This window comes from Thalia democratica, chromosome 8 (assembly GCF_965202585.1).
Source record: "Thalia democratica chromosome 8, ktThaDemo2.hap1.1, whole genome shotgun sequence".
Lineage (NCBI taxonomy): Eukaryota > Metazoa > Chordata > Thaliacea > Salpida > Salpidae > Thalia > Thalia democratica.
This window is the reverse complement of record NC_139172.1, coordinates 36,721,778-36,793,866: the sequence shown is the minus strand read 5'-3', so window position 1 is coordinate 36,793,866 and position 72,089 is coordinate 36,721,778. Positions and strand designations below refer to the sequence as shown.

Genomic DNA, 72,089 nt, shown 5'->3' with positions numbered 1-72,089 from the left:
CGTGACAAGTAAAGGGGGAATAAGGGGTACTTAGATATACGTTTTGCAATGAATTCAAAAATTACACTAAAGAGCAAAAAAAGGTCTTCAGGCACAATCAACGAGAGATTTACACATTCTTTGGTTTGTAATGAGTGGGGCGGGTGTTTTTTTTTTATTTACTGAAAAAGGGGCGTTTGTGAAAATCAGTTTTGAAAACCCTGACTTTAAAGGTCAAAACAGGTGCATTTACCAATTTTTAACTTAACAAAAAGGCTAAACATAATTTCGTTTAATCATATAATATACAATTTAAAAATTATTAAAGTAGTACTTAAACGTTTTTTACTTAACAAATGTTAAATTCTCCAAACTTTTACACCTAGAGTTACGCCTACAGATAAAATAAGTTTTTTTTTTGTATTTAACATATAAATTTGAAGAAATAAAGAAACATACAATAAACAATTTGCAGCCTGTTCACAAACAAGTAAAATGGTCGTTTATTGAAAATATCCTTGAAAAAGAAGCGTGGAAGAGACACGAAAAGTTCGCACTTGAAGATAAAATTCGCAGCTTCATTAGGAAACCGTATGAATCTTACCGGAAAGTTAAAAACTCCATGTATAGATACAGGAGACAAGTAAGTTGATTTGCTGAACACATCATTTTAAATGGAAACCGCTTAATTCTAACCTGCGATCATTTCCCACCCGCGCAAATCCCACATGATCAAATCCGAGAACCACTTACCGACAAAGGGTGAAGGTTAGAATTAACACTGATAGTAAAAATAAACAATAAATAAATAAAAAACACATTGAATAAAAACAAAGAAATAAATAAAGAAAATATTTTTTGGTGGTATTGTGCGCGGATTGGAATGGCGCGGGTGGGAATTGTAAGTTTACCTTTTCAAGTACAGAAGAAATAAAGAGTATTAATATTTTAACAAACGATTAGGTTTACACAATTTAGTTCACTAAAGTATTACTTAAGATCAAAAATAACTTTAGTTTGTTATGTACGTTATTAAACTTTACTCTTTGTGTTTAATTAATATCTTTTTTAATTAAAAAAAACAAATTTATTTTAAGCATATACTTCGCTTAAAAACAAGCTTAAATTTATTTTCTTAAAAAAAATTCTTAAATATAGTCCATTAACAGGCAATATAACTCAAGTGCTCGTTTTTTCTTAAAATTCAATAACTTTTGTGGTTTAAAAACACTGCAAAGCAATTGAAAAGTATATTGTTTCCAAAATTATCACAGCACGGATTTGCTGACGGTAAGAGAAACACTTACTGGAAGTTGATGACCCCATTGAGAAAATACATCTCGCCTGCGCCTTTCGACAACGACGGATATTACAGGAAGACCACGTTGAACGGGGGATGGGCCGATTGGTTTCAAATGAACGAGTGTTCAGGTGAAAGGGAAAATGACGAAAAAGTTCACTTCATCAGATTGTGCATGAACCCACTGTGAGTTGAGTTAGACTGGTTTGGTGGAAAATATCTAAACTGTTTATGTAAAGTTTTCATTTGTGTATTTTCTAGACGTTACATTGTTTTTTATTGTTTAAAAGTATAAGTGTGATTACTTTAAATGTTGTTTATAAGCTTCTACTTTAATTTAATTGTACTTAAGAGCCTTAATTACAATCTGCATAAACTATTCTTTAAATTTCTTAAAATAAAGTTTTATTAAATCATACTAGTCCAGTACATGAAGTTTTTCACAAAGTCATTATTTAGATTATAACTAGATAATACCGCTAAAAAACTATTTGTATTGTTTTAGACCAATCAACAACGGGACACTGTGCAACGGAGGAGATGGATACGCAGAAGACTTCAACACTGACTGCAAAGATCTGGACGATGTGATGAAAACCAAGTTTAAAGATGCAAACATTACACTTTGGAACGCACCGAATCCCAGTTTTTTAACTTTGCCAGACAATAGTCAATAGATATTAAATTGTGTTAACACGAGAGTACATGCTTTTTTATTCGTATTGATTAAAATTAAAAAAATAAACATAAACTTCAAAATTCTTTGTTTAAGAATCATTACTTAAACTTTTATATGATATCGTTCAAGTATATGTACATATATACATATGTACTAAATTAAAATAAAAAATTTAGTTAAAAAAGTTTTAAACTTTTGTTTCAGAAACCACTAACACAAGTGTGTAACGTTGTATTGAAATAAATGTATATAAACAAATCAGTAAAGCATATACTGAAGCTAATAAAAGTTTGTTCAAAAATAAAAAAGCGCAGTTTTCAATCCACAGCAAAACACACTTGTAAATATAATTCCGATAATGCTACATGTCAGCTCTTCCTTTGAAAGCTATAAGATAAAATAGTTGCTGTACATAATATAACTCATTACACAAGAATAACATCTTTACTTAAATATTCTTACAAAGTATTTATTACCTGTTTATAAAAAGCACAGGCTAATAAAATACAAGCTGAAAGTTTACCTTTAAAAATTTAATTAGAATTTTTTTATGATTATTAGCAAGGAGAAAAGATCTACAAATACTTTTATGCATTTGTTACAAACTTAATGCAGTTGTTTTTTTTAAATAGACGTGTTGCTTCTACAAAAAAAATCTTGCTCATTTTATTTAGTTTGATGTAGTGGATCATTAGTTCATATTTAACTGATTTATTTTAGCTGAGCGGTTGATGATAAATAACCTTCGTATTATTTTTAATAAAATATATATTTTTCATAGGAATAAGTCTGATTTAAACTTAATTTTCTAGATTACTATAACTAAACTGCTAACAAGCAAAATCATCTGTCATTTCTAATAACTTTGATTTCATTTTTGTTTTAAAGGCTTGGTTGTAAAACTTTTATTAGCATTTCTTTTAACACCAGTTCTTTACTTGTGCTATTTTAAATAAAAAAATTTAACGTGTGATTATGGTATTATGTATGAAGCGTAGAAGTTTTTGTAAGCCTGCTGCTTGTAAGTGTTATAGATTTAAAAAAACTTTAGATTAGGAATGGACAAGTTTGCTAATAAAGAGGCCAGTTACGCATGAAGCACCTTTTGCGGGCTGTACGTTTAAAAAAAAAGTCTTAGCAAGGCGCGTAATTTTAATAAGTTGTAATATAAGACAAAATAAAAGCTAATTAAAAGTAAAATTGATATGAAACAATGGTCATTGTGTAGTATATATTAAACTAAGAGAACACTTCAACCATTTAATTATTAAAACGCTTAAGAACTTTTAGCTAAAAAACGTTTTGGGCTGGACCCGAAAAAAAAACCTTGGGTTTAAAAGTTTTTATGTATAAAACAAGTCTGTTATAAAATATTCGAAGCCCATGACTGATGCCAATCATTTTTTTAATAAATTTATTTTACATTCATAGCGGTTGTTTTGGATGAATATAAGATCTTAATAGTTTGAAACCCTTTAAAAATTTATTTTTAGTTTACATTTATTTGTATTGATAAAATAGTTAAACAAACTATTCAACCAAGTACTTAGCTAAAATATTCTATTAAATTTTCATTGTAATCAACTAGCTTGATTATTTCTTAGCAAATATTTTAAACACTCAATGTCAGCTTAAGTATTTCAAACAAGTCTACTAGCAAACTAAAAATTAGGAAACTTTTAAAAAACATTTTGTTATTGATTATTTGGAAACTACACATAACTTATATTTGTACGTTTGAGCTATATTATTTAAGTCAAAAACATTAATATTTAACGTATGACCATTAGAAAACGTTTCAATTAAATAACTTATTAAATAAACTTTTAGACTACTTTAATGCAATCGCTTTTTCTAATCATTACATGATAATTAAAGGTTCTTTTTTTTATTTTTAGTTTTTTTTAGTTTAGTATATAGTATGTTTAAAGTTTTACATAGTTAATACTGTTATAGTTTAGTTTGAAAAGTTTCAAGTTTAAAGTGTTTACCCCAACTGATAAACTAAACGATGCTTACTGTTTATTTTATTAACACGCTTTGAGTGAGACAGTCATAAAAGACAAAACAGTTAAAAACATCGTAAATGAAATATAACAAAAGTAAAATTACTATGATAAAAGTAAGATAAAAAAAAGTGTAAGTGCTTAAATTATAAACAGCTGCAAAAATCTACTATCAGACTATTCAACGTGACTATAACATTTTGTGAATTAGTCACATTAGTTTGTTTTATAAACGTTGGCACGCAATGCGGCTTATCAAAATTTTCACCTTTAAACATATTAATAAAAAAAGAGTAGAAATATTGTCCTTTTATTTCACTGTGATCGTCGCATTTGCCTATCGCTTCGCATCGGTACAAGTTGATCAGGTTTGATCCGTTGTACCGGAAATTGTAGACTGTCGTTGACGTATCAATTATAAAACTCTTTTTGCAGCAGTTGTTGTCGCAAACGCCTTCCGAATCTCTCTTGAGTCTCGGCTGCTAATTATATGAATTTATATGTACTTTTTTTACGATATTTTGTTTTCGTAAACTGGAAAATATTTAACAAAGATTTTTGCCTGAAAAAATCAGATATTTATAAGGTAGACAATAAGTTAGGCTAGTAAAAGCTTGTTTGAACCTGATATTATTTTTGTTTCATGAAAAATTCTCGAATCTGGCGAGCATCTGTAGCCTAAATAAATAAAAAAAACATAAAATTAATAACATAAAATTATTAACATAAAATTAACAATTATAAGTTTGATGTTACAAAGCTAGACAATGTGTAAAACTGTGTTTGAAGTTTTAAGAAATTATCGATAGCATGTAAATCTATAAATATGTAATTTTGAATTAAATACTGTTAAAAATGTTTCTTTTAAGTTTATCTGCAGCTAAGTTAATAATAAAATATTATAAAAAACAAACAAATTTAAACCTCAGTTTTAGTATCAAAACTTAAAACCGTTGTTAGAATTACGGCACAAAAAAGAACCTTGATATTCATATCTTCTAGTAATTACAAAATATCGACTATTTCGTTTGTTTGATACTAATTTTTATTATTTAAATCAAATTACACGTACTTAAATACTAGTAAATTTTTTTTGTTTGTGTGTATACGTTTAACAATAATTAACCACACCAATAAAGTTGTAGCATATTGTTTTTGCCAAAAAAAAAAGTAATTTTTCTCAGCAACAAAAGTTTAATTGGTTTATCAATTTAAACTGTTTTCAAAGTCAACGTTTTGTTTATTCAAATCTAAACTTGTTTTCTAGTTTTTTTATTTAGCATGTTAAATTTAAAAAAAAAAATGTTTTTTGATCGAACAACAGGTCAAGGGAATTTAAAAAAATAAATGCATACACAGATTCAAAATTTGAAAACTAGTTACAGACATACTTTAGACTTTTAGAGGGATACTTAAGTTTTTAAATACTATCAGCAGTACAACAAACAGATTATATTTGAATTAAGTTGAAACCAGCGACTACATTTCGACACTTTATAAAACATTTTCGAGATTTATAAGAAGTATGATGATAAAAGTGAACTAGTAAATCTAAGCATATGATATTGATATTTCAAACACGTAAGAAATAATCTAAATTAAACTGTAACTAAAATTTAATTAAAATTAATCAAATACAAATTTTTAAACTAAATAGTATATTTTACATAAAATAAAGTAAAACACGTAAAAACAAATAAAACACGTCAAACACAAAATAAATACAAAAACTTAGTTATTTTTGTAACTTTTGAAAAAAAAAGAAATTTTCGAAACATCGTCGTAAATTTTCAATTGTGTTAAGTATAAAATGTTTATTTAATGTTGTTATTTATAAATATCTGGTTTATAATCATAATCATCTAAGTTTTACTTTAATGAACTATTTTAAGTATAACTATAGATTCAAGAAAATTAGTACACCAATGTGTTATTCCTAACGAACAATTTTCAAAATATTTTTTGTATGCTTAACCATAGTTAACTACAAATAAAGCAGCTGTTTCACAAAATATATAAATAAAAACTATCTACTGAAAATAAGGATATTCATACTTAGTTCTATTTGTACACCAGTGGCGTAGCGTGGTATTTTGTTCAGGGGGTGCGCAAGTTTTTTTCTCAAAAATCCTCTAAATTAAAACCTTTAGGGCGCATTTTTTTTGGGGTCAGTTTTCTCGGAAATTTAAAAAATTACTAAAAATCTATCTCCTACTTCATTTTTCAAGCAACCTTCTTCAAATTTTAGAAAATGTTCCTTATATTACAAGAAAAAAATTACATATAATTTTTGATAATTAAAATAAATAAATATTTTATAAAAAAATTTAAAAAATAGTCTTTTTTGTATCAAAAAAAAATTTTTACTACAAATTTTTAAATTCACAAATAATGTTTTTTTGTTATTGTATAAAGATTAAACTGTTAAAGTTTGAAGAAGATTGCTTGAAAAATGTATTAGGAGATAGATTTTAAACAAACTAGTCTTTTTTCGCTGTTTTAATTTTCTCTTCCCATAGGTAACCTATTATGCGGCCCGACTTTGACTGGTCATATCTCAAAAAATAACTCGAATTTTTTAAAACAACAAAAAGCATCTTAAAGCTTAAAAACAATCTATAAAATAAGATCAACTTCTAAAAAACATGGCTCACCCTCCCTATGGCCTTAAACTACAAATAAATAGTCAACTAACTATAACAATTAATACCTCAAAACATTTTTCTCTGTGCATTTTCTAAATAATGTTCAATATCTATTTTATATCAGAAAAAAAAAATGTATTAAACTCAAAATAACTCATACTTTTAGTTTGTTGCAGGTTTTAATATACTATTTTAATCTTATATATAAAAATGTTAAATCTTCAGTATTTAAATTGAAAGTTTTAAATTTTTAAATTTTTTGTAGAATAAATCTAAAGCGCTATTTTTTTTAACATCTACATTTTTACCTATATTACAGTACAAAACTGTAAAAATAAATTTTAACAAATGTATAAAATTTATAATATAAAAAATTTAAACATAAAAATTTCATACCACTTGAACTGCAGTCTTGAGTAATAGCAATATCTGATGTTGGTCTGCTATTTTTCAATTCAAGCTTTTGAACTTCAAATAATTTTACTATCTGACATATTTTTAGACTTGCAACATTCCATACAACATCACTTCGCATATTTTTTAAAATAATATACTAAAAATTAATAAGAACAAGTGTTTACTTTTTCTTTAGTATGATAAAACATATTTTACAAAAAAAAAAAACAAAAAACAATTAACTTTGAATATATCAGGATTGTCTTGCCACACTTTGAGTCAAAATAACTGTCCTGAGTTAGTTTTTTATGCCATGTGTCATCATAAGCATTTCAGATTCTTATAAAGAATTTTTTTATTGTTTTTAAACTTATAGAAACTAGGCTTTATAACAAAGCTTTTAAAACCACTAAATCTACCCTGAGTTAAAAAAAAACAAATCTATCCTTAGTTAACCTGAGCTTAAAAATACTTAATAATTCTGAGTTATCCTGATTTTTACTGAGACATACTAAAGTTTTCCAAAACTTCATAAAATCCTGAGTGTGTGGAAAGATTTTACTAAATTTTTTTGATACAAAACAAAATGTTTAAAAGATTATTTTTTTAAAGTCAACTTTTTCAATGTTTTTAAAAATTCACAAGAAATATAACTTTTCACTTATCTTAAAATCAGTTTTTCTAAGTACTTTAGGGAATAGCATTTTTTAAATACTACAAACAGTTGGTAGAAAGAATTTTTTTTAAGTACCATTTAAAATTTGAATAAAAACTAAATTAATTTAAATTTAAAATTAATCTGTTATGTCTTTTAGACTAAAAATTGATTGTAAAAACTTTGTTTTACAAGTTGCTATAACTTATTTGATGATGTGACCAAAGAAATTTTAAAGTAACTTGCTACAAAAATTGTTTAATTTTAAAACTTTATGGCTGATAGAATAACTAAGTTTGATTGGTTTCTTATCTTAATTAAAAAAGAAACTACTTTTAATGAAAATTTTACGTTTAGATAATTTAAACAATACTTTTTGTATAGTAAGGTTAAAACTGTAATCACAGTATTAACTGTTTGTTTATTATTTATTTTAATTTATTATTTCATTTTTTTCTGTTTTTTGTTGTTTTTCTTTTAAATGATGTTGTTAATATTTTTAATTCTTATTATCAATTTATTTTCATTTTATCAGCAGTTGTTTATTGCTATTTTTACTACAATTTGTTTATTCTTGAATCATTGTCACTATAAAACAGGTTTAGCTTTATGGTTTGTTAACAAAATGTTAGCATTTGTCCTTGTAAAAAAATCTGTCATAAGGTTATACTACTGCGGTGCACTAACTAGTTGCGTACTGTTTGAGTCTAAATTCTTATGAAGTTAATGTAGTTATAAAATGTTTCCTTATGGATTTTTTCATAAACATCGGTGCTTATTTGCAATTACGCACCGAATCAGTATACTGGGTAATTTCCCTAACTTTTCACTAATTGGTATTCGAAATTTCGTTTTAATTTTCAAATACTAGAAAAACATAGTTGAAAAAAGGCAAATTAAGTAGAAAAAATAAACAATAAAGAATAAAAATATTGCTTTTTTTTTATTTCATTTTTTTTTGGGTGTCACGCATGCGCCAGCGTCCCTCCCCACGCTACGCCCCTGTTGTACACATATTATTACATTTTCGTTATCGTAAGATTTTATTTTTATCATACCAGGTTTTTAAGCAAAAAAATCATAATGTATATCACGTGTACTTAAATTAGTATTGCTAGTTAAAGTATGATGCATACAGTTAGGTTTGTTTTGTTGAATATGTATGTTAACTTTATTCTCTTTACTTTTGACGACTGTTTACAAGTTTATCTGTTTATGCTCTAATGTGTACAAAACTTCTTCTTCGTACACAGAAAATACGCTGAATTATTTACCTATTTAACAGTTATTAATTTTTGTAGTATATTTTAAAAAAAGTATTGTAGCAGACCTTACTGAAAGTTATAGCAAATCTTTTGATTTTAATAATTTTACCAAAAGTTTAATAGTTTTATTAGTGACACCAACAAGCTTATACAACTAATCAAGAATAACTTCTAATTAAAATAACAGGTAAAAGTGCACGAAGAAATCACGAAAGCATTTTCCAATTAAAATAAAACTGGCAACAACTTTTACATATAGAATTCGGTCACAAAATATATTGTTTGTAACTAATCACACTTAGTACTACTAAAATATCAAAGAACATCAAGTATCTAAACATGAAAGTGCTAACATTTATTAATTTCAAAAATAATTTTTTTATTGTTGATATTATTCACAAACACTTAGTTTTTTAATTATAATCATTGAAAATTAGTTTACAGTAACTATTCTTCTTGCGTTACTAAGTATAAACTTAATTATCTTTGAAAACTATTCAAAAATTTAGTAAACCAATGTGTTGTTTTCAACGAACAGTTTTCAAAATATGTTTTTGTATGTTTAATCATAATTAACCACAAATAAAGAAGCTGTTATTTCTTAATGCAACAACAAATTAATAAAAATATTTGTTTGTAATAAAAATTTTATTTGAAATAAGTTTTTGTTAAACTATTGTTTTAATTTACAGCTGTTAAAATTCAATAAAAACAAAAATTGCTAAATTTTATTTTATCACTCAATAAATTAAAATGTTTAAATAAAATATTAGTTTTATTAAGGTTAAAGAAAGCATGCAACTTTCAACATTAGGTTAAAAAATATTGAAACATATCAAATTGAAATTGTAACTTTGTTAAACGGAAATCTAAAAACAGTCTTAAATCAAGCTCAACTTACTTCATGTGCCATAACTCTGATAAACAAATACGTAAAAAAATCAAAAAATTTAAAACTTCAACGTTATTTAATAATTTATTGTTTTCAAATAAGTTTTTTATTATGTACTTACTTTCAAAGCTTTAATAAAATCCTTATTACTTTGAATAAGTTCAAATATTTCCTTTCAGTTAAAATTTTTATTCATGTAAGCTAATTTTAACATTCAGTTGTAAAAATATTCTTATACTTTTAGTAAAATTTATTAGCATTTGTTTAAACTGTTATTATTATTATTATTTTACAATCAGTTTTATCAAAGAAGCTTATTTTGATCATATATTTTAACTTTGTAATTTAAATTAATATTTTTTATAGAATAAAAACTTACTATTCATATATCTACATGTATAAACAACTTGCTTATCTATACAAAGAATATTAAACGTAAAATTTTTACAGGCTTTAAATTTCTAAAGAAATCTTTCTTTTTAAATTAATACTAGTGAAACAGTAACATCATTGTAGCTAGGAACTTAATTTAACGAAACATACTAATTGTGCATCGTAAATGAATTAAGCGATAAATAGTATCAATGTTTATATTGAAATATTTAAATAGAAAAGTTTTAAACTAACTTTTATAAAATTAAAAATGCTAGTAAAAAAACTAGTTTAAGCTATTAATTATATTTTAATTAAGTTTTTATCTGGATATTTAAAATTACACTAAGGTCCTAGGACCAAATACTTTGAGCGCTTTTTTGTCGTTTAATGAACAATATGGATGCAGTTATTAAGTTCTTAAATTTTTTTTACTACTTGTCACAATTCAACAGTAACTTTTAAGGTTTTAGATTTGTTTTTTAGTTTTATGTATCTTAAAAATGCTAGCTCATTAAAAAGCAAATCAATCTAAACTAATAAAATAAATGTGTGAAGTTACTTTTTTTAAACTTTAAACCGACGTACTAGATCAGAGGTCGGCAGGCAGTTGGTGCTCGCGGGCCAATTTTCAAGTTTTCAAATTTTCGCGGGCCACAATTTTAGTGATACTTGAATAATCTTTTGGCTTTAGTTTTAGTCACACCAGAGATAGTTTTACATTTATTCACTTTATTACTTTAAATGACTTTTAGCTACACATAAGTTATTATTAGTTTTTATTAATGCCTATTTAGTATATAAATATCTAATGGAATAGAATTTAGATTGTTTAATATACTTAAGTCTTAACAAAATATGTATTTTCTTAAACATTTAATCAGTTAAACTTAATAAGCTGTTTTTATTATTTTACTTACAACCTAACTCTCTATAAAAACCGAGCTTAAAAAACATTTAAGGGTCACTTTTACACACTTTTTATATTATGAACCACCTTTTCATATATTAAAAAATGTTAACTTTTTAAAACAGCTTTTGCGTCTTAAATAGTTTGCACTCTTTAGAAAATTCAGTAATAAGTTAATTAAATAAAACTAATACCTATTTATACTGTAGATAAGCTAAATCAAATTTTTTAACATAATTAGTTCTCAAATAATTTAATAAAATACCTTATAACTAATTAAGTAGTCTTTTACATAACTGCCACTTTAAAAGAGTAAAATGTCTGAATTATATATAAAGTTTAGTGAAAGTTATAATAGCTAAAAACTTTTAGTTAATCAAGCTTATATACATAACTAAAATATCATTATTGTAAAAAAGCACTATATGTAAATAGACAAAAAAAAAATACAATTAGTAAACTACGCTACAATCATAAAAACTATTCTGAGATTTCGAAGATTTATTCAAAGAGTTTGAAATAAAGATTTTAGATACACCTGAGTTTTATAAAAATTTCTCAAACAGCCTTAACGTAGTCCGAGTTTTTAATTTTTTTAAATTAGTCTGTTTGTTTGGCAACCCTGTTTAAAATAAAATTTACAAAATAAAAAATACCGAAGTTTATTAACAGTGAACTAATTATATAACTAAAAAATATTATAATTCAGCTAGAATGGACAATTAAGTTTAAAAACATTTTTAACAAATGTGTAAAAATTTATTAAGCTATTAATGAATTAGAAAATCCTTTTTTAATTGAGCATTATAGCAATTCTTTATTTGCAATAAAAATATTGCATTTAAAAAGAGCAATTGTGAACTTTAAGACGAGCTATAATAACTATAATACGTTAGTTTTGAGTTATTGCGAGAAACGAAAAATAAATACTCAAGTCAGTTTCAACAACGCAGATGATTATTTTCAGTAACTACAGACTGATCAGAAAAAAGACTGTCAAGGCATTTATAATGTAATTAATAAAAAAAGATACCGTTTAGAGTTGAAAACTTATTTAGATAATTTGTGATGACGTTAGTAAAATGTTTTTGTTTATTTCTTAAATTTCAACAAAAAGTCGTGTTTAGGAAATGTTTGAAGATTATTAAGCCTCATAAACCAAATTAGGACTTAAATCAATCTGTTAAGATGAGAGAACTGATACAACAGATATTGCTCATTTTAGAATTTTTATTACAGGTGGTTTACTAATTTTGACATTTTAGAAGAATTTGTAGGTTTAGTTCCAATACAAAGCACAACAATAGGTAAAAACATTTTTAAAAGCAAAGGTACAATGCACCAATGTAAAGTTTTTAAAAGTACAACTTTTTGCTTCTATTTTTAGTATAAAATTAAGTTAAAAGTAAAAAAAAAACTGTCTCAAATAATATAGAAAAATTTAAATGATACTGTTAAGCTACTTTAAATGTGTTTTTAAATAAAAAATATTTATATGGTAGATTAATGTGTCAAATCGAAATTTCATTACTTTACGTGTAAAAATTGTTTAAAATTTCAGTTTTTCGATAATTCTCAAATTCAACTCTTTTTCAGAATTTTTAAGTATAAGTTGTCAAACTCCAAGCTTTTACGGGATTTTTGGGGAACAATAACTATTCACATTTATATGTATACAAATGATCATAATAAGACAGGGTTCGTGCGCGATTTTTTTTTCATTTAGCCTGACTGAGACCAATTTAGCCTGACATTTTTTCAAAGTAAGGAAAATCCCCTTTAGAAGTCATTTTAGGTATTGGGGATTTGATTATTACTATTGTAGTCTCCGACTTCAACCAGCTTTATCTCAAAAACATTTTGAGCTTTAAAAGTCTGCAAAAATCAGCTCATCATAGCTTAGTTACAATTCAATAAAATAAGACTAAATTGTGAAAAAGGTGATTAACCCCCCTTATGCCCTTAACATAACAAATTCAGTGATAAGTTTTAAAATAAGTGTTATATCTAATACTGGTGTAAAAATTTAATATATATTATGTACTAAACACAATTGTTCAATTTTATTAAGCACTAAGTAAAAACTGTCTCGATAAGAAGACCCGACGTGATGTTTATTGTTATCAATCTAAATTGCTAGGGGTAATTAAATGGGGATAGATATCTTTAGATAAGATAAATACATCTAAGATACTTAAAAGCCAACAAAAGTTTATTTACAAATATAAAATAGTCACACGACACACTAACTAAAACTACAATTGAACACAAGTAACAAGAAGTATCTTAAACTAAAGAAAACGAAGTATTTCAGACTTAAACTTAAACATTTTATAATACAACATTTCGAGCTTTACCAAACACCTGATACTGCTACTGCAAGTAAATGCAAGTAAAATTCCGTTTTATAAGCACTAAAATAAATGTAACTCCTTTAAGTAAACAATATTGTTTATTGTTTTAGAAAATTGTTATAAGAGTTATAAAAATTGTTTTGGAAAAGCTTGTTTTGAAAATAATGAAAAATGTTTTGGAAAAGCTCTTATTGCTACAAAAAATTCTATATTTATTCACAAGCTTTAAAATACTAAAATGAAATGTTAGTTTCATTACAAAACATTAAAACCAGAAGATTTTTAACAAAACGACGTGCATTGTCGTGTTTTATTAAAATTAAAAATGAAACGCTTTCACGAGTATTGAAATTCAAACAAACAGCTAAGTTGATGAACTAAACTCTAATGTTTAAAATGTATTTTTTTTATGAATTTTCATAATTATGACGTATATAATCTAGTCAAAACAAAATAATGAAGATTCTTAAAAAATTTTCAGAGATTCAACAAAAGGTTTTAAGCATTTATTTTTACAAATACTGACTGATTTTGTCTTAATTAACTAAATCATTATTTGGAAATCAATTCACATCTTAATTTAATCTTAAAAAGATTTCTCAATTCTTTTTAATCTAAAATTTTGAAGCATTTGAACTGAGAAAAACTGAGATTCTCAAATTTTTTAATAAAAAAACTGATTTAGCCTGACGTTTTTCAACTTTTTTCAAAAAAACTGATTTAGCCTGACTTAGCCTGATTTAGCCTGACGCGCACGAACCCTGTATATTTCTAACCTAAAAGAAACATATTTTTCAAATATGAATAAAACTCAAGTGAAAATTTAGAGCGTCCTTATGTAGTTTGAAAAACTAACACATATAGTTTATTGAATGAATATATAATGAAATATTGAAATAAAAATACTTTTTAAAACAAAATTATAGTTTTATCTTAAACTTTTGTTACATTGGCCTAAACAAATCTTCAGGCAATTAAAAATTAAAAATTTTCAATGTACATCATATAAAAGATTTTTTTCAATGAGTGTTTTCTATTTGCTTATATTTTGACGTATTAAAGAAATAAAACGCTTACAAGTAAAAAAAAAAATAAACTTTAATTTAATAAAAACGTAATGTACTATAACTTCAAAAACAAAAATGAACGAAATGTTTTCATAATAACAAAACTAGTTTGAGCTATTAAACTTCCAAATTATTAGTAAAATATAATCTTTTAATCCTTTAAAATTGTATTTTACCATCAATAAGTACTTACAGTCACAAAGCAAGTACAGACCACAGCACAGATATAACTAAACTAAAGTTTATTTAATTAATTTTCAATTATATTTCACATGCTCTGATTAAATTTTAGCGCGATTTTCATAATCTATTTAAACTTTTTAAATTAAAACACTACTACCGTAGTAGATAAACTTACAGGCTTTTGTGGCATGCCTACAAATAAAGTATTAAATATCTAATTCGATTTAGCTAAATTTTAATTAAAGCAAGAACAACAGTGAATAAAAATTGAATTTTATCTTTGTCACTATTCAAATTCAATGAAATAAAGTTAAAAAAGAACAGATGTATGCTCCTGAGAAAACAACACATAACTTTGTTTGCAATTTGCTATATTGAAGTTTCAGTAAGAGCAAGAGAGCAACTTGACTATGTTTGTCTTCTGATGTTGTTGCTAAGCAAACATTTCGCATGTACATTCAAGTTGCTTTCTTGCACTTGTTTGAACTGCGATATAAGCGTTTAAGTGTTGGTAGACAAACACTACTTAGCTGTTTAATTTATAAATCTTACCATTAGAACTTTTAGACTGATTTTTTATAGGTAGTACGACATTTATGTTTACTGTTCAGTAGAGTTGAAAGTTGTAATTGACTTAGGTTAAATTCTTAAAAAAACAAAACAGCTAGTTTTAGATATATATAAACAGGGTTAGAACTGTGTTTTTTATACGGAAAAATAAATAAAAAAAATTAAAAGAAAACTACACTACGTTATAAAGTCTGTTCATTTTTAAAAACTCAAGAGTTTTATAGAATAAAATTAATGAATCTAGTATCAAAAATCAATTTTTATAAATTTAGGAGCATGAAAGCATTTCATTAAAATAAATGTTTAAACAAATTTTATTCTAATTTTTGTAATAAATTTACAAATATCAGTTTCTTTTATAGTAGTTAAGTCAAAGGATGTGGGCAATCGAGAATTAATCAATTACTTTGTTTGCACAGTAGTGCAGCAAACTTAGTATAAGAATAAAATAGTTTAGTCTCCTTTGAACTTTAGTATAAGCGTTTTTTATGTTAGTATGTACATTAGTGTAATGTGTTTTTAAAAAAGTGTTATACACTTTCTTATTTATTTTATCATTTTGGCTTCCACAGAATAGTTTGTTGAAAAGTAAATAGATTTAATTGTTTATTTATATCTAATTATTGAACCTTCTTTGTGTCAGATTGAAATGTAAAACTATTACTTGTAAAATATAATGCACCAAAATTGCATTTTAATAATTACGATTTTGATACAACAATCATTAGTTTAAGAATATAAATACTTTTCATAAAAACTGTAACAAAGTTTTTGTTTTTTGGAGCCATCATACTTTATTGTTAAAATTTTTATGGTAATTGGTAAAAGGACTATATTTAATTAATACACATGTGGATTTTTAATTAAAGAAACATATTTCATCTAAAATATTAGTTTCACTTATTTAGTTTAAAAGAAACCGTATCTTTAGTCAGTTTATAAAATCAGAAACAAAAAATAATAATTTTATACAAGTGAAATACTATAAGCATCATCACTTAATCAACCATGTGATTTAATATAGAATAATGTTCAACTTTTCTTATTTATAAAGTTTACTTTTTGAAATATATATTTTTTGATAATCATAAAATAAATCATACAAATTAACGCAATTTTATTTGTACGACTTAACTTGATCAAAAAATACTAAATTTATAATATTACAAATGTTTAAAATATAGAAATTCAAAAAACTATGACTATAAATTGGAAGCTTAATAACAACTAAACATTTATATTTAACATCAACAAGCATCTACAAGCTATCATAGCACATAAAAAACTAAATTACAAGTTTGGTTACTTTTCATTTTAAATGATTATGATACTCAATCTTCAAAATCGTTGTTCTAAAAATCAAGTTCACATAGATACATTTTTCAATTGTGTTTAAACTAAGTTATCTATACAGCAATTCTTTGGAATAAAAATAACGGATATGAGCACTTGAACAAACAGTAGAAGCTTTGTTTGCATTTCAATTGCAGCAACAATTGGATTTGTCATACTCAAGGGTATATAGTCAAACTGCTCTTGTTTGAACTTCGGCATAAGCGTTTTATCGTGTTGGTAGAAGTACTTAAGTTAGTTTTATTTTGTTTTTACACAGTATGTTATGTATTTTATGACTAAAGCCGTTACAGATTAACTTTTTGAAATCAAATAGATTTATTTGTTTCTTTTAGATCTAAGCATTTGAGTTGAATTACGTCAGATATATTTTTTTAATAAGGTATAAAACATAACACAACAGATTTTCATCATAATAACTACTTTTTATATAAACAGTAACAAAAGTTTTGTAATTTTTTACGATATTTTAGAGAACTTTTAAAGCCTTTGTAATTTTTTTATTGACTTAGAACTTTATTAGGCTAGTACAGTTTTTAATAAAGTTTTAAAATTGTTTAAACAACTTAGTGTATATTAAAAGCTATATTTTTTTTGTTGGAAAAACAATGAATGAAAAAAGCATTTAGAATACTATTTACTTTTTGCAGTTAAGAATTAGAATTATTAGTTTAGATATAGTTTTGTTAAAAATACTTAATTGTTAGCGAAAAATTTATTTCAACAATTTTTTAAACAAAACAGAATTAAAATTTCGATTTGAAATATTTGTTTAGACTAATTAATGAAGTATAGTTCGAAATTTTTTACAAATAATTCAAAAACTATTTAGTTGTAGGTAATTTTAGTTACAAAACTAATCATATATTGCAATTTAAATCTTTTTAGTATTCTAAGATTCATTAAACGTGTGTTAAACAATCGAAATTTAATTTAGGAGTTTAATTTAAAACTAATAAAATATTTATAGTAGATATGTTTAATATTTCATATGAATTTTACGAAACAAATTAAAAAAGGTCTTTGAATTACAATAGCTAAAGTTTTATAACTTTTAAAAGACAAAGCTTATATGGCAGCTAAATAATAAATTTACAGAATACTTTCAAATACAACAGGTAAGTTAACTTTGTTATATACTTGTTATTACGGCCACGTAAGGATTAATAAAAGCTTTTGTTTAACTTTAAAATGTAAATAACTATTTTATTAGTACAGTTTAGTCGTTGAAAAAAACTCTTTGTCACAAAACGCTGAAGTTCAAATCAGAGCTACTTGAATTTAACAAAATTATTGAAGTTCAATTGAGAGCATTTTGAGCGTCAAAATGAATTTAGTACCGATTTTTGCAACAATAAAAAACAAACCTCTTATTGTTTTTAATTCTAATCCGATATTTTATATTTTAATTATTAAAAAAATTAAATGACAAAAAAAATTAGTAAAAAATTTATAAAAATGTTTGTAAAACATTTTAAGAGTTGAAACTTACTGATGTACGTCTGCAATAATAATAAAACGCTTACGACGGAATTAAAATAAAATCAACTTTCTCATATCCGTTACATAATCAAACTGTATATTAAATATGCATACTCAAGTTCAAACAAGTTCAACATAAGAAGTTTGCTGCAACAGCTTATTTTAATTATGACATAAAACGCTTTGAAAATTTTGCTTAAATTAATATCTTTTCAACTTTACTTAATTTTTTATTTAAAAAACTACCAGTGAATTCTACATAAACTTAAAATAAGTAATTTCAAAGTGTAGATCTACTTTAGCTTATATTCTTTCATTACAGTGTATATTTTTTTACAGAACCCAGTTGAAGTGTGTTGATTCGTTAACACATAGAAACATATGTTGGTACAATAAAGGAAAATTACTGTATAACTTATTTTTAAGTTACTATATGTGAATTAAATAAATACAGAAACTTTTTTTTCCTTTTTTAGTAACAGTTTTTTTTTTTCTTTTAATAAAATAGTTATAGAAGTGGTTGGCGGCAAGTAGTTGTTGAAAAAAATTAGAGAAGAAAGTTCATTATTTTATACAATAAAAAAGATTATTACTTGTTATTATTATTATTTTAAAATATTAAACAAAAATATTATTTGTAATAGAGGTTAAAAGCTATTAGCTTTAATTTTGTAATCTTTTACATATAGTTAAAAGTAAGCTATAACTTTATACATTAATAAAAACAGTTGGACACAAAATAAACTTTTATACAAATTACTAGTATGTTGTCAATTTAAATACGCAAACAATAGCCTTTTTAATTCGTGGGTGACATAGTACAGAAAAAAGACGTCCGCGAGTCGCAGTTGTTTTAAAATGATTGTAAAAGTAACTACTTTTAGAAAAGTAACAAAATACGCAACAAAATAACACTAGTAAAAAGAAATAATTAAAAAAAAAGAACCTAACTGTAAGTTTTTACCATGAACACTTTCCTATTTATTTTTTTAAAACCGTATAATTTTAGCTGAAAAGTACCTCACGCACAGCAGACTTTGGCCTTGAGGGCTGCATTTGGCCAGCGAATCGCTGTTTGCCGACTCCTGTATGTCAACTAGAATCTTCTTACTTGTCTACAGTGGTGCTCAATACTAGTGACGTAACAGTGACGTAACATTCAATATTATTCTTTTGTTTTCGGCATTTCTTAGTGTTTGATGACGCTCCTGAATTTTATTTAAATTGTTAGGTATCCATATAAGTTTTTAAAAAGTGCATTAAATAAAAAAAAAATATAGTTCAAGTTAGATTTATTGTTAATGGTAAAACTCAACCTTTAAAACTGCTCGCATTTATTTTTTTGCACTATAAAAAACTTTGAATTCATTAAATATAGTAACCTGTTAAAACTTTTGGGATATATAAATAACAATTTGTTAAATAAATTCAAAAAAACATTATTTTAGCATCAGTCTTATAAAAGAATAAACTTTCAGCTGTTGGTAAAGATGTTATTTGTGTACAAACTTTGTAATCAAAAAACAAACATTTTTGTTCTATAATTAGTAGTAACACAATACTATAAAATTTTTAAAACAGACAATTTAACTTTTTATATGACTTTGTAAAAGTAAGCTTGTTCATAGCATAAAAAAAATTAAAATAAATAAAAACTAGCATCTACTTATATAACATTTTATCTTGTGTTAAACTTAGATTATAATAAAAGTATTTAAAAAAAGTTTAACAGTTTGTTTTTGTACTAAAAACAATTATGCGTGAATTAATGCTTACGCTACTATAACAACAAAAAATCTGTTTAGTTTCTATAAGTTTTAACTTATAATTTCTAAAATAAATTGTATTTTTAATCATATTACTTTATATTGTTAGTAAATCACAGAAATATTTTATTGCTGGTATAATAGAAATAAACGTACATAAAAGTAATAATAAATTTTATATTTTGATCCATTAAAAGTAAGTTATACTTCTATAGAATAAGTGAATGTATTGCTGAATTTATAAAATAAAAATGGATTATAAGTATGAAATCCAAGTCATTGAAAGTATTTCAATCAAGTTTTAAACAAGTTACTTAGTTAAGTTATATAGTTTAAAGATAAAAGAAAAAGTGTTAGCTCTATACATGCATTAGTTATTGCTACTATATAACTTTAAATAATTAAAAAGATAATCAAGTCTTAAATCTAAATTGAGAATTCAAAATACTCTAGTTTCAGAACTAAGAAATTAAAAAAAATATATTAAAATAAAAGTATAAAAACTTTTACATTAATTTCAACTCAAGTTATCTTTCTGAGATGAAAAAATATATAAAACATCTCCTGTCAAATTTGAAAGCTTATTTATTAAAAGTACAATGTTTATAATTTTAAAGTTTTAGAAACATTAATTAAATTAATATTGATATTGCACACATTCTAAGTAAATTTAAAATATTATCGATATCGAAAGTTGCAACTTACTTTAAAGAATTTTAAAGAAATATCTAAAAAATGTACTATAATATTTTAAGACCTACTGTAATTAGAAAAAAAAAAATAAGTCGTAAATTATATAACTGTATCTTCTCCTAATGTAATTAAAAGCTTGAGAACTAAAAAAGAGTGCTAAGGAATTCTAAAATTTTATAAACTTAAGTTTAATTAAAAATATATATATTTATTCAATAAAAGCAACAACAAACTAAAATAAGTTTAGTACATATACAAATATTATAATTGGTCAATTAAAACTAGCTTTTTTAAACTTATACTTTTTAAAACTTATACTCGTTAAAGATTTATTTTTCTTTTAAGATAGTTTTTTCATATGGAAAAATTTTAATTAACTTCAAACAGTTAAATATTTATTAGTCAAAAATACAAATCAATCTATATTCAGGGTTCGTGCGCGATTTTTTTTTCATTTAGCCTGACTGAGACCAATTTAGCCTGACATTTTTTCAAAGTAAGGAAAATCCCCTTTAGAAGTCATTTTAGGTATTGGGGATTTGATTATTACTATTGTAGTCTCCGACTTCAACCAGCTTTATCTCAAAAACATTTTGAGCTTTAAAAGTCTGCAAAAATCAGCTCATCATAGCTTAGTTACAATTCAATAAAATAAGACTAAATTGTGAAAAAGGTGATTAACCCCCCTTATGCCCTTAACATAACAAATTCAGTGATAAGTTTTAAAATAAGTGTTATATCTAATACTGGTGTAAAAATTTAATATATATTATGTACTAAACAAAATTGTTCAATTTTATTAAGCACTAAGTAAAAACTGTCTCGATAAGAAGACCCGACGTGATGTTTATTGTTATCAATCTAAATTGCTAGGGGTAATTAAATGGGGATAGATATCTTTAGATAAGATAAATACATCTAAGATACTTAAAAGCCAACAAAAGTTTATTTACAAATATAAAATAGTCACACGACACACTAACTAAAACTACAATTGAACACAAGTAACAAGAAGTATCTTAAACTAAAGAAAACGAAGTATTTCAGACTTAAACTTAAACATTTTATAATACAACATTTCGAGCTTTACCAAACACCTGATACTGCTACTGCAAGTAAATGCAAGTAAAATTCCGTTTTATAAGCACTAAAATAAATGTAACTCCTTTAAGTAAACAATATTGTTTATTGTTTTAGAAAATTGTTATAAGAGTTATAAAAATTGTTTTGGAAAAGCTTGTTTTGAAAATAATGAAAAATGTTTTGGAAAAGCTCTTATTGCTACAAAAAATTCTATATTTATTCACAAGCTTTAAAATACTAAAATGAAATGTTAGTTTCATTACAAAACATTAAAACCAGAAGATTTTTAACAAAACGACGTGCATTGTCGTGTTTTATTAAAATTAAAAATGAAACGCTTTCACGAGTATTGAAATTCAAACAAACAGCTAAGTTGATGAACTAAACTCTAATGTTTAAAATGTATTTTTTTTATGAATTTTCATAATTATGACGTATATAATCTAGTCAAAACAAAATAATGAAGATTCTTAAAAAATTTTCAGAGATTCAACAAAAGGTTTTAAGCATTTATTTTTACAAATACTGACTGATTTTGTCTTAATTAACTAAATCATTATTTGGAAATCAATTCACATCTTAACTTAATCTTAAAAAGATTTCTCAATTCTTTTTAATCTAAAATTTTGAAGCATTTGAACTGAGAAAAACTGAGATTCTCAAATTTTTTAATAAAAAAACTGATTTAGCCTGACGTTTTTCAACTTTTTTCAAAAAAACTGATTTAGCCTGACTTAGCCTGATTTAGCCTGACGCGCACGAACCCTGATAAGACTTTAAATTCAAAATATATTTTAACTTAAACCAAAATTGTGCATTGAACAAAACATACATCATAAATTTAATTTACCACTCTTTAGGGCAAAAAAGTCAGTACAAATGACTAAATCTAGCCTGATATTTTAGTATACAAAAAGCAATTCAAGCCAAAAACTGAAAAATGACTAAGTTGGCCTGAGATTTGAAGTCTTCAAATAGTCGTAGTCTGAGTGTGTGGCAATTTTCTATTTGTTTATTTGATCGAATTTGAACTATTATGATTAAAAATTTACAAACTTAATAAATTACCATTTCTTAATCTAGTTTGTATAAAATAGGTAGTTCCAAAAAATAGCAACTGTTTATATTAATATGCAACGCATTAAAATTAATTTATTTTGCCAAAAAACATCGTTTGAAAAATCAAAAAGTATACCTAGCAAAAAGTTTTTTTAAAATTTATGTCATATATATTGTTTTAAATGTGTCTGTACACACTCAGATATTACATGTAGAAACAATAATGTTAGAAAATTTTGCATAAACCATATTTTGTCTCGTTAAGTGATTTAAAATATGAGCATCTGTGTTCATTGGTGTGTATAGGAATTCATTAAAAATGCAAAGAAAACTTCTAAAAAATCAAAGGTGTAAAAACCCAAATACAATTAACCTTGTTTCTTATTATTATATTATTTTAAATGTTTTTGTGCACACTAATTTATAAAATTTAGTAATAAAACATCTGTAATAGAAACTTAGGTATATAAAACGTGTAAAAAAACTTAACTGAAAAGAAATGACATTTTAGTTGATTACTGTGCATTACTTTTCTACAAAACGGAAAACACTTGAATTTAGTTTATTTACCAAACAGGTATTATATAACTATCCTACTAATTCGAAGCACTTTTTATACTCTTTTTTCAAAAAATAAGTTGCTGTTGTAAGAATAAAGTTATTATTTAATTGAGAAAAAAACCTGTGGAATGCTAACCTGTCTTTTTCACAATTCTAAGCTAAATCAGTTAAGTCTTTTAATTATTTTAAAATGCTATACAGGGACTTAAATTAATCAAACAAATTTAACTTAAAATATACTTTTGCTTAGCGGGCCGCAAAATTTTCTTTCGCGGGCCGCATTTGGTCCCCAGTTTGCCTACCCCTGACCTAGTAGATCAAGTTGTATGCATATTGCATACTACTGTTCACTGTTTCAAATTTAACCCAACTATATAAGTTTGTCAGTAAACTTAGTTTAATTTATTTAATAACTTTAAACTCTCTGTTTAATATCTTTTTATTCTAACACACCCGAGTTTGATTACTTTAACGTTGTTTCACTTAACAATGCTGAAGCATTACAACCTCAGTTCTTTGTAGAAAAAATATAGCTGCAACAAAACTATTTAGTCAAAACGTTTTGAGTTCAGATAATTTTTATTTCAGCTTCTTTATTCTATATATTTAAATGCATTTAATTAACTTAGACATGCTGAAAAATAACAGTTTGCAGTACGAAGGAATATAAATAGAATATGCGATCGCTAAAAATTATTAAGTTTAATTTATTTTGTTATCTAAATTAGTCACCTAATAAAGAAAAACTGAAAAAGTTAAAACTTACAAAAACAAACGCAATAATAAATATATATTCGTTAAAATGCTTTAAAATAGTTTAAGAATCTACAAGCTTAAGAATAAGAGTAGTTAAGAACAATAAAATAATAAATAATATTACATGTTAAATCAACTAAAAGGTGTGCGATGAAAAAAGCGTTTATTGAAAAGCGACGCCTGACTCCCTACTTCTATTATGACGTCAACACGCACATGTCGTATTGGTGACGTCACAGTTAGAAGGGAATGTGGTGTTTGGGAAATTTGACGAGCATGCTTTCGATGAGGTGCTCAGAAGCGTGGTTCCACCCGAGTTCCTTGCAAACCTGAATTGTTTGTATATTTTTAAAAGTAGTTTTCAACATGGTTATTTAGTAAACAATTACGATACGTACTTGTATGATAATTTATTTTGCAGGCTGCTGTTTTTAGTAACTTTTTATTAAAAAGTAAACCACAAAAAATTTTTGCCATGCATCTATACCTTAGTTTAACCAAAAGCTTTAGCATTTTGTAAAAAAAAGTATTATTTTAGCTTATTTTGTAGAAAGTTTTTCACAGAAAAAATAATTCGCGGGTTGGATACTATATCTTGGCATAGTGATCCGAATCCTAATGGAAATAAACAATAAAAACCAACAAAATTTAATAGTAAAACGTAGATTAAAACAGTAGTTGATAACACCTTCAATAAAAATAGTCTTACTTAATGTCTAAAACATTTTTTTTGCTGTATAATAATTTTATCTTAAATTTCATATTATTTCATAAGTTAAGATTTGAACTTGATATCCTTTAAATTGAATGAAAATGCTAAAAAAAATATTGGTAAAAAATTACATTTAGCTGTTTTACATTTCTTCTAACTTTTGGTTTATGTTTTACAAAAGCTGTAAAACTTCAATGAAATAGAGAAAATGTATTTGACTAAATGCCAAAAAAAGTTAAACTTTGAATGATTAAAAATGCTTAGCTAGGATTTTGCAACATTTTGCTTTTGAAACAAAACTTTTATTGGTCATACTTACAACTTCAAAGTGTTTTTGTATCTAGTTATGGAACAGCTGAACTTGAAACACTTTGAATTAAAAAATGATTTAAATTATATGACTTTAATCTATTTTCATTCTAAAGCTTAATGACGATTTTTTGAGTTTTAAGAATTATACCTGTTTTTAAAATTAGCTGTGTCTGACTTGTCTATCAGAAAAAAAAAAAAGTATATTAATACAACTAGCCTTACTTTGTTTATAAATTAAAGTAAAAACAACTTGATAGCTACTTTAAACACTATTGAACTAATTTATTAACAACAAATTTTAATTAAATTGACTAAGTTCAAACTTTTGTAAGTCACACTGTAGATGCTACTTAGTGAAAACTGAACTATTTACGTTCATAAATTTTTCTACTCTAAAGATGACGTATAAACTTTGTACTATGATAATATGATTGGAGGTAGAGCACTAAACAATTATTTCAAGCCCATACAAACATACAAAATTCTATACATTCTCACAACAATTTACCTTGATGACGCTCCTGTAATTTTCCCTGTTATTTTTGTCCTCACACACCTTATAGGCCGCCTTCAGTGCGATTCCGTGGTTTCCAGTCGCGCTCCCGAACCAAAAGAGGAAGGACTGCAGCTGAATTTATGATAAAAATTATACAAACAACGTTTAATTGGTGATTTGTTTGTCAGCCAAGTTGATACTTTTCTTACTGAATCTTTCAAATTACTTTAAATTTCCGTCATCAAATTAAAACAAAACACCATTCGAAATTTTTCAGGTATGTATTAAAAGAGTTTTCAGTTGTAAAATTAAAAGATTTGACAGAATAATAATTTCAAATACCTACAACATTAAATGCTTTAACAGCATAGAGGAATGAAAATAATAAGTACAAAACATTTTAAAGCTCAAAGATTGTAAGAAAAAACCTGAAACTGTTAAAGTGATTTATAAATATAAATAAACAATAAAAGTATAATTTTTTACTGGATTTATATAGAGGTCTATAAGCTAGTAGAGCTTTAAATATAGTGAAACAAAAATAAATGAATCCTTTCAGTATAAACAATTATAATTTACCTCACTGTCTTTGAAATCAGCTATTTTGCCCAAAGCCTTGTAAACTTCTGTTAGATTTTCCAACTTTTCTGCAATAAAAAAGTAAAATTGTAAATACATGTAAAGTTATAAAAACGGTAATTAAGTAACAATAAAATAAAAATTCAAAAAGCTCAGAAAACAAAAAATTTAAAATTTTACTTACTCACTAAAAAATTCTATAAAATACTATTCAATCACTTTTAAATGGTAAAAATATTTAACAAACAAAAACAACTCTTGAATCATCTACAAACAATAAAATAACTGCATTTCGCTCACCTGATAAACTAGAACCGATTGGTTTTTGCAGCATGATCTGATCAGCATAGCACCTTCCTTTTGCAATGAGGGCAGTAAGCAATTGCTGCTTCTGCTTTTCCGCTGGACTGTGACGTAATAATAATAATTGGATTGATAAAAATTTACAGTGAACGTTTTGTTTTTCATTAAAAAAAACCATAATGGCTATTATTTTAAGACAAAATTATATTTAAAGGTAGTTAGAAGTAAAAAAAAAGCAATAAAATGTGTCTAATGAAGTAGTTGTAAAATTTAACTACTGCAAAAATGATAACCAGTAAAAAATTTCTAATGGATTAAAGTACATAGACTTTATTTGCTCAACAAAAAAACACTCAAAAATTATTATACTACCAATAAAGATTCTTAAATCTTAAAACAACAACTTAGTTAAATATACATTGAAAACAATTCAAGTTAGTTTTGAAAAAAAAATAATTGCAAACTTTTTTCCTTCTGACTTGGGTCTCTGCAGGTTGCTGAGCATCTCTGTGACGTTGATTTTGCTTATGACGTCATTGCACAGTTCGATGAGCAAATCCTGCTTGTTGAGGCGAGTCGTCGGCTGTTATAAAATAAGTTTAATAATCTATATACGGAAGGAATTTATCTAAAAGTTTTAATTTATAAAGCAAGAACTAGTATTCATGGAAAGGTCGGATTATTACAACAAAACTTTTAAAAATACAGTTAAATAATTTATTTAAGTATATGTTTTTTTTTAGTTTTAATTTTTTAAGCAAGAACTAGACCTAGGTTGCCAAATGTTTTTTGGATTTTCTTTTAATTTTTCTAAACATTTTAGTAATGAGTAACAGTATATTTAGTATAGAAGTAAGTTTAAGGTAACAAACTCTCTTAAAAAATATAAAAACATTGAGAAGGTACTGTAAAGCTACTTTCGATGTGTTACGTAATAAATAAAATTTTTCATGAAAATTAAAAAAATTATTATATAAGATATATTTTTTGTACCTCATCAAAATTTTATGACTTTAAATGTAAAAATTGTTTAAAATTCAAAATTTTCCAGAAATTTAGTGAATTTTGTTTAAAATACAAGGTTTTTTAAGGATTAAAGGTTTTTTGGTAATTCTGAGGACTTCATGAAAAGTATACTAAAATAATTAAACATCTCTTTAACAGTCATTTTGTCGTTTTGAAAACGTTAAAGAAACTGTGCCTAATAATTAAAAACCTCTAGAAAAAAAGTTTTATAACAACTAAAAAGGTTTTAACTGGAGTTTTTAGCTAAATGATACAAAATCAAGTAATGTTGCAACCTTTTGTGAGTCAATGGCCTGTATGGTTGAAATGTACAAAGGCAGGTAGTCCGGGAATTTGCCTTTCAACTCATTCACTAAATCGAACTTCTGATACCTTTGAAATTAAAAAAGTAGTTAGTTTAAACTAAATTTATCCAAGTATAATATTTTCATGCACAAAATAAAACTTACAACAAAGCAAACCTAACTTTTGCTATTGTAAAACCGTTGTAACTAGTTGAAACTAAATGGGCGCATAATCAAAACAAAATACAAGCATATATACGTGTCGTTCAAAAAAAAACATATCAAAACAATTATTTATATTGAAGTACAAACTTGACGATCCAGTTGATTTTCAAGTCGCGCTCCTCATCCGCCATCTTGTCGTCGAGTTTCTGCTGAGCCGAGTTCTTCACCGCCTGCAGCTCGTCCGTCGTGCAAACCGAATCCGTTTCCATGGCAACCGCTTCCCCGCCAACAACAGGCGTATCCCCCTTTGTGGGAAAAAGTGTATTTAATGAAGCAGGTTTAAATGAAATATAATAGTTTATTTTGACACTTTTTTGGATAGAAGAGTCTCAATAATATTAGATAGGCTAAAAAAACTATTAAAAACCATTTTTTGTTATAACTGTAAAGACTTGTAACTTAACTAATTTAGAAATTGCAAATCAAATAAACAAACAAAAACAAACTTTTTCGTTAGCAACCGGTTCGCTGATTGGTTCAGCCGCAACAGCAGGAGTTTTACTTGAAGACTTGCTGGAAGACTTCTTGCTTTTTATTATGGATTCAGTTATGACGTACTTGAACTGCGTGTGGCCCTGTAAAGTGAAAAAAAACTATTGAATTATTTTTTTATAAACTACAGTGGTGCGAAACTGTATTTGGCAAGATAAACATGAGAAAAAAAGTACAATGCATAATTAGCCTTGAATACTAGCTGCAATTTTTTATAGATTTTTGTAACTATTTTGAACCAAGTCAGACTACCGTAAAAAACACCATTTAGTTGGATTATGTTGTGTAATAAATACATTTGTATAAAGAATTCCTTTTATTAAAATAAACAAGGCACTAAGAGCTTTTAATTCATAAAATGCTGTACAAAAAATTATTTTGTTATAACTAAACTACAACTATAAAAATAAAACATTAAAAATCTCAAAACAAATCTATCAATAGGATTAATAGAACAATTTCATTTACAAACATTGCTAAACTAAATATAAGCTTTTAAAATTAATAAAGTTTTTCGAAAAAACTGAGAATATATCATCAAATCTTTTGGACTTTTGAATAAATTATTAAAAAGTATTTTTTTCAAGTTGATTAAACAAAAAGCCTTGTTAGCAAAAACTAAAGATGATCAAGTTGACAAAGCTATAGCAAATAAAATTCATTTTAAACTATATTTATTATATAAAAATATTTTTTTTATAAAGTATTTAATGTAAAAGTTTTTTTAAAGTTACAAACTAACTACTAAATATATTACCATTGTTATTTTCACACAAGCTTACAATAAACAAAAATTATTTTCTTCATAAAGTAACTTTCTTTTTAATTAGTTTAAAAGCAAAATATATTAGCTGCTTTAGATTGCAAGCATTAAAAAACATTTGTTAAAAACTATAAAAAAAGCATGATATTTGCTGTTTTGGTAAACAGATTTTCTTACTTGAGATTTGGTTTATAGATTTTAAAAGTTGCGCAAAATATTAAACAAATCTATAGTTACTTATGCTTATTTCTAAGTTGCGCAAAACTTTAATTTAAAACAAATTTATGGATACTTTAAACCTATGCTTACTATTTTTAGTTAATCAAGTACCCTTTTAAAGCTACGTGGATGTAGGCACTGTAATTAGCTAAACGGTCTAAAAAAAAGCTGCTGGATTATTATCTAAAATTATTATTAGAACGTACAATTTATGCCCAAAAAAAAATTGGCAGCAAGCGACTATAAACAAAAACTCACATGTTTAGTTTGGCAAATTAAATTGTTAAAAATAAAACTTTATGTAAAACAAAAGTAACAAAAAGCATGCGTGCACTTAAAGGGCTGTTGTTTGAAATGCAGCTTTTAGAAAAAAAAAAGTCAGCAACTTGCTATATGCACCGTAAAACATGCATTTTAACCTGAGTCGTGTTTATGTTTCTCTTGCCGTGAGCCCTGCCCTGAATAACATGTTTGAAAACATTTTTATTATTAACATAAAAACTTTATAACTTAATTTTTAAGGGTAGTAATATTTTTAGAATTAAAAACAGGAGCAATTATTAGTTCATTATTAAAGGTCAACACTTACAGTGCTGAATGAATAAGAGACAATACAGAATAACACAAAAAGGCTAAGTTAAAATAAAGATATAAAGTATGACAGAACAACTATAAAGCGTACATGTTTATTGTACATCAAGTCACAATGCAGCGTTCAGATTATAACGATCGCAGAATGTAGACTCATTAGTTTGTTTTATCAAAAAGCGTTTTAAACAAAAATTTGAAAACCGCTCATTCAAGCTTATAAACAAAGTAAACACAACAACTCTAAGGTTATGAAAAGTAAACACCTATGTGTAGTTAAATAAACATAGTTCAGAAAATAATGTTGCAACAATGGGTTTCAGTAAAAGTCTTGGTATTGTTTAAATTATAAGATAAATGTAAAAATACTGCAAAGTAAAAATAATTGTGAACTTTTAAACTATCTTCTTGCAAAACTAAGTAACTAATTATAAAAATTATACACGTTTTTAAAGCTAATTAATTAGGTATTAAATTTAAAAACAAAAAATTTTCTTACTACTTCAAACATTTTTTTCTAATATTTTGAACAGTACTTAGGTAAACTTTTTTTATTTGTTTATAGTATGAAATATTAAGAGAGTAAGTAATATTTTTACAACTCGAGTTATATATACTCATTTTAAAGATCAACTATAAAACTGGTAATCTACTAAATAATTCTTGGAATTAAAATAAAAGATTCTAAAATATTTAAGCGTTTAACCTTTTGCTTTATTGAATGCATTAGCATAGTTTAATGTCTGCAATACAAAAAGCTAAGCTATAACTTTTCGTCTGCGACAAGTACTATCAAAAGTATATTAGGAAAACTAAATACAGGTTAGTAATAATGCAACCAAATAAAATAAAGTTACGTTGTACTAATCAAAATTAAAATTATGTTACTAGTAATGACTAGATTTCACACACACTTAGCAACAGTGTATTAAAGCTATAAATTACCAGTAAAAACAAGTTTTAACATAAAAAAAATTCAAACTGTTATTTAATCTCAGCAGAGGAAATGTAAAAAGTATTTAACAACAGACGCCATAAAATTACATTCGATCAAATATGTTTTTTTCTAAGTTTGAAAACTTGGTGTTGAAAACAATTATTTTATACTGTATGACAACTTATTCACAACAAATAGCATTTATGCTCAGAAGAGAGCCCAACATTTTATTCTACTATTATCCTGAGATTACTTACTACCAATAGTCACTGGTAAGCAATAAAAAAGCTTAAAGTTCCAATTAGCTTCCTACTTAACTTACTTTAACAAAACTAAGGTAAAAATTTTACACATAAAAAAGCATATTCAAACAACATATATAAAGCAAACTCACGGCGAGAACGGCGGTTTTCGACTTGGGAAGGACCAAATTGCCAGTCAACATCCAACCCGGCTGGCACTGCTTCGGTAACCTGAACAAAAATTGATTTAACTGTAGCTATTACGGTTCTTTAGTAATTGCATTAAGAACATTAATAAAACAATTTTCAATGTTTGAGAATCAATAACATTCAAACGCACGAGGGGTTTAAAATACATCGTTGAAAAAGACGTCACAAATAAAACTGCATACTCATATAGAGTTTCTTAGGGTGGCATGAATTTGTTTTTATTAAATGGTTGATAATCTGTAGCTAATCAAAAATGCAGATTTTTAAGATTAAAAAAACCTCCCAACAACAATCACTAATCAAATTAAGAAAAAAAAACAAAAAATCTCAACAAACTTGTCATCTGGGATGGGAGCGGAATAGAACATGGTTGGCTTATCGGGCGTCACGTAGCAGCTCTGCAGCTTGGATCCACCGATGAGGGCGTCGCGGTGGGTCGGGTAGAAGTCGATAGAAGGGGGTTGGTTGAGCTTGTGCAGCAGGTTGATAGTAGCGTGCTGCAGTTTGGTGAGCATCTCCTTCTGGTGGTGCTTCACCTGCAGCTTCAAAGTGTACTCGCCCTTATCCATACGCGTGTTGTACTGCGTGAGTGATAATGGCGATAGTTATAATAAAATAATGATGTTAGTAATAATTAATAATATTGCGAAGGGTGTTTACATGACTTTATGTACCAATTAATTGCTAACAACAAAAGTTTTTTCATTTAAACAGTTTATTTAGCAATGCTAAAGCAATTAATTAGTACATAAAAACTAATAATAGTATATATGATATTCAAACATGTGAATGAATTTTTCTCAAGTCTATATACATTGAAACAAATTTAAAACGCTGCACTAGTTTTTAAAGCTTAGATGATTTTACATGCGATATTACTAATCGTGTTTTGGAAAAGTTATTAAATAAGTTCTAACACAAACAAAACAATAGCTTAGTTGTTGCCGTATTATTATAACGAACAACATGTAAAAAGTGTTTTATAAACTGTCCTTTTCAGTTAAATAAATTTATTATTGAACTTAAGCAATATAAACTTGAATAAAAATGTGAACTTGTTAAACATGATTTTTCATAACTTTCAAAAACGAACATGTCGGTTACTATTAACAAAAAGTTCCAACAACATATTTTCACGGAAAGCTGAAATACTTCAATTAAAATCAACAAACTTGTTTGGGGTAGGCGTCCCCGGCGGCGACAAACTGCTTGTTCTGGTTGTACAGGTGCCACATCTGACCCATGTACTCGTTCTCGTACAAAAGATCAGACAGCATGGCGAAATCGATCTGCGCCTCGCACGACTTGCTCTGTTTGGTAAGAGTTGGAAATATTTGCAGATATTCAGATAAAACTGGATGTTTTTATTTGAAATGTTTAAGCGACTGACAAAGTATAGTGGTTTACAAACTACAGTTTAATTATGTTTCAATTTTATAACTTAAAAAGAATGTTAAAGAACTAAAAGTTTTCAACTGGGTCTTAAATATTTGCGTACATAAAAATTTTAAACTAGTTTATTCATTTAAACACCTTATTTACCATACAGAAATATTCTGAAATGTTTTAAAATAAATTTAAAACTCATTCTGGAATTTGTTTAAAATAGAGTTAACAGCCAAACAAATTCACATATTCAGGGTTGCCACTCTTTGAGTCAAAAAATCTTCCCTGAGTGACCAGAAACTTCCCTGAATATGTGGCAACCCGGCATATTACAAAACAAGAAACTCACAACGCTGAAGGTGTAGGTGTTGACCATCTGGTAGCAGAACCTGCCGCCAACCAGGTTGTCTCTGGTGCCCAGCGCGCTCACCTTACTGCTTGAAGGCCGCAATGGCTGCACCATCTGCTTCAGCTCCACCATTGGCTGAGCTTCTTCACGCATCAGCGACTCCATCTCCAGCTTGTTGATTCCCTCGGAAGCGTGCTGTTAGATACGTTTGGTTGTTAAACAAAAAATAAGAGTATTTGTCATGGGTTTGTTTTATAATGAAAATAGTTTGCTTTTTGAAACATCTCAAATTGAAAACTAAAAGATGTTTAAAGTTTCAAAAAGGTTGTTTGTATTTTTGAAGACATATTTTTCTAAAAATTATAAGTTTAAGTATATAAATCAATTTCGGCGTTTTGCTTAACAAATAGTACCAGTTAGTTAATTGACTATTTTAATATTTAGAAACCCATTTCGTTGAAAAAAAAGTAACAAACACACTGTTCCCACAAGCAAGGTTTTTTTTAAAGTATCTCTAGAGAGTATAACAAAGAAATTTTTAAAAACTATCAAATGAATAAAAAAAAAACAACAACTGATTTAGTTGTAATGTTTTTTTTTACAGTTTAGCTTTGAATCAGTAAACTTTGTCTAGTTTTTCGATGGAGACAAACACTAACAATGACGACGGGGCTGGTTTTGGGTTTCAGCCCCCTGAACTGCAGTTTCCAGTCGACGTCGAGCTTGCCCGTGTTGTTCCACCACCTCGCAATGCAGAGTTCCACTGTTTGTCCTCCCTAATAAACAAATTATACATTGAAATAGCATAATTACAAACCCTATGTGGTATGTATTGCAAAATTATCTTTTATCACAAAAAGAAATGATGAAATGAGTATTTTACCAAAAGAATGACTAGATATTCATTATGAGATCAAATTTTCGAGCAAAAAGTTTTAAGACTCATTAAAAATGTTGAGAAACAATACTTTACGGAAAAGTACGTTTATTAAAAAAAATCCAACGTATTTTAATTAAAAATTTTAAGTAAAAAAAGTTTAATTAAAAAATTTTTAAGACTTGTTAAAAACGTTGAGAAACAATACTTTACGGAAAGTATGTTTATCAAAAAAAAAATTCCAACAACAAAATATTTTATTCAAACAATCCAGCGAAACAATCGAACCTTGACGGGGAAGCTGGCGTTGAACGGGGCGTTCTTGGTGATGCTCACGAACTTGTAGAACTCGTTCGCCCTGTACGCCTTCCCCGGCTCCAGCTGGATGGCGTGCACTATGAACTTTCCGGGGAGTTCCCCGCTCGTGTTCTTTATCGTCAGTTCTGTTGGGATTTCGTTGCTAGTTTATTACCGTAGTACTCGAAACGGCTTTTAAAAATGTTATTAGAAGGCAGGGGCGTCGCGTGGGGTGTTGCACTGCCGCAACTGCACCACCTTGAAATTTTCTAAGAAAAAAAATAAGTATCTATAACGTTTTCGTTATTTTTTTGAACGAAATCTCTTTTAAAACTTCAATTTTGAAAACGACCATTTTGCCCACTTCACTGCCGCAAACTCTTAGCTGACTGCCGCAAATGAACTCAAAAAAGCAAAATTTCTTCAAGAATTACCGCAAAATCAATATCTTGCGGTAAGTAAGCTAAGTTGAAAATTCCCTAAAACAGGACTTGCTTAAGTATCATCTACAAGCTATTGTAAACATAAAATAAAAACAAAGCAAGCTACTGCAAAGGATTAAACTTGAGTTTATGTACCCACATGATTTTTTAAATTTAATAGATCACTTCTATTAAAAGATTTGTCATAAATTGCATATTTTGAAAAAAAGATAAAAACCCTAAATCACCAAAGTCTTAAAAATTTGATTTTTTATTTTAATCTGCATACATAAACTTAACTATAACTGATTATTGTTATCATAAAGTTAATAAAATAAATAATAAAATTCAAGTTCTGAAAAAAATAATTAAGAAGTTTATTATAAACTTCTAGTTCACTCTTACAGAAAAATATTTTAGATTTATATTAAATAAAAAATAGTATTATTGAAACAATCACATATTTAAATAAAGTAAATAGCCTTAATTTAGAAACTTTGATTACTTAGAGTAGTTTAACATTTTAGGAAAATTTAGTCTACCTCTACTTTATATAACTTTTGGTTTAATTTTTTCATAAACAAAGCAAAAATTTTAGATAAAATTGTTGAAACATGGTTGCCTTGCCTCATAATCAGGATAACTTAGAAATGTTAAAAACTCAAGATGACCCAAGATAAATTAAAACAGACCAAATTAGAAAATTATTCAGGCTGACTAAAGCAGTTTTAATTTTTACTCTGAAAATAACAAGGTTATTTAAAATTAAAAAATAAGTGTTTTACTCCTATGGCCACATGAAAACTAACTAACCAAACTTTTACTTCTATAATGGTTACATATTTATAAATTATCTTTAAAATTCTTGAAAAGTTCAACAGCCTCACAACTAAACTTAAAAAAGTTGAGCTCCTGAGAAAAATACTGTCATCAAAATGAAAAACAAATAAATATTAAATAAAGAAAAGATACCCTTAAAAAACTATTGAATTTTAAACCTTCAACAAAAAACATTAAAATTAGAAAAAAAATTAATAAAAATGTTAATGTTTGTAAAAAAAAAATGTGCAAATTAGTGAGGAGTAAGGGGGGAGGGTGTATAGGCACTTTTTTACATGTTGTTCTTATTTTAACTTTTTCAGAAAGCTAATAGTTACTCTTTAATAAACTTGAAATTTCCAATTAAACTTTTAGTTACAACCAGTCAAAGCCAGAGAGTACAATGGTTTATTATACAAGGAGCAAACCAAACCAGCAAAAAATACAATTTTACTGAAAACCTATATTCTCCATCATTTTTAAAACAATTTTTAATTAAACTTTTTCATCCTAATTTTTTTAAAACTTTATACTTTTGTTGAAGAGAAGTTTTTAATTTTTAAGTATCAATATATTTTTTTATATATACAAAAAACAAACTTTTGGTATAACTTTTTTTTTCTTGGTGTTTTAAATACCTAATTTAGCAATTTTTTTTGTTTTATAAAAGAAACATCTAAAGATTTTGAGGCCAACTTATAAAAAAAATATATGATTTTAGTGATTTGATTTGTTTGTTGTTTGAGTTTATATTATAAAAATAAGGATTCATTTGTACCTCTGACTGTGAATTAACATATCTCAAAAATTTTAAGAATTTTTTATATTGATAAAAGATGACTTTTAGTTAAATTAAAAATGTAATTAGTAATTTCAATAAAATAATTCTAAAGTAGATGTTAAGGGCATAAAGGGGGGGGGGTAAAACATTTTTTTAAACACTGTTTTTGTTTGTGCCTCCCATTATGAACCTTTTGTTGCCTTTGACTTTGACCGGCTATATCTTAAAACATATACTGAATTTTTAAAATCTGTAAAAAGCATCTTGTAGCTTAGTAAAAACTACATAAAATAAGATCAAATTGTTTTATCCCCCTATGCCCTTAAAAGCAAAGCTTATCTTCAGGTGTAGCAAAAGTTCAGTTGTTTTCAAACTTGACAGTAAAAACATATTTTTATTAAAATAATTGATATTTTTTTAAATTCTGCACCACCTAAAAAAAATACCACGCGATGCCACTGTTAGAAGGTATATTACATGTCTAAAGATAAGCAAACAGACTTTTATAAAAGATATCGGAGGAGTTAAGAGATATTTTCATTTATGCGGTACTAAATAAAATTATTACAACAAACTGTTAGAAAGTACAAACGAAACAAAAACTCGTTTTGTATTAAGTATAACACCCTATTTAGCAAAACCAAAAAAAAAAACGGAAAATATAGAGAAAACTGTTTGAAATTCAACCTACCAGCCCAGGAGGCCCTATCGGGAATTTTGTAGAAATTTCTCTTCATTTCTCCTATCTTGAAAGACTCCGCGCTGTTCTCAAATTCGTAGTTGTTCTCCTTGCAAGGTCTGAGTGATTGTATTGTGAAATAAATAAAGAGCAATATGAATTTTGCAAGGCACCGGTATGTGAAAATTTAAACGAACTGATTTAAACAATACTAACTAAAAAAAGTCATTGAAATTTGGTAATATTAAAATACATAGCAGTGTTCAAAGTCGTTGCTTATGGCAAAGTTTAAAATTTAAAACACGTGCAGGTTAGATTTTAAAACACGAGTCATTACTTTGAATTGCTTTTCTGAGATCAGCATCCAAATTTTTTTATCGTTACTACTTGACTGTTAAATATAAATAAAATGTGACAAAATTAAACTATTAATTCAATTTTAACTTACACTTTAGGTTTGACGACTGTCACGGGCACCCTGAACACTGGACCGTGCTCTACGCAGTCCGTGTCGTAAGCAATTATCTCCGCGTGGTGGCATCCTTCGGGTAATCCCCTGGTGTCTATCTGTAAATAAAATTAATCGTGAGGTGAAGGTACATGGGTCAACAAGTGACAACAAGGTTTAAACTTTGTAACTATCTGTAACCTTGAATTTTTTCAATAGTACGTTTGTGATGTTCAACACTTTGTTATTTTAGATAAATTTACTTATAAAAATTAGTTCAACATTAACATTAAACATTACCAAGCTTTCTTAAAAACAAGAGAAATTAGAAGCTAAATTGTTTTTAAATGCAAACAACACCTTAACTTGCACGGTTCTTGCCATGTTGACCATTTTGTAGTAGCTGGGAACGGTGAGCCACGGCTGGCTGCTGCACAAGTTGAAGTTCATCGAAAATCGAATCTTCTGGTCGTTCGCTGTTCAATTAAATCAACAGTTCAGTTTTTGACACATTTTGGTTTTTATTAATTTTTGTCAACGTTTGTTTAATTTATAAAACATGCAGCCTTTCAAAAGCAGAAGACTTTGTGACTCGTTTTACACAACTAGATTGTGCTACAAAGTCAGATCACTTTAAACAGATGTAGAATTTTAGAGGTGATAGTTTTTAAAAAGAAATATTTAAACACGTTTACAATACTAACAAGCAGTCTTGTGCCACGCAGGGTCAATCGTGACGTTGAAGAGTTGAGGGGAATCGGCGTCGTTGCAAGGTCTCAGGTAGATTCCTGTGAAAAATGGTATTTGTTTGTTATCAACATTGGAAAAAAATACCAATAAAAACAAGGACATAATTTCAGTTATAAATTTACCGTGCTTTCCGGCACCGCATGAAATTTTGTAGTTGAGCAAGTTGTCAACTCTGTCTTTCCACCGGCACATCAGATCGAAGCACTCGTTGACCTGTTTTATAAAAGTTTCAACTTACTGAGTTAATTACTTTAATGACTTGTTTGATTGCACGGAAGATCTGGTTTGATGTCATTTTCAAATATGTGCTAACAAAATTTTACAGTTAAGCTAATAACATAATAAATACATTGTTTAGAATAAAATTGATTTTTATACACAAAATGAGCAAATTAATTTATTTTGAAGGTGTGTTTATACATCCACAGAACTTTTAATTAGATTTACAAATACATACTGGTTGAGTAGCACTGTTGTTTTAAAACCAAAGCTACCTTTGATTTTTTTATGCAGAAACAAACATACAACATTCAATTCATGTGTTTGCATCAAAAACTACGCAAGGCATCAGCTATTCACAATTCAAAAATCAAACTCACTTGCAAAAGTCCGGACCCTTGAGCGAAAACTTCGATGTCTTTCTGGTAAGCGGCCGAGTTCATCAGCGCTCGTTTGATGTTGGCCGGATTCCAACTTATGTTGTTCTGCTGCAACCCTGTTAATATGATCAGCCGATTAAAAAAGCCAGGAATTTAGCGGGCGAATTCAAACGATATGACAGTTAGCATTCAGCTTATCGTGATAAATTGCACAAGCAACCTTTTACTTTTTCAAAAACTATTCTTTAGCCTACTCAAAAGGTCAAGCAGCAATTGTAAACTTTACTTGGTTGTCAAAATTGGTCGTTTAAAAACAAACAGCTTGCTCAATCTTAATTCAAGTGAAAAGTTCATCAAAATAATCATCGTCGTTTTAAAATTTTAAGAAGTGGTGTTTGAAACAAAAATTTTAAAAAACATTTTTTACGAACTTGACAATACCAGCGCTATTCTAAATATTTTTTGTTTTTAAAATAGCTAACGGTGTTTGAAACAAGGCAAAATGCAACGTATTTCAAAACATTAATTGTACGGGACACGTTCAAAATCCACCCAGTCAAATTCGACAACCGCTTACCGACCGAGGTAACAGTGATAATGAAAAATCAACGAATAAAAAAATAAATAAAATCAAAAAATATGTAAAACAAACTAATAAATAAAGTAAAAAAATCGGATGGATTTTGAACGCGGGTGGATTTTGATAGTAAACCAATTACACATATAAAAACAAATAAAAACATATAAAAATTTCAACGTACCGGACAGCACGAGAGCGATGCCTCCGCACGCGTTGGGGCTCGACATGGAAGTTCCGTTCATCAGCTGGGAGTTGTGCAGGGTCCAGTTGGGGACGGAGGTTATGGCGCCACCAGGTGCCGATATGCACACCCCCATCGACCCGTCCACGCTGAAAGACATTAATAATAAATTATGCTAGATAAAAAGTATATGTATCAAGTACGCTTATATTTAAACTGTTTCACGACTTGAATTATTTTTTGAAGTTTAAAACAAGAGATGTGTTTAATACACTTAAGTCTAATCTGCTTTCACAATCTCATCCAAAGACCCGTCAACGCTGCAAAAATGTTAGATTTTATTTTGAATTTTAATATAATAAATGTGTGATTAATGCGCTTAATGCTAGAACAATTTCGCACTTTTGAAATGGTCATTTTAGGTTTGAGAAAAAAGTAAGAGTTACAGACCAAACCCCTGTTTAAATAAAAGTAAAAAAGAAAATCGTTTTAAAAGACTTTATAATAATAAAAGTAGTTGAAAAAATCACGCACTTTTTGTACTCAAAATCAAACAAAAATATAAACTTCACAATGAATCTAGAAACCATGTAATTACCAAAATTAGTTGTTCTTAAACATAAAATAAAAAACTTAACTACATAACAAAAACGTCCAAAACGTTTTGCTTTTTTTTCTGTACAGTACCATTTAACAACAAACTACAGTTTAACAACTAACCAAGGACCTCTTGAGGACCAGGTGTACTGATTGGCGGGGAGTTTCTCCATCATGGAGTATTCGGCCAACATCATGTCCGGCGACACCCAGGCTCCGACTCCTGCAGTTTTTTATTAAAAAGTTTTATGTTATTCTTTGTAAAAACTGTATGTGCGACCAAATATATGGCATTCGAAGTTATTTTTTAGAAACAGTTTGTTAAATTAGGTTGACTTTTTTTATGTAAAACATCCTAACTGTTTTGCATTGAATCCGACTTTAGCAACTTGTATGTTAAGAAACGCTTTTGACAACTATTTCAAAACTAAGTTTGTGCAAGTAAGTTGGTATCAAACAGTTAGTGCGAAGATTTCACAAAACTCAAACAGAAAGTCCTTCTAACCGATGACGTTCTGGCAGGTGCCACCGGGGGCGCCGAGAGTGGTGAGGCAGGGTCCGTTGTTGCCGGCCGACGACACGAACGTCAGGTTGTGCTTCGTCACCGCCTCGTTGATCGCGTCCAGCACTTTGCTGTTTGTTGGTTAGAAATAGTAAACAAATGGTGTGAGTGTATGTTGTATTTTGTTTAAATGTTTGGTTGACTTTGAACACGGACGTTTGTTGTCACTTTACTGTTTGTTGGTTTAAAATTTAAGCTTGAAAAAATGCTGTGTAAATAAAAATATTTGGAACATACTTTGTATTTTGTTAATTTTGAACATTTGTTGTTTTTTTCAAAATTCAAACTTATGTATTTCAATGACTCTTTTTTTTTGACTTGGATTAAGGATATAAGGATTGTTTGTTATATAAACTTTTGATTGTATAAAATTTAAACATTTTTTGGTTATAAGACAGTTTCAACATCTATCATAAAAAAAACTGTTCAACCCTAATTTATTCACTTTAACGCCTACAAAGTTTCTACTAAAACGTAACAATATTTAAGTTATTATTATTATTCATCTCACCCCTGGTTAGGCCAGTTTGCCGCTTCACCGTAACTCAAGTTTGCCAAGTGACAACCGCTATCTACCACTTCTTTCATCTGAAAAAATCACATATTTATTTACAAGTCCATAATTATTTGAACCAGTTGTTTTAAAACTGTGCTTGAAAAGTTTAGTAGCACTAAAAAACTATAAAAGTATTTCAAACAACTTTGAAGCAAAAAGTCCCCAAACAGAGAACAAAAAACTGACGGCTCTGATCAGGGCGCTGCCGGTTTCCATGGTGGCGACGCGGCTGTCGCCGATCTTGATGGCGACGATCTCGGCTCCGGGGGCGACCCCGTTCTGGCGCTCGTCGTTGGGGAAATACCCGGCAGTGATGCTGGCGACGTGGGTTCCGTGAGAACCTGGTAAATTGAAATCAGTTTGAAGTTTGGAGCAATGTTTTTTTGTTAGACGATGCATAATTGAATGCTCAATCTACTTGTATTGTTTAATTGAATTTTAGAGTAAAAGCTTATCAAAAGGGTGTTTACTGAATATTGATTGAATTTTTATTATTTATTCTAATAAAATTTGTAACCAAGGCTAATAAACATATCAAGTACTATATATATACTAAAAGAGAGATTTTAAAGTTATTAAAATTACTGTATTTAGAAACATTTTTAGCCATATCTCAATTTTTTTATTATTTTGCAACGAAAAAAAAGGTACGTAGGTATTAATTAAAGCAACATACGCACTACTTTACTTTTCATAAACATACTTTTTGAGCTGTGGGACTTTTAAATTTTATAAACTAGTTTTAATAAATAATTTTTTATAATAAAACTTTTTAAACAACCGAACTTTTGTATTTTAAACGTCAGTTTTTAAACAGTCAAGCCAAAATCAGTGGGATTTTTATGATGAACTATGGGACTTTAAATTTTTTTTATATAAATTTTTTTTTAAATCAAACTCTCAAACCTCCGTTGGACACGATGCACAGGGTCTTGCCCTCATCGTAGATGTTGAACGAGTAGGTCAGCTTGTCCTCTTCTCCGAACGACGAGCACTGGTGGCTTTCCTTGTAACTCTGCATCAGCGTCGCCTTCGACAAGTCCCCGGTGCAAGACAGGTCCAAACAAGCTCTGTGCGAAAATGGGTTTTAAGGTTGGTAAGCTTGAACATGTTGAATGGTTGCAAACATGTGCATTTGTTCTTTGATCTTAATGCTTTTTACTAATTAAGAGTTTTACCAGTTCAAAAACAATGTGAAAAGGTTGAAAGTAGATGATCGAAGTAGTGAAATTTTTTATTCATATTTTTTCACATGGTTTAAAATGATATAAAGTAATTTTAAATTTCGTCTCGTTAGTTTGGCATACTTTAGCTCCAAAATATTTTTCAAAAAAAATTAGATTTATACATTTTTACATTGTTGATTTCTATTTAAAAGAAAAATTATAATCCTTCATTATTAATGAACACAGAAATTATTTTTGCTAACTTTCAAATAGTTTTCAGTCTAAAAATTTGCTGACTCAGCACAATTTTTTGTGAGCTTTAAACACAAATTAGAAATAAATTGTTTTTTACATACCCCCTAACATTATTGAATGTATAAAAAGAACAGACATTAAAACCTTACAAATCTATATCAAAATATTTGATCTTTTGCATTTATCAAATTCAGATAGAACTAACTGGTAATTAGAACCGTCGTGGAAGATAACGCAGTCAACTGTAGGCCCGCAATCGCTCCAATTTTTATCAAATTTTTCCAACATTTCGATCTGCGCCTCGCGATTCTCCTTTTTCAACTTCTCTTCAAACTCACTTTTGCTTTTGACTTCCTGAGAATTTTTTTTTTGTTCAGAAACAATTTAAATTTTATTAATAGAGTTAATATAATTGTTGGCTGTTAAGAGCCTCTATTTTTTTCAATTTAGTGCTGCTGTTGCATTCTTTTTCTAAGGCAAACATTTTGATGACATATTTAAATACAAAGTTATTAGTCATAAAAAAAAAACACATTTGTGTTAGACTCTCGATAGATAACATTTACCAACGACGTATTACACTTTTTAATCTAACAAAAACACATATAAAGTTTAAAATTATTAAATTTCCAACCTGCGAAGACTCACATTTGACTTTTGCCTCGTCCCCAGATGCCTCCAGCATGACTTTCTGCAAAATCCTGCTGTGCTTCGGATCCCACAACTTCTGCCTCTTGTCTTTCTGTTTAATGTGGTAAAATTTGTTGCACAATCAAGAGTTAACGTTGTAAAACTTACTTTAGTAAATTCAAAATAACAATTGAATTTTGTTAATTTATATTATCCTTAAAAAAAGTAACAAGCTTAATGTTATTCAAAAGTTTATCAGCTTGGCTGTATTTGGAGAAACAATATTAACTTTTGTTTTGTTAAAAAGGACAAAAAACCTTACTGGTACTTACAATCTTTTTTAACGTTTTTGTGCGCGGAAACAAATCGTTTAAGTTTTAGTTAACTGTGTGAGTGAGTGAAACGTTTAAAACTTAACAATTTGCTTTGATTATAACCGAACCAATACGAACTTGGTTTTGTTGAAAAGAAGCAGTCAGTTGATTATTGTCATAAACTTATCAGCTTTACCGTTATTTAAATAACATCACTTTTGTTTTGTATAAAAGTACACAAAATCTTAATGGTACGTACAATTTTTAAACTTTCTGTGCACTGTTTGTCAATGTCTATGGAAAAGCTAAAATACATGTTATACTGAATAAAAATTATATTAAAAAAAGAAAACTTTAAGATACTAACTCTTTTTTATTACCATGCATATAATTAAAAAGTTAACATTCCCTTTAACAAAAACGTTGATCATGTCAATTCGATCATCAGACTACAAGTTTCGGTAGACTGAGACCGGTTTCGTCCTTATTAGGACTCATCGGTCAGTCACAGCCGAAAAACGTCAGTTTTTCCAGTTTCTCGGCTGTGACTGACCTTGCAGGTTTTTCGGTTGTGACTGACTGGTGAGTCCTAATAAGGTCGAAACCGGTCTCAGTCTACCGAAACTTGTGGTCTGATGATCGAATTGACATGATCAACCCTTTTGTTAAACTTGAGCTTGTCTCACGGCAAACGAAAGTCCAGGCTTCTGCTCTGCAGACTTTCGCTGATGTTTTTTTGTTAAAATTCCTTTAGTAACCTAAACTCAAAGATTAACAAGTACTTTTACATGAAGAATTATCGACCACACGCAACACAAACCTGCAGCCTGTCAATGAGCTGCTTCGGAAAGAGCTGGTACAAACTTTTTGTTCCGAGGCGGTACTCCCCCGTCGGGTTGTTCCACTCCGAAGGCACCTGTGTTTTATTTTGTTTAATTAGGAACTTTTTAATAAATAGTGTCTTAATATTGCGACAATGACAATTGTAAGATCTTTTTTGATAATACTTACAGTTTATGACACCTATTTCAGCTAAATGGTAGGAAACCAGAAGTCTTATTTCAAAAATAATTAATTTCATCAACGCTTCAAGATTTTCAGTTGTTTAAGCTGATTTAAAAATTTTGTAATATAATTTAACCATAAACTAAGTTGCAAAAATAAGTGGTTGTACTACAAAAATAAACTAATATATGCTAATTATATTTACACTACCAATAATTATGTTATTTTTTAAATTTTAAAGCTATCGATTTTAAAGCATAACAGCTTGGAAATCAACTTTAACATATAAGCTAAAATTAATGAAGGACTGAGTCTAATGTTAAATCACTTTTTCATTGGGTCTTATTCAATAAACCAACAACTAAGCTACATGCTTTTAAACATTTTTTTAACTCAAAAAAGTTTTTATACACTAGCTTTAAAACCGTGGTGCCATTACCTATGATGAAACAAATCTAAATTTTGTTATTAAAAGAACATTAAATTTGGAAATTCAAAGTTTAAAAAACTAAAACTTCACTATTTTGTTACCACATTATGAAACGAACCTTCAGTTTCCTGCCGGTCAACCCGGTGAGCTCGTTGTTTTCGTCGACGTTTTGCACGTGACTCATGTCCACGTCACCGCTTCCTGTCGTGTCGATTATGTCCACTATCTTCGGACCGCCGGTCGTTGTTTGCTGAAATTATTTCAAAACGTTTTTAGATGGAGTATTTAGTGTTTGACTGGACAATACAAAACGCGAATTCGAGTATATTTGCTCTAAATGCAGCTTGACACTTAGTTACATTTTAGTTTTACTCAGCGACACGAACTTAAGATATTGTAAAATGATAATAACAAACTTATAGTATTGCATGTATGCTTAACATCAAATTTTAGAGACAAATTTAAATTTATTTGTTTTACCACATACAGTAACCTCTCGCTTATTTACGCAGATTGTGTCCACTGAAAAAGTGCGTAAAGATATGAGAGATCGTAAAGAAACGAAAGGTACCAAATATACCCACTATAATGGCTGTTTTTTTTAATATTGCTTCTAGTTAAAAGCAGACTGGGCACTTTCCCACTTTTAACTATTTGTTTACTTTATATATAAATGTGAAAACAACAGATAAAACTATAAATATATTAAAAAAATGGATTTGAATTTCTCTAAAATAATAATACGAGTAGAAATAACTTCACTATTTTAATAATAATAAGAAACTATCTTTATCTTTATTTATATGTGACATTTATATTCTATTTTACTTAGCTAATTCAATTCATAATTAAGCATTTCTTTACAATTATATAATGGTGTTTATTGATATATAGGGCAAGACTGCTGTATTATTTCTTTGTGTTTTAAATTCTCATTATTTCATTATACTTTCATTGTTAAACACAGTCATATTTATTTCAGAATTCTGATTTAATCTCTTATTGTTAACAAAATTTCTGATATACTGAAGTATAACTAAATGTTTATCAATTAGTCAAGGAGCATAAATTTACAAAGTTTAAAGATATAGAGAGGTGTGTTAGCATTCAAAAACATATTTTAATTTAAAAATATAAATTAAACCTAATTTGTGCAATAATAAAAAAATTAAAATTTTTATTTTTTTAATTTTATAGAATTCTGAAATGCGTAACTAAACGAGAGTGCGTAACGTCACGAGTGCGTAAAGATCCGAGAGGTTACTGTATATAAATTTCAACGAAGCTACGTCTCTGATGCAAATTGATAAACTCGGTATATAACGAAGCTACTCATCGTGTATAGTACATTTTTAATGTAAGAAATAAAAATATGCTATTTGTATAAACAACTATTAGTGCGTTTTATAATTCGTACTTTACGAACTTAGTAATTCATAGTCTACTTAATATAATTTCTTTTTTTCTAGCTTTCAAAATAATTTTAATAAAAATCAAAACAATTTTTATCGTACGCAAGTACTTTATCAAATGGCGACGTTTTGTTGCCAGTAAAATATGAACAGCTCTAAAGGTTCAAAATTTCTATTTATACTTAAGATTAAGTTTGTATTTTATGAGTAGTTTTGGTTTTCTAATGGGCTCTGCTTGTTCGGATTTCTTAAGCTTTACGTATTATTATACTATGTTATAAATATATCTTAAGACAAAAGCATAAAAAATAACTCCATTTTAAATGTAATTTTAAATGTAAACTTGCATTGTTTGAAAACTCAAAAAAGAAAAAGTTAATCTGCCTGATTTAACTTTTTACTTGAGAGGGTTATTAATAAACTAAAGTATTTAAAAAAAAATGCGTATTTTTTCATCATAAACAACGTAGTTATATTTCACACACAACTCTATTGTCAACCTGCCAAACAACTGCCAACCAACCTGCAGTCCGTCGGCGAGCGGATCAACACCAGTGTCCAGTATGGCGATCCTGATGCCCCTCCCGTCGTGCCGCGGGTACTTGTTGAGGTAGCTCAGCGCTCCGATCTCCGTCTTCGGCAGCATTGAGAGGTGAGGGAAGTCCACGTTGCTGCAACTCATTCTTGTTTTGCTCGTTCGAAATATCCTCGGTGAATTGGTTTTGAATGCTATTTGCAGACTTCTTATCATTAAATAAAAAATCTAAAGCGATAGTTTGTTACAAGGATAGAGATTTCGTTTAGATCATCGAAAAAATGTAAGTTTTGATAACTAAAGTTGATTTATAAAACAAACAGTCTTTTAAAGATAGATTAATGTTTAAGGAAATGAACGTTAGCTTTTAGTTCACTTACTTAACACGTGTATATGAATAAAAATATTAAACTACTAAATGTACAAAGCATAACAAAAAATACTAACAGTGATACGATGTATATCGACAAAAAACTTTTAGAAAAAATAAAATCTTATTCGTAGCGAAAATTAAAAAATTATACAAAGCTAAAAAAAACTGTACGTAGCGAAACTAAAATAAAAATGTTGTAAAACTTAATTCAAAATTCTTGAAAAGTTTGTAAGAAAAAGTTAGCTACAAGTCCAACACATCAAGCCGCGCCAAAATCCTTCATCCACTTCTCGTACTTCTCCAGGTCCTGCTGCGAAACCGACTTCGACACCTTCTTGGTCGACTCCACGAAATCAGCGCCGGTCGTGGGCAGGTGCAGCTCCTCCTTGCTCAGCTTCCTGATCTCGCTCGGCGCCAACCCGGCAATCCTCCTCCGCATGGCCATCAGCGCCGCGTCCCTGCAAACGTTGGTGATGTCGGCTCCCGAGTAGCCTTCCAGCTTCTCTGCTATCATCTTCAAGTTGACGTCTTCCGCCAGCTCCACGTCTTTCAAGTTTATCTTCAGCAGCGCCTCCCTGCCTTCGGCTTCCGGCAGCGGGATGTAGATCCTCTTCTCCAGCCGCCTCTTCAGCGCCTCGTCGATGTCCCACGGGAAGTTGGTGGCGGCGAGGACCATGACCATCTTCGTGGCGTCGTTTCCCCCCGTCGCCCCCTCCACGCCGTCCATCTGCACCAACAGTTCCGCCTTCACCCGCCGGCTCGTCTCGTGCTCGTCGCCCGACCCCCGCTTGCTGCCAATCGAGTCGATCTCGTCGATGAAGATGGTGCTGGGCGCGTAGAACCTCGCCATCTCGAACAGCAGCCTGACCAGCTTCTCGCTCTCGCCCCGGTACTTGGAGCTGAGCGTGGAAGACGAGACGTTGAAGAAGGTGGTCTTGCACTCGGTGGCCACCGCTTTCGCCAGCAGGGTTTTCCCCGTTCCCGGCGGCCCGACCATCAGCACGCCCTTCCACGGCCGCCTGATGCCCTTGAAGAAGTCGGGCATGATCTGGGGGAGGATGACCGCCTCCTCCAGCAGCTTCTTCGCCTCGTGCAAGCCGGCGATGTCGTTCCACGTGACGTTGGGGTTCCTCTGCACGATGTCCCTCTCCAGCGACTCCACCAGGTCCTTGTCGTAGCCGGTCGGGTCGAATTTCTTCTCCTGCTCCTTGCCGCCGCCTTGTCTCTTCGGCGAGTTCTGCCGCTGCCCGGGCCGCTTCGGCTTGTTGTCTCTCCTCGCGTCCTGCCTCACCCTGCCCTGCACCGGCCTCCTGTCGGGCGCCGGCCTCGCCGCTCTCACCTGCCCGACCTGCCTCGCTCCGCCCAGTCCCCTCTGCGGCTGCTCCGGGGGCGTCGGCGGCGGCCACACGTCCGGATCCCTCGAGTGTGAGTCGAAACCGGCCGACACTTTGGCGACCCCCACTCCCCGCTGGTAGCTGCTGCCGGTGGAAGTCACTTTCAAGCTGGACAGGGTGGTCGTGATGTCGGTGATCTCCTGCAGTTCCTTCTGCAGCTCCTGGCGCGCGTGCTGCCACTGAGAGCGCAGTTGCGGGTCACGGACGGACGCGAGGTGCTTCTGTATCTGCTGCAGCACTCCCTGGTAGTACACGCTGGAGGTGTCGTAGTTTCCCAGCAGCGCGTACTCCCTCCCCATCTTCACGTTGTCCTGTATCTCCTCCAAGTTGACCATGTTTACTTTGCGAGTTACAAACAAAAAACCTGTTTTATTTTGTTAGTAATTGGTAGATTAATCGGTTGATTTTAATGATCGAGTTTAAGTCGTAGTTTAGATTGTGTTTTCAAATGAAATTCGGTTAAAATTTGTATTGAAAATAATAATAAGATTTCAAGTTTGCTAATTTGTTAATAAAGCGTGGTTGTAAGATTGCTACGAATAGACGATGTACGTTATTCGGCATGAATTTACGAATAACTTGCCTTATTGAAACTTTTCTCTGTGTTGAAACTTGTTTGTGTTTCTCTGGTAACATATGTCAGTTTCAATAAAGCAAGTACTTAGTAAACTGTTTTTATCATATTCCAACGAACTTATTTCGTTCGCATGTTTAAAAAACATTTTAGCAATCTGATAAACTGAAAATCTATATGATAACTAAATATGTATTATAATATATTTTTTTTTTCAAAGTATTTAATTATTTATATACACATTAAAAGTTTTATGCAACCAACAGCTAGTTGAAACTTGGATAATTGTGACTTTGTATTAATTACTAGTTAGACAAAATTTTACATAACTAACAGTTTCAAACAAGTTCGAGCCAAGTCGCAATCATTTTAAACTTTTACTTTTTAAACTCGACTTTACCTTCCTTGATACATTTATAACTTTTACTTTCTTTACTCAGAATAAATATAACTTTTAATCATCACTTTACGATTAAAACACCTGTCTATACGTTTCAGCTGATAAAAACAATCACGATTTTGTAACGATACTTTTATGACAACTGCTACTTAATTTAAGTTAAACTGAAGCAAATTGAAACAGGTATTGCTATCTAGCATAAGCCTACAGGTTTAGAAAAATTAATTGTCAAATAAACAGTTTTAGACGTAAAGAGTTAAAAAAAAACATATGTTTGTAAACAAGAAATTAAAAGAAAGATCAAATTTAATAAAACCTGAATGTTAAGATAAAACTTAAGAGGTAATGAATTAAAAAAGATCACATTAAAAGCTAACGATTTATATAGTATCAAGTTTGAATTATATCAGGCTATATACCTAAAAGTTTGAAATTAACGCCCGTTAATTCACAAATGTAAAGTATTTATTATTCTAACTTAATTTCAAAATTGTTTATCTATTATTTAGTATGCTTCAGGGTATGTACACAAAAGTTTGCAATTTTAAACTGACATTCCACGATTTAGAACAATTTAGACAGGCATTTTCCATTTTATTAGACGGCGCCCAGTTTATCTTATGACCAAATGAAATGATGTAATTTATTAGATAAGTTGTAAGTGTGTAGCCAACTAATATTAGAACATTTTTGTATAAAATTCATTTTTTTATTTCAAAAATTGCCAATTTTTACAAAAAAAAAAAGACTGATTTAGCTTGACGCGTATGAACCCTTGTGTTTCAATTTATTAGCTTGCAGTTATTTCTAACTCAGAAATTGATTAACTTTTATAATTTATAACAATTTTATAGTTATTAAAAAACTTTAGTGGGTTTATATACCATTGTATAAGGTGTTAATGAATACATACAAACTTTCTTTTTTTAAACTAAAGTAAAACAAAATTTCATGTTAAATTTTTGTTGTTACAAGTTAACAAATTACAACATCATTATTCGAATTAAACTTATTTATTTCAAGAGAGTGTAATTATACCATTGTAAACGCTAATTTATTTAAAATTTAACTAAATTATCAAGTAAAAGTCAATATGTTGTAATAGTAAAAAAAATTTAACTCAATTTTAAAAAACAAAAAAGCTACACTGTATAAATAAATATAATACTTGTAGACTTGCAAGTTTGAAACCAAATGCTGTAAAAAATCTATTAAAAAAGTTTTAAAATTATCACATTTACTTAGTTTAAAATCTATAAATAATTGTCAAAAATTAGTTAATTAAAAATGGAAATAAAATTTATACACAATAAGAATATAAACTTCCATACCAAACTTATAAATAAAAAAATTATAAACGTTAAATTTTTGTCCTAGTTTAATTTTAAAACAAAATGTTAATAAGTTATAAAACTTGAAAACAAAAACTAAAAAACAAACATCTTTGTTTAAGAAAGGATACTACTCTGTGCAAAAACAAATAATAAATAAATAGAAAAACTTATAGCCTAATTAAACTAAAAGCCTAATTATATTATGTAATTGAAAGACATTTATACGGAAGTTCATACAGTATTATAATAAGAAGTACTTAAACATTATTACCCGAACAAAATTAACACTAATTTAAAAACAGCTTTTTATAAACCAAAATTCTGTATAAACTGTTTACTGTGAAAACTTTTTTAATATAAAATTGATATATAAATGGTGGAAGATTTAAGTATGAAACTAATGCAATACTACTTGAAAATGTTTTTAGAAAACTGGAGTAAAAAGTTAAATCGTTTTTTTACTTAAAGTAAAAAAAGAAACTAGACTAAAAATAAAACCTACACACAACTGAAAAAGTATTTAGTATTCAGTCAATCCGTACTTTTAAGATGAGGTGACTTGGTGATAATTTAACTAATAAGTATTTAAACAGAAACTGTTAAACATAGTTTTTCAAAACAAATATGGTGTGAGTCTTTACAACTTCATAGGACATTTTTAAAATTTCATATATATATATAGTAAAAAGTCAAAAAGAAAAACATATTTACTAAAATAGCTTAAAACAAACTAAAAGTTATATGATAGAACATATAAATCTACAAACCAAACTTTAATTAAAAACAAAAAAATTAAAACTTAAGTCTCATTATTGTATATTTATTTTTTAAAAGACATATTGCTAAACATGAAGAAAAGTTTGTACTTTTAAGACATTAAAACTTCATAATAAATAAAGAGCTTCTTTAATAATATATCATTTGTCTTTATATTTTTTAAATTTTATTTTTAAATATTTTTTGACACTATATGAAATGTATATAATAACTTTAAACCAAAAAAGACATAATGGATATTTAAAAAAAATTATAATAAACTAACAAACATTTATAAAAGGATTTGACAAACTTGCAGTAGATCATTTCAATGAGGACTTATTGAGAGACTAGTGAGGTTAAAATATTGTTTTTAATAATCTTAAGTTACTTAAGTTCATTACCAGTTAGTCAAAAACAGTTAAAAAAAATTATCACGCACATTTTAAACATTTTTCTTCTGTTATTTATCTCAACACATGTATGAAATAAGTTTTATATGTTACAAAATAGATTTTTCTAAACATTTCTGAAAATGTTATAAAATAATAAATGACCAAGTTAAAAAGTTGTTTCTTAAACAACTAGGAAACAATTTACTAAATACTATGTATTCCTACACAGCTTAATTTTAATATAGGGTTGCCACTCTTTAAAGCAAAAAAAAATCCAGCTGAGTTACATCAAACTAGCTTGAGTTTGTTATAAAATTGAAAAAAAAAAGAACCAAAAATTTAAAACTTAGCTGATAATTAAGCTTGACTACTAAAAAATCCATAAAATAAAAACCAAATTGTTAAACGTCCAGAAAGAATAAAATTAAAATAAAAAATATAAGTGTAAACTATTTAAATTAGAATGAAATTTAGAAAAAAACTGGCTATTGCTTTGCAAAAAGCATATATACAGCCTGTACTTTTAAAATAGTTTTTACAAACTCATGCTTTTTAATTCAGCATTAGATTTTCTACAAACTTTAACTAAAACAATTTATTTAGTGTGTGTGACAATCCTACATACTAATCATATTCATACTAAGCTTTTTAAATTATATATTCTGTCACCATCTTTGCTTGATTAGGAATGACTTTCGTAGAACTAAATTCAATTAAGTCCCCAGTATTTTTACCTAACTGTACTTAATAAGCCTAATTAGTTTATATAAAACCCAATATCGCCATAACTTAGTTTATTAAGCTAATTGAAAACAATACTTATGATTTTAAACCATCTCATGAAAACTTATATTTGCAATCTTATTCAGATAGGATATGATAAAAATTGATTGTAAAATGTTAGGGATTGATAAGTTCTAAAACAGGGTTGTCACTCTTTGAGACAAAAGACCAGTCAAAGTTGTGTTAAACTAACTTGAGTTGGTCTGAGTATATATATATATATATATATTGATGGAATGAAATATTTTAATCAAAAAATAAATTAAGTCAAAAAAATAGGCTAATATTTTAGACAAATACCCAAACTAGCCTGAGTTTGCAAAAGTTTATATAGAAAAACTTGCTCTGGACCATTAAAAGAGGATAAATAACTTGCAATAAATTTTATAACATAGTCTTAAATTGTAATCACTTCCTTAGATTATAGGCCCTTAGTTGGGATTTTAAAAACAAACAGCACCCATCAACAATATAAATATTAAATTAAAAATTTTTAAGATAGACAGGGTTGCTTCTCTTTGAGACAAAAAAGCCTGCCTGAGTTTATGAGAAGACTAAAACAAAAATTAATATGAATCAAGTATTTAAAAAAAGCTGTTAATCAAGCTTAAACACCTAAAAGTACCAATATTACAACAAAAAAACAAAAAACCACATTTTTTTTAAAGAATTAGAGTCAAAAAAAGTAGCCAGTTATTTAGGAAAAGAGCTAAACTATTGGGAGTTTAACAATAGAACTTTAAAAAGCCTGAACAACTATAACTTTTCAAAAAAAAAACTATCTGAGTTGGTCTGAGTAAAATTACTTGTACCAAAGTGTTCATGCCATGAATATCAATGAAAGTACTTTTTTAACTTTTTTTGTTTATCAAACCACTTTTGACAACCAGCAATGATGCAAATTTTCAATTTGTTTAGACCTCTTGTTTCTCCTTATTACCTTACTTACAATTTGATTATGCTATATTTAAATATTGCTACATTGCTTTTAAACTAATTATTATATCTTAATTGAATAATGTTAATACATTTATAGAAAATGTTTTGATTTACTTTATGCATCAGTGAGACAGAAGTAAATAAGCTAAGTAACTAGATAATAAACCAGTTAACTAACTAGTTATTAAAAAAGTATACCTTGTTACTACAAATTCCTTAATTATGAATCAATTGATACTAATTAAACTTCCTTACATTTTTGCTTTAAGCTAAATTTTATATTCAAAATGACTTTTCATATTAAATGGATTAATGATAAAGTTATAGTAGACAAAAACTAAAATATCAAAAAAGTCTATTCATTAAGAACCGATTTTACAATTTTTCAAAACTGCTTTTAAAACTTTAAGGCCATAGGGGAGACCAGCACTTTTTTTTTCAAAAAATAAATTTGGTATTTATATGAAAGTTTTAAGTACAAGCTACACACCAGTTATTATAGATTTAAAAAATATCATTTAAATTTTGAGATATTTTATTTTTTGTAAAAAGTTTCCAATACAAGCGTATAAATTGCAAAATTTTTGGGGTCAATTTTTTTGGAAATTTAAAAAACCACTAAAAATCTATCTCCTTCATTTTACAAGCAATCTTCTTCAAATTTTCGGGAAATGTTCCTTATATTATAAGAAAAAAAAAACATTACTTAAGAATTTTAATCATTTTAATAAATTAAAATTTTATGACAGAAGTTTTTAGGAAAGTCTTTTTTTTTAATTATTTTTACTTAAGGTTTTTTCAAGTCCAAAGGAATGATTAATTGTTATTGTAAAAAGATTAGACTAAAAGTTTGAAAGAGATTGCTTGAAAAACATAGGAGGATATAGATTTCAAATAAAATAGTCTTTTTTTGCTGTTTTAGTTTTCCCTTTTTATAGAAACCTTTTATGCAGCCCAACTTTGACCGGTCATACCTCAAAAACTAATTCAATTTTTTTTAAACAGTAAAAAGCAACTTTAAGCTTAGTAAAAACTCTATAAAATAAGATAAACTTGTATAAAACATGGCTTACCCCCCATATGGCCTTTAGTCTAATACTTATAAATTAACCACTTAGTTCTTGGATAAACTTAGTTGTTTTTACATATGCGTAAATAAACGTTTCTTTGAGAAAAATTATCTTTGCAAACTAAATAGTATACTTTTAAAAACTACTAGTTTGCTGTAAAATTTTGAAAACTAAAAAAATTATTTCAATATGGATAAAAACAAAAAATAATAGCTATTGTACAAAAATGTACTAATAAATTTTAAATGAAAAATTCTTTTATACTTTTTCGATAAGTATATTAGTTAATTTCAGAGACAATTTCTTTTAAGTTTTTACTGAGTTTAAGAAATCTGAAAATGTTAAGTATAAATAATAAAATACCTTGTTATCATTATGTAATGTACTTAAATTCAAAGGTCAAATTTGAAATGTTTTGAGCCATATAAAATACCATATTCTAGTTTTAAAGATAAAGATAAAAAGGTTCTGAACAAAAGAAAATATCTTATTAACTTTAGACATAATAGTGGTTTAATCCTACAAACCATAACAACATATTTAGACACAAATAAAAACTATGTATTTGATGTTTTTTCACACAACCTACTTTATTGCACACATTGCCCTTGTTGTGTTATATCTTCTAAAAATTTCTAAATTGAAGGTTTTTAAAGTACTTACCTTTATCAGGACAATACTTACACTTATATCAGTTAGCTATTATTCTATGCTTCATAATACAACTCCAGTAAACAAGCAATTTAATTATTTTTTTGAACTTTCATGAAGGTGATCAGATAGCCTTTTATATTAAGAACTTAACAACCAAAAAATTTCATCTACAAGTGTAGTTTAGCCAGTTAGTGCAAGGTTGTTTGAAGTGATTTTGCTTACTCATATTTTGATAACTTAAATTAATAATTCAACTCTGAAAGAAAACACAAATTAAAAAACTGCTTTATATAAATAAATTATGTTTCTATTTTCATAGTTTCAGGGTTGCCACTCTTTAAGCCAAAACTACTGTTCAGACTGACTTTTAACTATCCTGAGTCATACTAAGTTTTTTAATTCTTAACAAAAAATGTTTGTACTTATAGCTCAAATTTCATTTCTCTTGTAAACAATAAGAAACAAAGCTGTATATAAATGCTTCTACATTTAGTGTGTACTAAATTAATGAGAAATACTGTTTTTTAAAGATTCACATTAAATTTTAATCAATTGAGATTTTAAAAAATGTTGTGATAATTTGTTAGCTAAATTTAAATACAATAGAAAATAGTTTGCATATTGTATTATCTTATTTATGTAAAAGTAAGACAACACTAGTCTAAACTCATTTTTTAGCTTTGTTAACTAAAAACAAGTATTTAAAAATTATAACAATCAACTTTATCTATGAATTAAGGACATATAAAACAATATAATTTAATTAAACTTTTTAATGTAAAGATAAATTTATATATCTTTAATCTGGTTCTGTTTAACATAAACTAAAATCATAAAAAAAAATAATTCAAATTTTAAACCAAACACTACAACTTTATTTCAAAGAGCAGTAAATAGCTAGCCGCAATGCTTAAAATTAAAGAAGCAGGTTAAAATCAATGAAAATCTAATTCTTGAACTAAATTGGTTATGTAAAATAATAAAATATTGAAACTAGATCAACTTAATTTTATTCAAGGTTTAAAATATATGTATTCTGATTTTTACCAAAATCTTAAAACTGCCTTATTTTCTTAGAAAAAAAACTATTTCGAGTCAGCCTGAGCTTTATCTTGAGTAGTACTGGGTTATCCCGAGTCATCCTGAGATTTTTAAAGATTTTAAAATACCCTGAGTGTGGGATAATTCTGAAGTTAAGATAAATATTTTGAAGTTTTTTTAAGAAGTATAAGTTATATAGTAGAGCAGGGGTCTGCAGGTCAAAAAAGTATCACTTTTAATATGCATATTTTTTTTTAAATAAATTTTTGAACAAGTATTCAAGTCATAAATTATTGGCATAGTAAAAATTACATTGAGTCTTATATGAAAGCTTGAAGTACAAACTACAAGACAGTTTTTAAGAATGAAAAAATCTTATTTAACTTTCAGAAATATTGTATATAATATAAAAAGTTTCTGATACAAACAAATGGACCGCAAATTATTTAGGGAAATTTAAAAAATCACTAAAATCTATCTTTTCCTTCATTTTTTGAGGTAGGAAATTCAAACTTTCAGGAACAGTTCCTTCCATAGTTTAAAAAGCTTTTAATGTTGCAATTTTTAAATATTAAAATAAAAAAAATTTAAATTTAAAAAAAAGTTTTTTTTTAAATTCTAATTTACAAAATTAAAAACTTTCTGAATTCAATTTTTTTTAATTAAACAATACATTTTCTGTGAGAGTTTTAAGTAGACTGAATAAAAAATAAATGAGGAGATAGAATTTTAGTGAAATGGTTTTTTTTTTGCATTTTTTGTTTGCCTCTTCCATTAGAAACCAATTGATGTCACTAACTTTGATCACTTATATCTCAAAAAATAACTTTTAATTTTTTCAAGAGATTAAAAATGTCTGATAGCTCAGATTAAACTCTACAAAATAAGATCAATTTGTAAAAATCAAGGTGGACCCCGCCCCCCTTATGCCCTGAAATTTTTATTTCATTTTTTGACAACAAAATTGTTTTAAATTAGTAGAGACAAAATTTTGTCTGTGGCCCTGTTTAGTGACCCATAGTATAAATTACTAAAACTATAAGAATTTGTTTGAAAACTCAAATTTATAAACCTTATAATTCTTTCAGTTTTTTTAAACCTTGAAAGTGATTTTTGGAAAATTCAATGCACTGTTGACTTCAGGAGTGATATAATTTAAAAGGCTTCTGGGAAACCTTAACTGATGTTTTCAAGCCTAGAGAGTACATACAATAGAAAACTAAAACCAACTTACAGAACATAATGGTCAAAAAGTAAAAACTTTTATTTTTCTTTTAGCATGCAATAATTTGAAGAGCATGTTCTCTTTTTTTGGAACAAACACTAATAAAAATAATAATTATAAATCTTTAGTTTTCAAATATCTTAATCTAATTCAAGAAAATTGATTCTAAAAAATTTGTAATCCATACGTATATTGGAAAATTTTTACAAAAAAATTAAATATCTCAAAAGTTAAATGACGTTTTTGAATTTTATAAAAACTGGCTTGTATTTATACTTGAAGCTTTCATATAAAAGCCAAAGTTTTTGTAAAAAAAATGTTGGACCTTTACCAACTTTTTTTTGAAATTTGATCTTATTTTATATAGTTTTTACTAAACTACAAAATACTTTTTACAGATTTTTAAAATTCAAAATAATTTTTGAGGTATAGCTGGTCAAAGTCAAAAGTTAAATGACGTTTTTGAATTTTATAAAAACTGGCTTGTATTTATACTTGAAGCTTTCATATAAAAGCCAAAGTTTTTGTAAAAAAAAATGTTGGACCTTTACCAACTTTTTTTTGAAATTTGATCTTATTTTATATAGTTTTTACTAAACTACAAAATACTTTTTACAGATTTTTAAAATTCAAAATAATTTTTGAGGTATAGCTGGTCAAATATTTTCATATAAAAGCCAAAGTTTTTGTAAAAAAAAATGTTGGACCTTTACCAACTTTTTTTTGAAATTTGATCTTATTTTATATAGTTTTTACTAAACTACAAAATACTTTTTACAGATTTTTAAAATTCAAAATAATTTTTGAGGTATAGCTGGTCAAAGTCAGAGAATCCTTATGGGAGGCGCAAACTAAAAAGACAAATTACTGGAAATCATTAAAAACCTATCTCCTTGTACGATTTTTTTATATTAAAGCCATAGGGGGGGGTTCCGACTTTTTTTTTTACAAAAAATAACTTTGGCTTTTAAATGAAAGCTTTAAATACAAACTACAAGCCTTTTTTTTTAGAATTCAAAAATATAATTTAACTTTTGAAATATTTTATTTTTTGTAAAAAGTTTCCAATACAAACGTATGAACCGCAAATTTTTCGGGGTCAATTTTCTTGGAAATTTAAAAATTCACTAAAAACCTATCTCCTCCTTCATTTTTTGACCTAGAGGCTTCAAATTTTCAGGAAATGTTCCTTTTAATATTTTGAAGAATCTGAATGTTGGAGTTTTTGAAATTTTGAAAAATAAAAATTTTATCCACAAAAAACTAAAAAAAGGGTAGTTTTTTGACAATAATTTTTTTTTTACTCACAATTTAAAAAATTCCTACAATAGATCTCTTTAAAGTTTAATGATACACACTCTGTAAAAATTTGAGAAAGATTACTCAAAAAATGTAGGAGAAGATAGATTTCTAGTGAAATAGTCCATTTTTGCCGTTTTAGTTTGCACCTCCCATAAAGGACCTATTGTTGCCTCCAACTTTGTCCAGCTATATCTCAAAACTTATTTAGAATTTTTTAAATCTGTAAAAAGCATTTTGTAGCTTAGTAAAAACTATATAAAATAACATCAGATTTCAAAAAAAAAAGGTGTTTACCCCCCCTATGGAATTAAGGATATAGGGGGAGTAAACCGTGTTTTTTACAAGTTGATCTTATTTTATAGAGTTTTTTCTAAGCTTCAAGATGCTTTTTATTGTTTAAAAAAAATTAAATTCTCTTTTGAGATATGACCAGTCAAAGTTGTACTGCATAATAGGTTACTTATGGAAAGGGAAAACTAAAACAGCAAAAAAAGACTATTTCATTTAAAATCTATCTCCTCCTACATTTTTCAAGCAATCTTCTTCAAAATTTTACAGTCTAATCTTTATACAATAAAAAAAGGTTAGTTTGGAATTTAAATTTTTTTTGTAAATTTTTTTTTTTTGAAAAAAAAAACACTAATTTTATAATTTTTGTGATAAAATTTTTATTTTTTAAAATTACTAAAATTCTAAAGTAACATTTTTTCCTTTTATTGTAAGGAACGTTTCCTGAAAATTTGAAGAAGATTGCTTGAAAAATAAAGGAAAAGATAGATTTTTAGTGAATTTTAAAATTTATGTAAAAATTTATTGTTGGAAAATTTTTACAAAAAATCAAATATCTCAAAAGTTAAATTATATTTTTGAATTCTTTAAAAACTGGCTTGTAGTTTGTACCTAAAGCTTTCATATTAAAGACAAAGCTAATTTTTGTAAAAAAAATGTTGGACACCCCCTATGGCCTCAATTTGGCGCTAGGGATCACTTTTGCACAAGTATAAATATAAAACAAATTAAGAAAATAAAATAAAAAACGACTGAACTATGGCAAGGGTTAAGGGTAACAGTGATAGTATAAATAAATGAAACATAACAAAAATTAAAAGGTTAGAATAAGGCTTAACAGTGATATTAAATAATTAAAAAATAATAGTAAGAAGAAAAAAAAAGTTACTCATTAAGGGAAGGGGGTTACAGTGATACAGGGTGGCCACTGGTTTTTTAGAAATTTCTTTCAGATTTTCTGAATTTCTCCCAGGTTTCTGAAAGAACACATTTTTGGGTCTATTTTTAGTTTCAGATTAAATACTGTGTTAAGTAGTATAAAACATTAAAAATATACTGTAAAGCTACTTTAAATGTGCTTAATAATAAATAAAAAATTTGATGATGATAAAAAACCTTTTAGACACCCTTGAACACAACTTTTAACATTAAAATAAATTTATACTAAAAATAACAAGAAAATTATACTAATAAAAAACTGAAAAAAAGTTAAAATACCTTGAAAAAAATCCTAAAAAACAGTAGCCACCCTTTAAAAAGAATGCTTTAAAAAATTTAACAGACTACTATTAAAATTCCTTTATAGTAAAGTTTGTTCTTTTAACTTAGAATAATATTATCTTTTCTATGATAAGAGCAAACAAAAAACTTGAAACTTTAAAGCTATGTGGTTTCAGGTAAGTTTTTAAAATAAACATACTATAAGTCTTATTTTTTCAAATAAATTTTAAATAACATAAATGTTTCAATAAACTGCTCGATTTAATTTTTGATGTATAATTAAATTTGGTTACAATTTATAAAATAAGCAAATTTTTATTTTATAACTATATAACTTTCACATAAAGTTTTAGTTTTAATTTAATACTTAACACAAAAATTATGATTGATGTCATTTTTTTATTAACTAACATGTCTTTTCATCTCTTTATGATAATGTCACTTCTATTTGGTGTCATTCTATTATCCTTTAAAAATTTCATTTAAAAAAAGATTTAATAAATTATTAAAATGTAATTACTTAATTTGATAAAAATAAAATGACTGTTTTTTCAATAATAAACTTTATAACTGAAAGTAAACAATATTTTTTGTAACAACATGATGACAATTAATTTTTCTAATGTTGTTCAAAGTGGGCAATATCGCCCCTCTGGAGGCGATTTTAGTAAGTCGGGGGGCGAAAGGGTGGGCGATAACTAGTAAGGAGGCAAAAAGGGGGCAATTTTGAAATTTTAGGCTGTCACAAAATTTTTAATTTTTAAATTGCTATTTTACTAATTTTAGCTTGCTATTAAATATTTGACCCTGAGGTAAAACTTAAACAAAAAATCTTTATTTTATTTATGTAAAATATAGAGACAAAAATCAAGTGCTTATACTCCTACTTTTAAGTAAATTACATATTTTCATTCATATATTTTCTTATTTAACAATTACATAGATCATAGACGATCGGAATCCCTCTCACCATTTTATAACCTGACATATATGTTATTTGGGATCATAAATCGTTCATAAAAATCTATGTTATATATTACAGATGTTCTTGTGCTAAAACTTTATTTCAACTAACGGCGTTTCACTGCTCTCAAATAAATTTAAGAACAGATCTACGGAGTCTATAAAATGTTAACACACATTAGAAAAAAAGCAGAAAAAAGCATGTATAATTATGTATAGTATTTATCTAGGTAGTAACTATAAATGGACTTTAGTTATATTACCTCATGATATTTCCAATTGTATTTGAAAAGTGACTGACCTTGAACTAAAAGTGAATTTTTCCAAAGAACGAAATAAAAGCTTTTGGACTCAACAAAAACTAAGGCAAAAGTATCCAATCATTTGAGAGAAATATAGATTGTTGTTTATAGTTTTTCCTTCTAGCTATGTTGTTGAGAAAGCTTTCAGATCAGTTATAAACATCTTGAGCAAGAGATCTAATCTAGATATTTGTAAAGGAGGCTTTTTATTACTGATTAAGAATCAGATAAGAAAAACTTGCAATCAGTCATGAACCTCATCCTTCACATTATATCAGACTCCAGTACGGACATTATTTTATGAAATTTTTTTTGTTTTATTTAATCTTTCAAAATACTTTTTATTTAACCTGGTTTGTATTGTATTTAAGGAGTCTTTTTATAATAAAATTTTATTAAGTTATTTATTCTACAACAGATTTGCATTATGCCTAATAAATATTAATTATGGTAGACTTCCTCTTGAGTTCGCACTTTTTACCAAAAAAAAAAATGTGCAAATTTATATTTGCACTTTAAAATTAACACTAAAATTTAACTTAAATAAAGTCTATTACTAACTAAGTATTAATAAAACAAAAAATACATAATATTTAAGATCTTATATAGATCGAATTTTTAATGAATGTTTGTTTTATGTTTTAGTTGATTTTATGTTTATGCATAACGTTATTGCATATAATATATTTAAATTTATCATTTTGTAAAAAAAAAGGTAATGATTTTTGAGTTTGCACATTTTGATTTTGTTCAAAGTGCCAAATCAAGCGGAATTCTACTGTATTTATTAAATCATTTATGTTTTAAATTTGATATTAGTTTTATTTTGACTTGGTTAATTTTGTAGTTTATACTTGTCGTTTTACATTACATTAAAAGTTTTTATAGCATAGTGATTAAAGTGTTTGTTCGAATTTTTTTTGTTATTACTTGTTTAATCTGTATAAATAAATCTTGATGACCATTAAAGTTTTTATTTTAAGTTTTTTTTGGTTTTAAAAGAGTATAGATTTGAGGTCTCTATTTGAAATTACTTCAAATTTTTCATTTAAAAGAAAAGATTCTTAAACTCAGTTTAATTTTCTAACTTGATTTATTATCGTTAAAAACCCATACATTAAGGAATTTTAAATTATTAATACAAATGTTTTTTGTTTTATCTTAATTTTTTATATATTAGCAATTAGAATGTGTTGTTTATTTTAATAGTTCAACACTAGCTTTTAGTTTTTCACTATTTTCTTCTGGTAAATTATCATAGGCTAATAACTAAAAAAAAAATTAAAACAGTATTAAATAAGCCATTAAAAAGACTGCTGCAGTTACAAAACAAGACTTTAAGCTAATTAAAAGAATTTTTTAATTGATTGCTTTCTGTTCACAGAATTAACTGTAAAACTTTTGATTTTTCTTTGAATATATATCAAAAAAAATAAAATGTTAAAATTAAGGTTTAGTTTCCTAAAGGTTATTCCAAGTCAAATACTATTTAATGGTATTCTATTACAAAACATGTAGTTTAAAAAGTTTAAAACTAAGTTTTTTACTTTACAAGTAACTTGCTTATAATATATCAAAGCATTAAAGTTAATAACTTTACTTCATTAACTGAAGCTGTTGATGAAACCACTTTTCATGTGAGATAATCAACCATTCGGTCAAACTTTCTCAAACTAGATCATAAATTATGTTTTATTTTTAATTTTATTATGTGTAATATAAACTGTTCATTTTTTATAGTTTCCTAATCTCTGGTATAGTAATTTTAGAATATGCCTATTTATAAAATAATTTTAGTATTTTGTGTGGCTTAAACAAGTTACAAGTATTAACTTCTAAATGTCCGAAATTCGTTATATGAGAGATTATTATAATGTCAGGTTTAAATTAAGATTTCAGATGGGTAACGTACGGTTAAGATCCAGTCAAATATCGACATGCTAAGTAACTCGGAAACTAATTGTGCAAAAGAATCAAAATTTAGTTTTTTGATACTTAATATTTTGAAATACACTTTCAATTTGGTTTTCAGTTCACAATAGTATTTCCTAGATCAGAATAATACTAAATCATTTTATTACAATTTTGCTCGAGTTTTTTAATTTTCTTTTATGTTATTTTTCAAATTATGCAGCCCGCAATTACATTTTTTAAACGAGTTGAAACTAGAAAAGATTTTTTAGTATATATGAATTGCTGACTACAAAAGTTGTCCACCACTACCCTAAAAGTTTCATTAGTTTCAAAACAGTTCATATCTAAAAAAGATTAATTACAGATTACACAAGGCTTTTTAGTAATTAAGTATTTTAATACACTTAACTGGGTTTATAAGAAAACAAATGTAACTTATTTTCTCAAGCCCTGTAAATTACTTTAAAACACAGCACAAAAGTGCGTGCATAAGAAGTACCAGACTAAATTACATTTTGAACACAACTTTTTCGGCTCAAAAGTTTCTATTCAAAAGTTTCTACTCAAGAGAAAAACTACTTTGAAAATAGTGGGGGGGGGGGGCGATTATTTTTCAAACTTCTGAAAAGGGGGCGATTTATAAAATGAGTTTGGGAAACCCTGATTTAGATAAACAAACCACATATAGAAACTTTTACAATTAAAACCTTGATTCTAAAATTATGCTAGATAAACTTTTGTGTATATATCACAGTTTCACTATGGAATTGTCCTTGCTACAGATCATCAATACTAAAAAGTTTATAAAATCTGCTTGTTCAAGTAGGGTATTTGTTTAATATTTTAATAGAAATTTTTTGCAGTTTTATAAAGGATATTTTACAGATATTATTTAGAATATTAAATATTTTTGTAAATTTCTAGGAAAATTTTGGAATTTTTTTCTGACATTAATAGACTTTTAATTAATTTTTACCATTTGAAGGCTTTGGAAAAGAAAGAACTTTGTAAATTTAAACTAAAAAAATCTGACTTTTTTTAATAATTTTATCAAATTTCCTGACTTTTTTCAAAACCCCCCATTTTTTCCTGACTTTTCATGACTTTTGTCATTTTTAAAATTTTTTCCTGACTTTTTCTGATTTCCTGACCAAGTGGCAACCCTGTAACTGGGTTACTAAAACTTTAAGAGGCAGCAGTTGTTTAAAAAATTTTTGAAGTTTTTAGTTTATATGATTCTTTTTCTACACCAGGACTATAAATAAGTTTATTTATGTTTGATATTAATAATTTTGACTTAATTGCTACTATCAAAGCAATTTAAACTTTTGCAAAGTTTTAAATGCTTTTTAACTTTATACTAAAGATAAATATATAATTTGTTATACTTATAAATAGCAGCAGTTCATTCTATGAAAACTAGTTCAAAACAGGAGCACTAAAAAATTTAATACTTTAAAATTCTTAACTTAAGATAAATATTCTTGTAAAACTGGTTCAATAAAGCAGCACCTCTATAAATTTATTTGGTAAAAGTTAAAGTGACATTATTAGTAACAAAAAAAAAAACAATTTTAGCTATGGTTTAGAACAGGGTTTCCCAAACTTGTTTGCAGCCTTTAACAAAATTAAAAAGGCTATTGCCCCCTCCAACAAGACTACTCAATAAACTATCATAAATACATCTTAAGACCTTTTTTTTTGCTCTTCATCAGCAACTCAAGAATATCTAGTGTATGTTTCAAAACTTTATAACTACCTATCTAAAATTTTAGAACTGTCCCATTACTAGTTATTGCCCCCAGGGTGCAATATTGCCCACTTTGGAAAACCCTGGTTAAGAAGAAAAAAGTTCCAGTGCAAAGTTTAATATTTTGTTGAACAACTGCTGCCACTTAATTTTTAGTGGCCACTAAATTTTAATAAATATCTATTCAACCTTTAATTTCTTTTGTTATATAACTTTTTAAGTTGTATCTATTTATTTTTAATTTAAATTTTATATGTAAAACATTACAATTTAAGTTTTGTTTTATATTTCTATGGATTTAGGTATTAAATACAGAATTCAAAAGTTATTGTCTTGGACATGACTTAAAACTGTATCCTGGTGTATGACTCAACAACCAAAAGGTTTTTTCCTAGGACTAAATATTTGAGGGCTTTTTTTTCGTTCAATAAATTAATACTTATCTAATTACCTTTTAAACATCAGTATTAGAAAAAAGGTTGATTAGTCCTACTTTACTTTTATTAGGACCTTAACCAGATGTGTTTCAATATACATTGTACTAACAATTCCCACCTGATAAAATGCAAAAAATACAACCCCTGCACAATTCACACTCAAACTCTTTTTATTTTTTTTGTTTAGTCATATGTTTTTTAATATTTTTGTTTTAATTTAATTTATTATTTACTTGTTTTATACTATCACTGTTACCCCTTAGTCGGTTATTGGACTTGATAGGGTGGGATTTAATTGTGGGTGGGAAATGAGTGGTTCCCAAATAAACAGACCTAAAAGATAAAATCAGTTTAAAACTATTAAGGATGTGAATTCTAGTATGATTTTTCTTAATGAGAATCTGAAAAAAGCTAGTATAAATCATCTTTGTCATGCTACAATATTCCAAAAGGTAAATTGTTGGAAGTACACTTGGGAAAAACAGTGTTATCTTAATTTTAAAAAAAAAGTCTTTCCTTATTTATTATGAGATTCTTTGTTTATGCTGTTGCATTTAAACTAGTCATGCAATACAAAAATATTAGCTAATACACATTATGGTCATATTATAAAGAACTTGGTTACATGTATAGAATATAAATGCAACAAAAAAGATAAACAAACTATCAAAGGTTTAGCTAAAGTAATCAAAAGTGTTTTATATTATTTGAAACTAATTACAACGATGTCTAATAAAAAAATTTTAGTATTTCAAAACTGCCTCACAAGGTTTTCTCAAAAAAAAAGCTTCAGTTATAATGTGTTAAGTAAGTTGTAGAGAATATTGTTTATTGAACGACAAAAAACGCTCAAAAAGTTTGGTCCAAGGACCTGGTGCACGAAAAATCCGTTCAGTTATCGAGTATACATCAGAACGGTATAACGTCATGTCCCGAAATAGAAAACTTTGAAATTCAAAATTTTAGATAACAAAAAAATAAAGAATATCTACAAGCAAACTCAAAGCTAACTTTAACAGTTTTATAGGTAAGGACAAAGCAGGCACGTAGCTTGGTACGTCTGCAAATCTACAGAAACGTAAACATTCGTGCGAAAAAACTCGCTTTTATTTCGATTATTCAGATTTTAAGACCTTGTTTCTTTAGCTTTTAGTATTCGTTTATATTTAGTTCTGCACTCCTGAGAGATAATTTTTACATTAACTGTACTGACTAGTACTTCTAGTGTCGTAAATATTGAACAAATTGAATATATACAAATTGCATGGCGTAGCTTTCTAATATCAAATAGCAAACTATAGTAAAAAGATCCATTTAAAAGCTGTAGATTTGGTTTAAAAGATGTGAGAGAATAAAAATAGTAAGTGTGAGAGAGGATCTTGTACTATTTAAATGTTTGTGGTGAGTCAAAAAGAACTTAAAATTTTTATGAAGTTTACATTTTTTGTGCTACAAAAAAGCAAATACAGATAGAAGGTATATAACAAAATGAATTGTAAAGTAGACGAACCTCAAAGTAAACTAACATGAAGAATTAACTTTTGTTTTAAATCAAATTAACTCTCTAAGTTGAATGTTTTAAGATTGAATCCCTGTGGTTGACAAATATACAAAAATGAAAAACTTTTGGACGAGTAATGATAATATCATTTCCTGAAGTTTTATCAAGTAGATTAGAATCTATTAAATCAGAAAAAATAACACAATAACACATATAGCTTGCAACAAGAAAACTCAATAAAATAAACATTCTTTCAAGAATAATATATACAAATTATAGTTTTTTTAATATTTTAGAACTTCATTCTTTAATTAAAACTTGCTTTAAATATTTTATAAATGCTTAGGTAAGTTAAAGTCTTTATTTTTCAAGATTAATATGAACAAATTATAGTTTTTTTATTGTATTTTAGAACTTTATTTTTTGATTAAAACTTGTTTAAAGATTTGAAAATGTTGAGACAGGTCATTTGGTGGCACATCAAATATTTAGAAAATATTTTTATAAAAGTTGTTCTGAAGTGCATTTAGGTAAGTTTGTTAGTAATACATCTGAAATTTATCCTTTAATTAATATTAATTATCTTTAGCCACAGTTAAAAATTTATTACCAAAGGGACAGCTTGTCTGTGTAAAGAATCATTGGAAAAATTATTATTAAATTTATAAAATATATCAGTTTATATCTCTAATCAATTTTTGATAAATTAAAAATGGTTTAAAAATAAGTTTTACAGTAACATCTCACACCTTTACGCACTCTCGTTTAGTTACGCACTTTAGATTCTAAAAAATTGAAAAATAAAATTTTTAGCTTATATTAATATTGCACAAAATAGTATATCTATTACATATCATTAATATATCTTTAATACAATGCAAGTTAAGTCTATCCTTATGTGGGCAAAGGTCAAATTAAAAAAGTTGTAGTAGCATCAACAATTTTTGTTAAACATTTTCTTATATTTTATATGTTTTTGTCAAAAGAAGAAATTCATTACATCACCAAATGCATATTTTTGTAAAAGGTTATAGAAACAAATTTTAATATAGACACCACGCCGTTTCTTAATTGTAAAAAAAAATGCTTTATTATAAATTGAACTTGTTAAGTAGATTAGAGTGTAAATGTTAACTATCAAATAAGTTACAAATAAACAAAGATAAAATCTACTTATTATTAAAATAACTAAAATTTTTCTACAAGTGTTATTATTTTATATAAATTTAAATCCTTTTTTTAATATACGTATAGTTTTATCTTTTGTTTTCACATTTATAAATAAAGTAAACAAATTGTTAAATGTAGGAAAGTCCCCAATCTGCTTTTAACTAGAAGCAATATCATAAAACAGCTATTATAGTAAGTTTATTTGATACCTCTTGTATCTTTACGATCTCTCGTATCTTTACTCATTTTTTCTGTGGACACAATGTGCGTAAATAAGCGAGAGGTTACTGTATATAACTTTTTCAATCTAAGATTAATAAGAATAAGTTAATACTGTTTATTTTTACAAGTGTATAGTTGTATTAGTAATTCTTAACAAGTTTAAAAAAACAAAAAAATTAAATATTTCATGTTTTGAAGTCTTTATGTTTGAATTTATTTATATGTTTTTAATTGTAACTGAAAAATATTGATGTTTAATATTCAAAGTTTATGGTTATTTAACTAGGTTGTTTTTTTTAATAAAGTTGTTTTGTAAAAAAAAAAATTTGACTCTTTTTTACAGCTTAAATCTTTATGCTACCAAAACTAAAAATAATATTTACAAAGATGTGTACTCTTCATTTCTTTATGAATTATTGTTGACAATAATAAAGTAATTGTACATCTGAATTTTATCTAATGTTGTTAAGTTTTTAAAATTTTTATATCTTTTGTTTTTTATTCAAAGTTTATGGTTTTATCTAATAAAAAGCAACAATTTTTGCAAATGTTTTCTGAATTGGGGAAACTGATTTCAAAGTTATATATTTTAGGCCTATCAGTAATACTATTAGAATTAAATTCTTAATAAATATTTTCATTTTAAATGAAAGGTTTTATAGGTTCATAAAAGTTGCAACACATAAATAATTATAGTGGTCAAGAGCAGTACAAATTGCCTTGTATTCAATTATTCATTATACTTTAACATTCAATTTATTTTAAGTTTTTAAGAAAACTGCTCACTTTCATATAACATTAAAAATAGTTAAAACTACTCTATTTTCGTTATGACGTTTCACACATTATTCTTGATTTATTTTTGCAGATTCGTAATTTTTTTGAGCTAGCTACGTCCCTTGTTCTTATTATCAAATATTTTAATTTTTTTTACTAGTTTCAAAGTGTATAATTTAAGTTTACTGTTCTACTTTTTTTAGTACTTTAGTTTTTATTTTAGAAAATATGATGTTTTACAACAATCGTTTTTTATCATGTAGAAAAAATAAATTAGGCAAGTTTGGAGTTACTTTAAACTAAAAAAAAATCGAGATAGTTGTTTATACTCGAAAACTATGCAGCTACATATAATGAAAACTATTAAAACAAAATAAAGTTTTTTATGTTTGTATAGGAACTAAAAGATCACGATCAGCAGTAAGAAATAATATTAGTGATATTTAAAGGTTACATGACAATTCAAATTCCGACAATTAAAATTCTTAAAAAAAATATATGAAATACTATATTTCAAAAAGTAATATAATTTTGAAAAAAATAAAAAATGTATATGTAGATCGTATTAATATCTACACGCCGTTTTTTTATTTCTTACAAAATCTTAAAATTTTTAAAGATTTTTTAAAACTATTAAAAACAACTATGTTTTTTACTTTAATTAAGCCATATAACAAAAAAAATTAATGTTTTTTAAAAATGATAAAAGGGCTTGTAGATATTAATACGACCTACATATATATTTTTCATATTTGACAAATATACATTACTTTTTTAGTTGTGGCCTTTCAATTATTTTTAATAAATTGAATTGTCGGAATTGAATTGTCCTAATTTGAATAGTCGTGCACCCATACAAAAACATTTTAATTTTTAAGAATCAGCTTTAATCATTTTTTTTAAACCAGTTGTCTTCAACCTAAACAAAAGCTAAACACAATTAGCATTTGATAAAAAAATCTTACACTATGGACTAAAAAAAAAGTTAATTTTAAAGTTTTTTTTGACTTATTGTATCAAAAACTTGCTAATAATATTAACATATATAATAAATATCTTTTTCTAAAAAACCAAAAATCATACTTTAATATTTTTTCAACCTATTAAATTTTCTGTGCACAGTAAAACAGTTTCTATGCACACCGCTGTGCACCAGTAAACACGTTAAAGTTAAACACAACTGGCTTAAAGATTATTGACAACTAAGAACATTTTAGATTAGTTACATTGATAAATTAAAGTTATTGCGACAATTGTAACACTTTCATTTTTACAAAATAAAATATATGATTTAAGTAGTACTTGGTAGATAAAAAGCAAAAAAATTATTTCTCATTAATAATTAAAGTTAAAGCAATACAAATTTTGTGATTAAATTCATGAAGTGAAATTTTTTTTTTTAAACTGTGTTTGTGAAAACTCAAAGCATGAATTTAAATGTAATTGTAAGCATTAATTGTTAACAATACTAAAAAATATTTTCCACAATAAAAACAAAAAACAAAAAAAAATCGACGGTATAAGAACTTCATTAATATTTTGTAAAAAAAGGTGTTTTAATACAACCGGTTAACGTTTGTTTTGGTACTATTTTTATTACTTTATGTAAAAGTTTAAAAAAAGAAACAGTCTAGTTTTTTTTATAATCAGTTACAACTTCCATACACTAATAAAGACTTTTATAAATAACTACTAGTTTATATTGCTTTCAAGACTTATTGTAAACTTGTAAAAATTGTAAACTTCAGAAAATTCTTATTTGTTTACACTCGTTCTACTTTAACATAAAACTTTTAGTTTTTTTATTAAGTAAGTTAGAGTTGTTCCTAAAAAGAATAATAACTTAATAAAATTTAGAAGAAGTTTACAATATGAAAACTAAAGATGACAAAGTTGAAATCACAGTTTAACTCTCGTATTTTCAGCTATACAGTTTCAACAAGAACTTCTATGTTTTAGTTGAAAGTTTTTCGATTATTACGTTTAACTAATACACTAGATACACTTTTTAAAGTCATATAAATATAAACTTAAATAAGGTGCAATGTATGAACGTTTAAAGTAGGAAGTAAATTAGCACGAATACACAAAATACCAAAAGACTCTAAACATCATTTATATATTTTTTCTTTACTATTTTATGTTAGCATTCTTAATTTTATTACTATCTAGTCTTTTGATTTGTGATAAAATATTCGTTTGTGTTTTCTTTATACTTGACTTTTGCTTTCTATCTAGGCTTTGTAGCGTTAGCATCCTT

At 27.2% G+C, this 72,089-nt stretch overlaps 2 protein-coding genes across 3 annotated transcripts; both read right to left on the bottom strand.

Annotated features, from left to right (window-relative positions):
• Nucleotides 1-23,836: 23,836 nt before the first annotated feature.
• Nucleotides 23,837-47,268, bottom strand: LOC145842652 (tripeptidyl-peptidase 2-like). Of its 2 annotated transcripts, XM_082950124.1 has the most exons (32): nucleotides 47,033-47,268; nucleotides 45,216-45,347; nucleotides 44,483-44,578; nucleotides 43,353-43,460; nucleotides 42,924-43,072; nucleotides 42,204-42,367; nucleotides 41,484-41,638; nucleotides 41,253-41,329; nucleotides 40,685-40,812; nucleotides 40,303-40,402; nucleotides 39,583-39,731; nucleotides 38,822-38,937; nucleotides 38,345-38,435; nucleotides 38,177-38,260; nucleotides 37,833-37,948; nucleotides 37,473-37,591; nucleotides 37,037-37,143; nucleotides 34,315-34,469; nucleotides 33,809-33,925; nucleotides 33,150-33,344; nucleotides 32,587-32,724; nucleotides 31,751-31,995; nucleotides 31,357-31,435; nucleotides 29,857-29,895; nucleotides 28,410-28,538; nucleotides 28,051-28,208; nucleotides 27,730-27,826; nucleotides 26,893-27,011; nucleotides 26,426-26,532; nucleotides 26,126-26,193; nucleotides 25,559-25,678; nucleotides 23,837-24,355 (listed from the first exon to the last, which is right to left on the bottom strand). In XM_082950124.1, the coding sequence occupies exons 1-32, from the start codon at nucleotides 47,258-47,260 to the stop codon at nucleotides 24,266-24,268; spliced, it is 3,975 nt and encodes a 1,324-aa protein (XP_082806250.1). In that variant the 5' UTR covers nucleotides 47,261-47,268; the 3' UTR covers nucleotides 23,837-24,265. The 2 variants fall into 2 exon arrangements, with proteins under 2 accessions (XP_082806250.1, XP_082806251.1); XM_082950125.1 differs by lacking the exon at nucleotides 29,857-29,895.
• Nucleotides 47,269-47,419: 151 nt separating this feature from the next.
• Nucleotides 47,420-49,171, bottom strand: LOC145843404 (katanin p60 ATPase-containing subunit A1-like). Its single transcript, XM_082950880.1, has one exon. It carries the CDS (start codon nucleotides 49,144-49,146, stop codon nucleotides 47,677-47,679), a length of 1,470 nt encoding a protein of 489 aa, XP_082807006.1. The 5' UTR covers nucleotides 49,147-49,171; the 3' UTR covers nucleotides 47,420-47,676.
• Nucleotides 49,172-72,089: the final 22,918 nt, after the last annotated feature.

Bases quoted from the DNA above. Each gene is read 5' to 3' on its own strand.
- LOC145842652 (XM_082950124.1), bottom strand. From the start codon at position 47,260: ATGATAAGAAGTCTGCAAATAGCATTCAAAACCAATTCACCGAGGATA. The intron at 34,470-37,036 runs GTAGGTTGAATT...AAATCCCAACAG, and splicing joins CGATAGGGCCTCCTGGGCTG to AACTGACGATAAAGAACACG. The intron at 31,436-31,750 runs GTTTGTTGAGAT...ATTTTTGTTCAG, and splicing joins GCTCCCATCCCAGATGACAA to GTTACCGAAGCAGTGCCAGC.
- LOC145843404 (XM_082950880.1), bottom strand. From the start codon at position 49,146: ATGGTCAACTTGGAGGAGATACAGGACAACGTGAAGATGGGGAGGGAG.